At 37.2% G+C, this 72,089-nt stretch overlaps 1 protein-coding gene across 50 annotated transcripts; it reads right to left on the bottom strand.

Annotated features, from left to right (window-relative positions):
* Positions 1-39,318: 39,318 nt before the first annotated feature.
* PWWP3B (PWWP domain containing 3B) lies at positions 39,319-68,536 on the bottom strand. 50 transcript variants are annotated; one of them, XM_085008054.1, is made up of 7 exons: positions 68,427-68,536; positions 65,405-65,582; positions 61,271-61,447; positions 60,387-60,554; positions 58,804-58,981; positions 46,712-46,843; positions 39,319-43,339 (listed from the first exon to the last, which is right to left on the bottom strand). In XM_085008054.1, the coding sequence occupies exon 7, from the start codon at positions 43,110-43,112 to the stop codon at positions 41,034-41,036; it is 2,079 nt and encodes a 692-aa protein (XP_084864180.1). In that variant the 5' UTR covers positions 43,113-43,339; positions 46,712-46,843; positions 58,804-58,981; positions 60,387-60,554; positions 61,271-61,447; positions 65,405-65,582; positions 68,427-68,536; the 3' UTR covers positions 39,319-41,033. The 50 variants fall into 50 exon arrangements, 46 of the variants coding, with proteins under 46 accessions (XP_084864180.1, XP_084864183.1, XP_084864182.1 ...); XM_085008057.1 differs by having other exon boundaries at positions 46,712-46,817; XM_085008056.1 differs by having other exon boundaries at positions 58,804-58,976.
* Between the last annotated feature and the right edge of the window lie 3,553 nt (positions 68,537-72,089).

Raw genomic sequence — 72,089 nt, 5'->3', positions numbered from 1 at the left:
TTCTTCAAAAATTAATGGGAGAAAGAGAATCCCCTTGCCCCCAACATAAACAAAAATAAAAGCTGAGAGCATCCAATACTACTTGCCTGCTTCACAGGAAATGCTAAAGAGAGTTGCTCCAGTTGAAGCAAAAAGATCCTAAACAGGAGCACTGTAGCATAAGAATGTATGAAACTCTTTGGGAAAGGTAAATATATAGACAAATAGAGAACACTTTATTACTGTAATGGTGTTGGGAAAGAAACACTTTTAATTCTAGTATTAGAGGTAGAGAAAAAGTGTTAAAAATAACTATAATTTGGGAGTTCCTGTTGCGGCTGCAGTGGTAATGAACCTGACCAGTATCCATGAGGATGTGGGTTCAATATCTGGCCTTACTCAGTGGGTTAAGGATCTGGTGTTGCTGTCAGCTATGATGTAGGTCGCAGATGTGGCTCAGATCCCGTGTTGCTATGGCTGTGGTGTAGGTATATATACATATATAAAATGAAGTGAATTATTACTCTTCTTTTTTGCTATTAAGTTATGGGAGTTCCATATATAATTTGGAGATTAACCTCTTATCAAATATATGGTTCGCAAATATTTTGTCCCATTCCACAAGTTGCCTTTCCCCTCTGTTGAATGTCTACTTTGTGGTGTAGAAGTTTTTTTTTTGTTTGTTTGTTTTTTGTCTTTTTGCTATTTCTTTGGGCCGCTCCCGCGGCATATGGATGTTCCCAGGCTAGGGGTCGAAACGGAGCTGTAGCCTCCGGCCTACGCCAGAGCCACAGCAACGCGGGATCTGAGCCACGTCTCCAACCTACAGCACAGCTCACGGCAACGCCGGATCGTTAACCCACTGAGCGAGGGCAGGGACCGAACCCGCAACCTCATGGTTCCTAGTCGGATTTGTTAACCACTGTGCCACGACGGGAACTCCATGTAGAAGTTTTTTAATCTGATATAGTTTCGCTTTTTAATTTTGGTTTTGTTGATTGTGATATTGGCGTCAAATTTATGAAATCATTTCAAAGGTCAATGACATGAAGCTCTTCCTTTATGTTTTCTTCTAGGATTTTTTACTGTTTCAGGTCAATGTTTAAGTCTTTAATCAATTTGGAGTATAATTTTTTGTGCATGGTTTAAGAATACACTTTTATTCTTTTGCATGTGAATATATAGTTTTCCCATCACCATTGGCTGAAGTGAGTATCCTTTCCCCATTGCGTATTCTTGGTGACCTTGTCAGATTATTTTTTTCCTGTTTTATGTAAACTGACAACAACTTCAATCATATACAATCATCATTTTTACAATCATTTTTTCTGTATATGATTGAAGTTGTCAGATTACATAAAACAGAAAAAAAATACACTACACTTCAGCTGCCGCCCCATAGACTACACTTCAGCTGCCCCTCCCATGCACTTCATGTTTTTGTTGTTGTCACAATTCATATGTAAATTTATATTGTGTATCTTTTAACGTATTTTTTTTTTTTTTGGCTTATCTCATGGCGTGTGGAAGCTCCCAGGCCAGGGATTGAACCTGCACCACAACAGCAACCCAAAGCCCCTACAGTGACAATGCCAGATTCTTAACCTGCTGCACAGCAAGGGAACTCCTAGTATATTTTTAAATTACAGGGTTTTTTTTTTTTTTCTTTTTTAGGGCCTCAGCCGAGGCATATGGAAGTTCCCAGGCTAGGGGCCAAAATGGAGCTGCAGCTGCTGGCCTACGCCACAGCCCCAGCAACACCAGATACAAGCCAATTCTTCTATCTAAATCACAGTTCATGGCAATGCCAGATCTTTAATACACTGAACCAGGCCAGAGTTCCAACCTGCATCCTCATGGATACCAGTTGGGATCGTAACTCACTGAGCCACAGTGGGAACTCAAAACTCACTTTAAAAATGGGCTAAGGAATTGAATAATTTCTCCAAAGAAAATATGCATGACATCAGAAATATGAAAAGATGATCAAAGTTACTAATCATCTATATAATATAAATTGAAACCACAATGTGATATCACTTCATACCTTGACAGTTTGGCTATTATTTTAAAAAAAGATAACAAATATTGGTGATAATGTGCAGAAACCGAAACTCTTGCATGTTGTTGGTGGGTATACAAAGTGGTGCAACCACCATGCAAAACAGTACAATGTTCCTCAAAAAATGAAGTATAAAAATACCATATGATCTGGTGACCCCATCTGGGTATCTATCCAAAATAATTGAATCAGGATCTTGAGATATTAGCGTTCCCATATTCAGTGCAGCATTTTTCACAATAGACAAGATGTGGAAACAACCTAAGTGTCCATCAATGGGTGAGTAGAGAAACTGTGGTATAGACATACAATGAAATATTATTCTGCTTTCAGAAAGAAGGAAATTCACATATATGTGACAACATAATGACCTTTGATGACATTAGGCTAAGTGGAAAAGGCCAGTCACAGAAAGATAAATACTGTATACTTCCATTACACGAGATATCTAAAATAGTCAAATTCAAAGAATCAAGGAGTGAAATGATAGTTTTCTGGGATCTGGGAGGAGGGGTAAATGGTAAATTACTATCAATAGACACAAAGTTTCAATTAAGTGAGATGAATAAGCTCTGTACATCTGCTATGTAACATTGTACCTATAGTCAACAATAAGGTAGTGTACACTTTAAATTTCCTTAAAAGGGTAGATCTCATGTGAAATGTTCTTACCACAGTAAAATAAAAAAAATTAGAGGGATAAAGTGTAAAAATTAGCAGTATTTATTTATTTATTTATTTATTTATCTATCTATTTTTGGCTGCACCTGTGGCATGCAGAAGTTCACAGGCCAGGATCAAACCTGTGCAACAGCAGTGACAAAACCAGATCCTTAACTGCTAGGCCACCAGGGAACACCTAAGGAGTTTTAGATTCTTAAGCTTTTAACAAAAATGATTCATCTTCTGAAATTACTCTTAGGTTGAAATAGAATCAGTAATCAAAAAGGAGTTTTTAGGAGTTCCTGCTATGGCACAGTGGGTTAAGACTCCTACCCAGCAGCTCAGGTTTTTGTGAAGGTGAGGGTTTGATCCCTGGCACAGTGGATTAAAGATCTAGTGTTGCCGCAGCTGCCACAGTGACTAGGATTCAATCCCTGGCCCAGGAACTTCCATAAACCATGGGGGTGGCCATTAAAAAAAAGTGGTGTTCTGTTATCCGTTTGATAATCATGCTCTGTAGAAATAATATTTTGGAAGCTATTTTCTGATTACCATTTACCCAGCTGATTGATTAATATATATCTCAAGTAAAAGAAATCTTAGTATGGAGTTCTCTTTCTTTCTAATAAAAGTATAGTTGATTTACAATACTGTGCCAATTTCTGCTGTACAGCATAGTGACCCAGTCATATGTGTGTGTGTGTGTGTGTGTGTGTGTGTGTGTGTGTGTGTGTATACACATAGTTCCCTGTACTGTACAGTAGGACCTCATTGCCCATCCATTCTAAATGTAACAGTTTGCATCTACTAATCCCAAACTCTCAGTCCATCCCACTCTCTCCCCCTTTCCCCTTGGCAACCACAAGTCTGTTCTTTATGAGTCTGTTTCTGTTTCATAGATAGGTTCATTTCTGCCATATTTTAGATTCTACATATAAGTGATATCATATGGTATTTGTTCTTCTCTTTCTGACTTACTTCACTTAGTATGAGAGTTTCTAGTTCCATCCATGTTGCTGCAAATGGCATTATTTTGTTCTTCTTTATGGCTGAGTAGTATTCCATTGTATATATGTACCACGTCTTCCCATTCATCTGTCATTGGACATTTAGGTTGTTTCCATGTCTTGGCTATGGTGAATAGAGCTGTGATGAATATAGGGGTGCTTGTATCTTTTTCAATGAAAGTTTTGTCTGGATATACTCCCAGGAGTGGGATTCCTGGATCATACGGTAATTCTATTTCAGTTCTGAGGAATCTCCATACTGTTTTCCATAGTGCTTATACTAATTTACACTTTTACCAAGAGTGTAGGAGGGTTTCCTTTTCTCCATACCCTCTCTAGCATTTGTTATTTATAGATTTATTAATGATGGCCATTCTGACCAGTGTGTGGTGGTACCTCATAGTAGTTTTGATTTGCATTTCCCTAATAATTAGTGATGTTGAGCTTCTATTCATGTTTTTTTTTTTTGCCATCTGTATGTCTTCTTTATAGAAATGTCCTTTTAGATCTTTTACCTATTTTTTTGATTGGGTTGTTCTTTTTTTGTTGTTTAATTGTATGAGCTGTTTGTATATTTTGGAGATTAAGCCTTGTTGGTTGCATCCTTTGCAAATATTTTCTCCTATTCTGTAGATTGTCGTTTTCATTTTTTAATGGTTTCCTTTGCTGTGTAAAAGCTTATAAGTTTGATTAGGGCCCATATAAATTTTAGAATTATTTGTTATATTTCTGTAAAAAATATCACAGGTATTTTGATAGGGATTGCATTAGGTATGTAGATTGTTTTCAGTAGTATGGCCATTTAAGCAATATTAATTGTTCCAATCCCAGAGCGTGGATATCTTTCCATTTCTTTGAATCCTCTTTAATTTCCTTTATTAATGTTTTATAGTTCTCAGCTGGAGTTCTCTTTCAATAAGTGTGCTTTTCTTTCTTTTTATTTATATTTTCTTTTTTGGCTGACCCTGTGGAACACAGACGTTCCTGGGACAGGGATCGAATCTGAGCCATAGCTGTGACCTATACCACAGCTGTGGCAATGACAAATCCTTAACCCATTGTGCTAGGTTGGGGATCAAACCTTTGCTTCCACAGTGGGAATTCCTCATTAGCGCACATTTCTTAAAATGACTCACATGAAATACCAATATCCATAGCTTGAAATTCATTTTTTTCAATTGTGTTTCAAATCTACCTTACTGAAATTCCAAGCTATTACTTTTAGTGCTTCTTGGACTATGCAGCCTGTGGAAATTTAAAGGCACCTGAATGGAGTATTTCCTAAAAATAATGAATAAGAAAATTCTTCATTATCCTAAAAGAGCAATTCACAATGGTCCTATGTAATAAAAATACTTTAGCTATTCTGGCAACTTACTGACACTAGATTAATTTTATAATTGCCTTGAAAAGGAACGCTTGATAATTATTTTGGTATTGAATTATAGGACAATTTAAGGATAATTTAAATCATTATTAAAATTCATTTTTCCCTGAGAAGTGATACTCATGTTGTCAGGGGAATTTTTAATACATAATGTTAAAATTGAAAAATATAAGTCAAAAAATTAATTTAGTCTTCCTTTGAATCACCCACATTTTCTTCTATGACCACCAACAGAATCCATTTAAAAGCATCAAAGGCTCAATAGGCTCTCTCTGCACAGGTGTCAGGCTATTTTAGAGCACAGAGACAAGGAAATTGAATAAATAACTGGTGACTCAGTTATTTACCACTCTCCTCAAGAGGACCTGACAGTCTCACCCAAATTACAGGGGGGATCAGATCCAGGTTCTCCAATAAAATAACTCACTCCATCAAACATACACACATAAACAGACACATAATCACAGTCAGTGATGGGAGATTCCCTGGTGGTCCTGTTATAAATGCATGTATGCCATTTTTTTCCCCTGTGAATATCCTTGCTAACTGCTTCTACCTCTGACCATTAGATAGCATGTTCCAGTTGTCATGGAAACCAGAATATCAGCATAACAATCAGTTTTACATTAGCTTTTCAAGGAAATGGAAGTAAAAAATTCATTCTCAGAATCAATGCAGTAAATGAATAAATGAATAAAATATTAGGAGAGCTTATTTCAGCGATTCTCCCCAAATTTACCATTGGAGCAAAATAAAAGGATTTTGCAACAATGAGTTAAGGTAGAAGAAAAGGATAGTTGATCATTCCGGGTTTTCTGTCAGACACAAAAAACTGGATTCAATGCCTGTTTAGGACCACCTTAGAAACTGAAATAACAGATGCCTGTGCTGAAAGGGATTTCAAAATCTGCAGGGCCCTAAATTGAGTGCAAATATTCAATAGCTCCAGATGACCTCCACATTCTTTCCTTAAATTTATCACCACAATCATAGCCTTGTACCACAGCTCAGTGGTTCACTTATTACTCATGATGCTAAAAATGAATGAATGAATGAGGTAAAACAGAAAATGTTAGAATCTGGACTTCAAAATGACCCTAATAAGGAAGCAGAACCCGAGTTATATGTGAGGGTGAGATTTTACCAAATGTATAAAGGCCATGTCCAAGAATTTTTGGCACTTGTGGAACAATATGGGGAGGAGAAAATTTAGTGAATATTAACCTTCCATATATAATATTAGGGAAACCAGCCACTTAGGAGCTGCCTGGGCTAAGGACACTGGTAAATTTTTGGAGAAATGTTTATGAAAATGGTAATATGAAGAAAATGATTCCAGAAAAGGTAAACTGACTTCTAGTCCCAAAACAAAATGATGTAGACTAACTTTCCTTTTTTCTTTTCTCTGAATACCATGGTAATAATTCAATAATCATAAAAGGGCTCTGAAGATGGAGGAAAGACGTTGACAGGCCATGGAACTCAAGACTTGTGGAAAGACACCACTGTGAGTCTCTTGAGGGTTTTTTGTATCTCTCATATATTCCTGGTTGGGTTCCAAAGTAACCACAACCTGGAAGTTCTGAAAAACATGAAAGAAAAACAAACAAACAAAAATCTCTGTCCAAGGAAAGATCCACCCTGCCCAACAGTAGAAAGCAGTGGTGGCACAATCAGCAGTGGCACCATAGTCATCATGGCCCAACAAGGGACCTGTTCACTCTCCATGCTTGGAGCAGTGGTGGGTCCATCTACCACAGTACCAGCAACCAAGACTCAGTGTTTCATTAACTCCCATCCAATGAGTTTTGACATACTGCTGGCACCTGCAGTGATTGAGAGGGAGACTAGCAGAACCAGAATGAAGCCAACTAGAGTAGCACTGAATTGGGCTCTGAACATTAAATTGCCATTTGAATAAAGGTCACAAAAGTTGTCCAATATCTAAAAGCTAGACCTAAAAAGGGTGACTGACTGCCTATTGAAATAGAATATTTACACAAAATCAAGAATGTCCCAACACAATAGTCAAAATGTCCAGGACTTATTAAAAAAAAATCACTCATTGCACCAAGGACCATGAAAAACAACTTGAATGGTAGTAGATACACTGCTCCATAGTGCTCAGGAACACAGAATGGAAGATTAATATGAGGCTGTTACTTTAGTGATTATCTTGGTCCCTAGGCAGTGATGAAACCTACAGACTACCATGGATAATATGTTTATAGGTACGTGTTTTACATACATATATGCTATGTTAAGATTTATTGAAAAATAAAATTTAGGTACATTTGATGATGACCACATGAGCTTATCAAGAGAATAAACACATAACACAGTTTCTATAATATACAGTTATTCAGGTTAGAGAGACTGAGCTTACTGCAGCTCTACTTCTTATTAATAAGCAGAGAAGGGATCCCTCTGTGGTCACTGAAGGGACTCCAGAGCAGGAAGAACCCATCTCACACTCCTAGGACACATGAGGTATGTCCCAGGAAAGTCCAGAAATACACCTGTGTATAAACTGAATGAAGGTTTTTCAAATTGTGTGTGTGTGTGTGTGTGTGTGTGTGTGTGAAGAGAAAATGAAACCAAGATACACAGCTTTTATAGTTAAACATAGAAGACTGAATTTCAGATACAGAACAAATATTTCATCGGTCATGTTTACATTAAAAAAAAGTTCTTTAAATGAAATTGAAATTGAGTGTTCTATATTTTATCTGGCAACTCTCATATTGGAATCATTCACAGCTGTGCTTCCTAATCATAGAGATATCCAGAAAGGCACTTGTGGGCTTGAATTTCAGCTCTGACAATCACTAGCTCTGTTTCTTTCACTATAACCTTTCTAGAGTGTCTGCTGAGGTGCAGTGGGTTAAAAATCTGACTGCAGCAGCTTGGATTGCTGCAGAGGCATAGGTTCAATCTCTAGCCTGGTGCAGTGGGTTAAAGGATCCAGTATTGCTGCAGCTGTGGTTCAGATTCAATTCCAGGCCCCAGAACTTCCATATGCAGAGTGTGTGGCAGAAAGAAAGAAAGGAAGAAAGAAGGAAAGGAAGGCAGGAAGGGAGGAAGGCAGGCAGGCAAGCCTTTATGTTTCCTAGTCTCTTCTTCCTAGTTTTATTTGCAGGGAGTATTTTTTTTTTTTTTAAGGGCTGCACTTGCGGCATATGGAGGTTCCCAGGCTAGGGGTCTAATCGGAGCTGTAGCCTCTGACCTATGCCAGAGCCACAGCAACATGGGATCCGAGCCACGTCTACAACCTACACCACAGCTCATGGCAATGCCAGATCCTTAACCCACTGAGTGAGGCCAGGGATTGAACCCGCAACCTCATGGTTCCTAGTCGGATTTGTTAACCACTGCGCCATGACGGGCACTCCGCAGGGAGTGTTTTTTAACACCAAAAAGAATCCTCTCAATTCAACAGTCCCTTAATAGATGTCCACATAAAAGTCACAATTAGTCCACATTTAAATAGACCAACTTTCTTTAAATATTGTATTTCATTCCTCCCTTTCCCTATAACCTCAAAGACTAGAGATTTCCTAAAGCCCCTATGATGGAAAGTGACTTAGGCATCAATTTTGGGGTTTAAAAACCAATGTTACTTCTTTTTTCTGGAAGTGAGAGATATGTGAATTGGGGTTGTGATTCTTTCAGCATCTTGATAATTTCTCTGTTCTGCTTCAGGAGAGAACTATTTTCATGATTATTCATTGCATTGTTTCCACAATAAAACAAAACCAACTGGAAACAAAACGTCATTAGAGGGACTATAATAAGTAATTAAAGTCTACACCAAAATGAACTGTTATGCATCCAACAAAAGAATGAGATGTATCTAAATACATTAATATAGAAGGAAAATCATACTACACACCAAAGAGACAAAATGATATCATTAATGTAAAAAACCCATATTGATGGAAAGCAATACTCTACATTATTTTCTTTGGACGTGAAGACACAACCACATCTCTAGAAAAAGATCTTGAATGGTATATTCAAATCTGATAAAATAGATTTGATCTGAAAGAAGTGGAGGAAGTGGTGGATACTCATGGTGATCAAAGTTGACTTTACGATTAGAGTCATATTGTAAGATTTAACTAGGAGAATATTTCTATTTTATTTATGCACCTAAATATTACTGAAAAACAATGAAGACATTAAACAATTTGGCCAAGAATATATTTAAAGAATTGAAAAATGGGCTAATACTAATACAATATAAAATAATTCAAGGGGGTTAGCTTTGAAAAACACATAGAAGATATTTTACATTTATCAAGGAAACTATTCATTAAGAAATTGTACAGCTAAGAATAAAGGCTAAACAAAAACAAAAAAAACTGATAGAATTAGAGAGAGAGACAAATTCAACAATAAATGAAATTTACTGAGATGTAGAAATCAAGAATTTTTAAACCGATTAGACATATTGAAAACAGAAAAAAGTGACTGGATGAAAAGTAAAATGAAATGTTACTGATACAGAAAACAACATAAAATTATAGGACACAGTGCCAAGGAAAGTAGGAGAGATTGAAGAGGAAGCAGTATTTTGGATATATAGCCAGAAGTCAAATTGCTGGACCATATGGTAATTTTTTCTTTCTTTCTTTCTTTCTTTTTTTTTTTTTTTGACTTTTTATGGTTGCACTCGTGGCATGTGAAAGTTTCCAGGACAGGGGTCAAATCCGAGCTACAGCTGCCTGCCTACATCACAGCCACAGCAATGTCAGATTGAAGCCTCGTCTGTGACCTATAGCATGGCTCACAGCAACACCAGATCCTTAACCCACTGAGCAAGGCCAGAGATCAAACCTGCGTCCTCATGGATAACAGATTGGTTATGGCTGAGCCACAACAGTATCTCCTGGTAATTCTATGTTTAAATGAACCTCCGTACTGTTTTCCATAGTGGCTGCACCATTTTACATTCCCACCAACACTGTATAAGGGCTCCAATTTCCCCACATCCTTGCAACACTTGTTGAGCATCTTTACTATTGTTATTTTGAATTTTCTTTTATTTAAATTATATATCTACATTTTACTAGGGTAAGTTTCTGGAGATTTATCTTATTCCTTTGTTTGGAACGTATTTCTCTGCTTCTTCATTTTTTTGACTCCTTGTTTTGGTATCTGTGTTTTAGACAAAACAGCACCAATTATCTTGGTCAGAGGTTCCAGAGGTTCTAGAGGCCTCTCAAAACTTTGTGCTACTCCAAACCACTGTCTTTGCTCTTAGTCATCCATAGGCATCTGATCCCTTCCCAATGAGAAGCTGGGAGCTGGGTTTTTTTTCACCTGTTTGCTCTATGCTGAATTGATGGATAGGGCTAGAGTGAACTTTCATTTGCTAGTTCAAACTGCAGACCTTTTTTCACAGTATGCTGGGTCCCATCAACACTCTAAGAAAGGCAAGGCAGAAACCAGTGTCTTAGGAAGCTCCCAGAGAAGTACAAAAAAAGAAAAAGAATATTGGATATATGGTTCAATTTTGCTTTTCTTCATTATGGAGAAGCTTGGAGCTGAGGGTTCCTCATGATCATTTTGTCAGATGTAGTGATTATGGAGAGAGGTTGTCTTCAATTTTTCTACTGGCTTAGGTGTGGCTGGTTTCACCCTCACTCCAGATGCCAGAATCTCTCTGCTAATTTCTGGATTTATCTCAAAGATAATCGAGCAGTGTATTGTTGAATTTGTGTGTCTGTAGGAAAAGGAAGATCCGGTGCTTTGTAGTCCACCATCTTGCTGATGATAGCACTCCTTGAGTTAATTGCTTAGGTAAGGCTTTCACATATGAGGTGTCCAATTGTCCCAGCATCATTTGTCGAAAAGACTGTCTTTTATCCTTTGAATTGCTTTGGTAACTTTGTTGAAAATCAATTGATTATTTGTGTATGGTTCTTTTTCTGGACTCGCTTTTATATTTCATTGTTTTATTTGTCTATATTCTTGCCAATAACACATTGTCTTGATTACCGTGGCTTTCTACAGTCTTACAGTCAGGTATGGTGAGTCCTCCAAGTTCGTTCACTTTTGAAATTGTTTTGGCTATTCTTAGTTCTTTGCTTTTCCATATACCTTTTAGAAGCGGCGTTTCCATTTCTAGGGGAATAAAAGCCTGCTGAGATTTTGATCAATGTTGCATGACACCTAGCTTTTAGACGTCCAAGCTGTGAACATAATCTGTCTGCTTTTATTTAAGTCTTTGACTTGTATCTGTAATGTTTTGTAGTTTTCAGCATAGAAATCTTGCAAATATTTTATTAGATTTATATTTATGTATTTCCATTTTTGGTGCACTTGTAAAATACTCTTTGTTTATTTCAATTTCCAATTTTTCATTGCTCATACATAGAAATATAATTGATTTTTTAAATGTTAAAAAACTGCATACTTGCTAAAGTCAAGGTAGAGTAGCTTTTAAGTAAATTCTCTGGGAATTTTCAATGACATCTGAAAAAAAGAGCCAGTTTTATTTCTTCCTTTCAAATCTGTATGCCTTTTACCTCTTTTGCTTTCCTTATAATAATACCAAGAGATATCAGTATGATGTTAAATATGAGTGTTGAGAGAATACTTCTTTGTCTAGTTCCCAAACTTAGTGGAAAAGCATTCAGTCATTCATTAAATATAGCGTTGAGTGTAAATTTTTTATCAGTTCCCTTTACGAGTTTGAGGAAGTTTCTTTTATTACATGTTGTTGGATGATTTTTATCACAAATGGATATTGAATGTTGTTAAATATTTCTTCTGTATGGATTGTAAGTACACTTTTTTCCTTTGTGTGTTCATATGGTGAATTGCATTAATTGATTTTTGAATGTTAAGCAACTTTAAATTCCTGAGTAGTTCCTATTTGTTGATGATATATTATCCTTTTTATATGTATAGTTGCTGATATTTTAAGGAAGCTTGCATCTATATTAATAAGAGTTATTGGTTTGTGGTTTTAATTTCTTGTAATTATTACAATTCTTTTTGGCTGCACCCAAGGCATGATGAAGTTCCTGGGCCGGGGATCAAACTTGTGCCACAGAAGCAACCTGAGCCGCTGCAGTGACAACACTGGATCCTCAACCAACTATGCCGTAAGGGAACTCCCATTTCTTGTAATATTTTTATCTATTTATGTCTTCCGTAAAATTTTGTTCTCATGAAATGAGTGTGAAGTGATTCTTTACTTTCTATTTTAGAGAAGAATTTGTGTAGAATTGGTAATATTTCTACCTTAAACATATTATAGAATTCTCTCATGGTTCCGAAGTGGTTTGGTTTTGTTTTTGTTTTTTTGGGTTTTTTTTTTTGCTTTTTTTAGGGCCACACCTGCAGCATGTGGATGTTCCCAGGCTAGGGGTCAAATTGGAGCTACAGCTGCTGGCCTACACCACAGCCACGGCAACGTGGGATCTGAGCTACGTCTGCAAACTACACTACAGCTCACGGCAACACCGGATCCCTAACCCACTGAACAAGTCCAGGGATCAAACCCATATCCTCATGGATACTAGTAGGATTCATTTCTGGGAATTCCTGGTTCGGAGGTTTTATTTGTTGGAATATTTTTCTCTATGAATATAATTTCTTAACTAGATATAGAACTATTAATGAAGTAGATTTCCTTTTAAATGACTGCTGGTAGTTTCAGGCAGCTAGTTAATATTGTTCATGTTATTGGATTTATGCACAAAAACTTGTTCATAATATTCCCTTATTATATTTTAATGTTTACAGTATCTGTAGTCATGTTCTATCTTTAATTTCTGATAATAGGTAATTTATTTCTTCTCTCTCCTTTTTCTTGATCAGTCAGGCTAGAGTACTATCAATTTTCTTGACCTTATAAAATAATCAGCTTGTGTTTTCATTCGTTTTCTTTATTGACTTGCTGCTTTCAATTTCATTGATTTCTACTCTTATTTTTATCATTTCATTTTCCTGACTGCTGAGGGTATAATTTGCTATTCTTTGCTAATTTCTTAATGTTGCAGCTCAGATCATTAATGAGGGATCTTTATTCTTTGCTAATCCAAACTTTTCATGCTATATATTTCTCTTTAATTATTGCTTTAGAAACATCAAAAAATTGGGATACGCTGTGCTTCATTTCTATTCTATTCAAACTAGTTTCTAATTTCTCTTATGGCTTTCCCTTTGACACATTGAGTTATTTATGAATGATATTTAATTTTAAAACAGTGAGGATTTAAAATTTTTTCTATAATTTACTCCTAGTTTAATTCCATTATGATCAGAGAAGACAGTTTGTATAATTTTAATATTTTAATCTTATTGAATATTTTTCGTTGTCCAAAATATGGTCTTTGTAAATGATGCATATGCATTTGAAAAGAATGTTTATTATGCCAGTTGTTGTATAGAGTGCTCCATAAATATCAATTAGGTCACTTAGTTGATAGTTTTGTCTAAATGTTATTCAAACTTACTTAGCTATTCATTCTATAAATTATTGGGAGAATAGTGTTTTCTTTTTTCTTTTAATATTTTCTTTTTTCTCCTTTAATTTCTGTCTTTTTTTGCTTCATTTATTTTGAAGCTCATTTATTAGGCGCATACCTATTTGGGATTTAAAATTTTTTTATAATGATTTTTATTTTTCTCATTATAGTTGGTTTACAGTGTTCTGTCAATTTCTGCTGCACAGCAAAGTGACCCAGTCTCACACACACACACATACACACAACATATATATACATTCTTTTTCTCACATTATCTTCCATCATGTTCCATCATTAGTAACTAAATATAGTTCCCTGTGCTATACAGCAGGATTTCAATTAATTGAATCCTTTGTCATTGTTTTGTCCCTCTTTATCCCTTTAATATTTCTTGTTTTGAAATCTTATTTTTTTAAATGGCTGATCCTGAGGCATATAGAAGTTTCTGGGTCAGGGATTGAATCCAAGCCAGCTGCAACCTACACTGCAGCTGTGTCAATGCAAGATCCTTTAACCCTCTGCACTGGGTCGGAGACTGACCCTGTGCCTCCACTGTGACCTGAGCTGCTGTAGTCAGATTCTTAATCCACTGCACCACAGCAGGAGCTTCTGAATCTAATTTTTTTTTTTTTCAGGGCCACACTTGAGGCATATGGAGGTTCCCAGTCTAGGGGTCAAATCAGAGCTACAGCTGCTGGCCTGCACCACAGCCACAGCAACAGCAGATCTGAGCCATGTCTGCGGCCTACACCACAGCTCACAGCAATGCCAGATCCTTAACCCACTGAGCGAGGCCAGGGATCGAACCCACAACCTCATGGTCCATAGTCAGATTCGTCTCCACTGCGCCATGATGGGAATTCCCTGAATTTAATTTTTATGGTAGTAATATATCTACTCCAGAATTTTTTTGATTAATATTTGCATGGCATGTCTTTTTCTATTATTTTACTTTATTAAATGACTGTACATGGGTATATTTGACATAATGTACACTGTTAGGTATTAAAATCATGTAATACAGTTTTTGACATTTGTATAAGCTCATGAAACTATCACCAGTCTCAACATAGCAACATTTCATTCATTTCTAGAAGCTTCCTCATTCTCCTGATAATCCTTCCTTGTTTCCAATATCTGCAACCTTCCTCCTTTTCCACAGGTACTCATAGGCTTTGTATTTTCTATGATTTCATACGAATGCAATAACGAAATATGTGCTTTTTTTTCTCAGATGTTTTTATTTTTTTAATTTTTATTTAATTTGTATATATTTTTTTGTCCTTTGTCCTTTTAGGGCCACACCCGGGGCATATGGAAGTTCCCAGGCTAGAGGGTCAAATTGGAGCTGTTGCTGCCGGCCTACACCACAGCCACAGCAATGCCAGATCCGAGCCGCCTCTGAGACCTACACCACAGCTCACGGTAATGCCAGATCCTTAACCCACTGATTGAGGCCAGGGATCAAATCCGCAACCTCATGGTTCCTAGTTGGATTCGTTTCCACTGCGCCAGGATGGGAGCTCCTCAGATGTTTTTATTTTTAATAAGCTTTATTGGAGTATAGGTGACTTAACAATGTTGTGTTTGTTTCATGTGTACAGCAAATTGAATCAGTCATATATATACATATATATATCCATTCTTTTTCAGATTCTTTTCCCATATAGTCTATATTTTTGCTTGTCTTCTTTCCTTATGATAATTATTTTGAAATTCATCTGTGGTTTTTTTTTTAATTCTTTTTTTTTTTTGGCCACAGCTATGGCATGTGGAAGTTCTCCAGCCAGGGATCTAACCCACATCATAGCAGTGACAATACTAGGTACTTAACCTACTGAGCCATAAGGGAACTCCCTGAGATAGATCTATGTTAATAATGTTAATGAATCAATAATTCATTTTCATTACTAATATATTTCTATAGATATATAGATAGATCAGTACAGAGATGTGGAAGCAGGTGTAGATGCAGGTATAGGTATAGATATATTACAGTTTGCAGTTTGTTCATTTACTTGTTAATGGACATTTGGATTTATGTTGTTTGCAGTTTTTGGCTAATTCAAATAAAATGACTATGAACATTTGTGCATAAATATTTCTATTGATATATAATTTCGTTTCTCCTGGGTGAATATCTAAGAGTGGAATTTCTAGATCACATGGTAGGTGTGTGTTTAACTTTTCAAGAACTGCCGAATGTTTTTTTCCCAAATAATCATGTTTATTGATACCCCTGTGATCAGAAAGGAGGCCAATTAGAAATCTTTGGGAGGAATTCCCGTCGTGGCTCAGTGGTTAACAAATCCGACTAGGAACCATGAGGTTGCGGGTTCGATCCCTGCCCTTGCTCAGTGGGTCAAGGTTCTGGCGTTGCTGTGAGTTGTGGTGTAGGTCACAGACGCGGCTCGGATCCTGCGTTGCTGTGGCTCTGGCGTAGGCTGGCAGCTACAGCTCCGATTCGATCCCTAGCCCGGGAACCTCCATATGCCGCAGGAGCGGCCCAAGAAATGGCAAAAAGACAAAAAAAAAAAAAAAAAAAAAAGGAATCTTTGGGAGAGGCTAAAATCAAAGGAAAAGAAATTATGAAAAAATATAAAAAATACCTATGGCAAAAGTAAACATTTTCATTTATACACAACCATTTATATTTCATATAGATTGCTATATAAACATGCTGTAACAGGAATAACAAAAAACGGGATATAGAAAACAAATGCCCCACCTACTACTCAGATGGCTCAGAGGACAATAAACTCAGCTGACCTTTTCTATAGCATCAATCCTTTAAAGTTGTTTCTTCCTCTTTATTTTTTTGGGAGATATAGTTGATGTAGAATATTATGTAAGTTACAGGTGTGCAGAGAGTGATTCAATGTTTTCATGGATTATACTCCACTTATAGTTATAAAATATTAGCTAAATAAATAAATTTTATAAATAATTATAAATATTAGTTATATTCTATGTGTTGTACAATATATACTTGTAGCTTATTTATTTTATAAATAATAGTTTGTACCTCTTAGTCCCCTACCCCTATCTTGTCCCTCACACTTTTTCTTCCCCCACTGGTAACCACTGGGTTGTTCTCTATATCCATGAGTCTGTTTCCTTTTTGTTATATTCACTAGTTTGTTTTAGATTCCACACATAAGTGATATCATAGAGTATTTGTCTTTCTATGTTTGACTTATTTCACTTAGCATAATATCCTCCAAGTCCATCAATGGTACTGCAAATGGCAAAATTTCATTCTTTTTTATGGCTGAGTAGTATTCCATTATATATACATTCCACATCTTTATCCATTAATGTATTGATGGTCACCACTTAGGCTGCTTCCAAATCTTGGCCTTTGTAAATAATGCTGTCATGAACATTAGAGTTCATGTATCTTTTCAAATTAGTGTTTTAGTTTTTTTTAGATATATACCCAGGAGTAGAATTCCTGGGTCATATGGTAGTTCTATTTTTAGTTTTTGGAGAAACCTTCAATTTGTTTTCCACAGTGACTGCACCAATTTACATTCCCAGCAGCAGTGTATAAGGGTTCTCTTTTCTCCATATCCTTGACAACATTTGTTATTTGTGGTCTACCAAACTGTTTTTCAATGTGTCTGTACCATTTTCTATTCCCACCAGCAGTGTATGACAGTTCCAGTTCCTCCACATCCTTGCCAGTACTTTAGTATGGTTAGTATCTTTAATTTTATTCATTCTAATAGGTGTGTGGTGCTAACTCGTAGTTTTAATTGAATTTCCCTAATTAAATAGTTAAACATCTTTTGATTACTAATTTGCAATTTCTATATCTTCTTTAACAAAATGTCTGTTGAAATCCTTTTTCCATCCTATGTTCTATTTTTTGTTAGCTTATTATTGAGTTTATTTTATGTTGTTTTGTTATTTATTTTCTTAGTGAGTTCTGAGATTTTTTTGTATATCTTGGATACATCCTTTATCAAATGTGATTTGAAAATATTTTCTCTATATATTTTAATTAACATTGTTTTGCAAGGAGGATAGTTTTAATTTTGATAATGTTCAATGCTTCAATTAGTTTTGTTTTGAATCATGTTTTTGGTGTCATATCTAAGAAATCTTTGCCTAACCTAAGGTCACAAAGATTTTTTTCCTACGTTTCCTTTCAGATGTTTTATAGTTTTAGGATTTTTTGTTTGTTTGTTCTTTTTGGCTGTGCCCATGGCATGTGGAAGTTCCTGGGCCAGGGACTGAATCCAAGCTGCAGCTGTGACCTAAGCCATAGCTGTGGTAATGCTGAATCCTTAACCCACTGCACTGGGCTGGGGGATTGAACCCACACCGCTGCAAAGACAATGCTGTATCCTTAACCTGCTGCTCCACAGCAGGAACCTGATGATGCAGTTTGAAAAAAGAAAGTATGTAATGTAAGGTGTATCTCAAAGATGAAAGTAAAAAGGGATATATCCGTGATCTCTATGAATGTTAGGCATTTCTTTTCTGATTCTTTAAGCTCTCTGGAACTCTCACTTTCTACACTGCAGTACCCACTTCTAGGTTTCAGAGTGTATTACATCCAATGCAGGGAATATAAGAAGAGCAAATATGTTAAAATCATTGTCAGTTCCATGATATTTTGAACTTGGTTGTCCTTTCCCAATTTGCCCACTGCTATATACATTTCAGAGTTCTCATTTAGCTTCTCTATGCATTTTAGTCAAGTTTTAGTTGTATTCAGTGGCAGAGATGGGAAGTATGTGCTTATTTTGTATTACCTGGAACCAGAACCAGTATTCCCATTTCCATGTGTTTGTACTACTACTTTCACCCCACGAACATACACATAGCCTACAAGCCAACTCCCTTTTCTTCAGAGGATTAAATATAAATGCTGATCATACCCATAGGCCAATAGTCAAGCCTTGCATTAAATGCCAGAAGCACCAGAAAGTAAAGATGTATAAAATATACTCCATTGTTCACTGAATAATAAACTTTGTGTATATAAATATCCCAATACTGCAAGGGAAGAGTTGTTTCTTCCAGATATGCACACAAAACTCTCCCTTGCCTAAAAAAAAAAAAACCCTTACTTTTTACTACGCTAAGTAGTTCAATCACATACCTATTAGCTGGACTCTCAATATGGATAAACAAAATGTTTTCTCATTGTACACAATCTATGTAAATAACTTATCCCAAAGTTCCCAATTTTTTTTTTTTTTGGCTGCACCCATGGCATTCAGAAGTTCCTAGGCCAGGGATCAAACCCCTGCCACAGCAGAGACCTGAGCCCCAGCAGTTACAACACTGGATCCTTAACCTGCTGAGCCACTAGGGATTTCCCCAAACTTCCCAATTTTATGAGAAGATTTTTTTCAACTTCTTATTTAGTATAATATTTTCTCTTATCTAAAATTCCAAATATAATTGAATGCTTTCTTTTAATACAAAGGCAGGTTTATATAAATATGATATTAAATACATGTGAAGATAATTGCTTGTGAAGTATACTCTGGGATTAGAACTCTCTCAGACCAGTAGCCCACGTTCTGTATTGCTCACCAAAGAACAGAATTGAGAAAGGCCTATCAAGAGAAATTTCACAGATAAAAGAATCTATTCTCAGTGTCTAGTATAGTGATATTTATTTATTTATTTTCTTTTTAGGGCCACACTTGTGGCATATGGAAGTTCCCAGGCTAGGGGTTGAATTGGAGCTACAGCTGCCAGCCTACATGACAGCCACAGAAATGTGGGATTTGAGCTGTGTCTGCGACCTACACCACAACTCACACAACGCTGGATCCCAGACCCACTGAGTGAGGGAGGCCAGGGATCGAACCTGCATCCTCATGGATACTAGATGGATTCATTTCCACTGTGCCACTACGGGAACTCCTAGTATAGTGATTTTTAAATTTGAAACTTGGAAATATCTTCCAAAGTTCCTGAAATTGAACAATGCACAAGAAATATTTCCCACATTTCTCTTCCTGCTAATTATTTATATTTATATTAAGTCACCTGGAAAACTCATGAGATTTGAACCACTTTATTTTTCTTTCTTTCTTTTTCTTTTGGCTACCCTCCTCCCTGGCATGTGGAAGTTCCTGAGTCAGAGATTGAATCCACGCCACAGCAGCAACCAGAGCCACAACAGTGAAAACACCAGATATTTAACCTACTGAGCCACCAGGGAACTCCTAAACTGCTTTATTTTTCTTTTTGAGATTAATACAGCATATGTATTAACCACTTCTTTATGTTCCTTAGATTAGAATCAATTGAAAAATGAGACTTAGATGACTGAGAGGAGGACATCAAAATGCTAGCTTTATTTCTGCTATTTAATCAAAATGCTTGCAAATAATTCCCTCTTGAGCTAGACAAATTTACTTATCCAGTCTGATGCTGTTAGAAAACCGATGCCTTCATATCTCCTAGCACCATAGAACAGGTCCATTTTAACTTAAAGCATAAAGAAAGACAGAATGAATCCTCAGGGTAGACAGTCAGACCCAAAAGACAAAAGAAGGGACTGATTCAGGCATATTCAAGTTCTTCTCCCAAGCTCACCAATCATCCTCCCCAAGGGAGGGAAGTTTAGAGAGAGAGCAGGAGTGTTACTATGAAGTCCTTCAACAGGGAAACAAGTACCCAGGGAAATGGAGGACATTCGATCTGCCTTCATTCCAATGTTTCATAAGGTCTTTGTTCTTCCAACTCACATGTCTTAACCATTAATTAAACTCTCAGTAGGCCGAGTGTGTAGCTGCATATCCTGTCATCAGATTTTATTAGAGGTGTCTTTTCTTTTCACTCCATGTATTGAAACTTTCTTACTTGCCTATTGAGTCCTGTGCTACTGGCATTACAGTCACAATTCTTTGTGGACTTTGTCAAGCCACCTAGCCACCATGCTCTCATTAGCAAGGTCCCTCATGGCTGTAGCAGCAAATTATTCATTTACAAATATAGCCTTGCTCTCTCTGTAGTCCTAGTCTTCTACTCTATGTTCACTCCCTCTCCTATTTCCCATCCTTCCTTACATCCATCTATGTAGTTCAATACAGTTCATCAGAAGTTCTAAGATCACATTTACATATATAATAATAAAATGACCAGAATGTAGAGATGCTCCAAATTTGAATACAAATCAAAAACTCTCCTTTCCCTTTATGAGCTTCCCATAAATAAATAAACCCCAAAGAATTTAATAAAATTATTTTGCTCTTGTGTCAAATTCAATAAAACAAAGATTTAAAACTCCTCCAATTATTTTTTGTTTGTTTGTTTGTTTTTTTGCCAAAAGTGTTCCTGATGCCTGGATAATGCTGAGCTTATGTCAATAGCTCCATCCTCTGATGTATTTCATTGGAATGAGTACAGTGTTTTTTAAAAAATCACTTTATTGAGGTATGATTGAAATAAAAAGCTGTAGATTTTAGATGTATACAGCTTTGAGTTTGGAAATAAGTATACAACTATGAAATTGTCACCACATTCTATGTCATAAACATATTTATCACCTTCAAAAGTTTTCTCCTGTCCTCTTTATTTATCACTATTATTTTTGTGATAAAGCACTTCACATGATTTACCACCTTAATAAATTTTTAAGTATTCAGTTTATCATTAACTACAGGCACTATGGTATACAGTAGATCTATAGGGCTTATTCATCTTGCATAGCTGGTTGTATCTTTTGACTAATACCTCTCTGTTGGTAAAGTATTTTTAAGCCTCAGAAATCACAAGAGTTGAATGACAGGTTTCTCATGAGCTTCACTAAAAAAAAATTACAAAGAAAGGGCAGGTCTCAAAAGATTTGATTTCCATACTATTCCTTAATTTAATTCATTTAACAAATATATTGGCGGTACTTCTTACATGCCTGGCACTGCTCAAGGCACGAGATATGAAGCAAATGTAAGAGAGGCAAAAATTGCCGTGGTCCTGAAGCTGGCATTCTAGGAAGCTGATCATAAGTACGAATAGAAAACAGAAGCAACAGCCAATTTTTTTAAGGCAATTATGCCATGGAAAATTATGTTCCCAGAACATAGTACATGGTGTTGCCAAAGACCATAGCAACATTTGAATGGTATTTGATGAAAAGAGGGTACATGGACACAGTCTTAGCTTCAGTATTGCCGATCATTTATTAAACTTGTTTAGATAAAAAGCCCAATTGTAAATTCAATGAAAGAAATCTCCTTTCCCCCCCTTTTTTGGGCTGCGCCTGCTGCATATGGAAGTTCCCAGGCTAAGGGTCGAATTGGAGCTGCAGCCGCCAGCCTATGCTACAGTTACAGCAACACCAGGTCCGAGCTGCATCTTTGACCTAAACCACAGCTTGCAGCAACACTGGATCCTTTAGCCCATTGAGTGAGGCCAGGGATCGAACCTGCATCCTCATGGATAATAGTTGGGTTCTTAACCTGCTGAGCCACAGTGGGAACTCCCAAGAGAAACCTTTTTTTAAGAGGTCAATATGGAAACATATTATTTAAACATCTACAGATGAGTGGGAAAGATCCACTCATGAATACTGTCTCCTTATCAGAGGGTATCATCTGAGACATTGCTATCTTCTAAGTTTGGACATTTGCATTGATTGGCAGCCCAAATCACTAGTTTTATTTTTATTTTTATTTTTTTATTATTCAAATGAATTTATCACATCTGTAGTTGTATAATGATCATCACAATCCAATGTCACAGGATTTCCATCCCACAACCCAAGCACATCCCACCACTCCCCAAAATGTCTCCTCTAGAGATCATAAGTTTTTCACTGTCTGTGAGTTAGCATCTGTTCTGCAAAGAAGTTCAGTCTCTCCTTTTTTCAGATTCCACATGTCAGTGAAAGCATTTGATGTTGGTGTCTCATTGTATGGCTGACTTCACTTAGCATGATAATTTCTAGGTCCATCCATGTTGCTAAAAATGCCGGTATTTCATTCCTTTTAATGGCTGAGTCATATTCCACTGTGTATATGTACCACATCTTCTGGATCCACTCTTCTGTCGATGGACATTTAGGTTGTTTCCATGTCTTGGCTATTGAAAACAGTGCTGCAATGAACATCAGAGTACATGTGTCTTTGCGAGTCATGGTTTTCTCTGGATAGATGCCCAGAAGTGGGATTGCTGGATCAAATGGTAATTCTATGTTTAGTTTTCTGTGGCATCTCCATACTGTTTTCCACAGTGGTTGCACCAATTTGCAATCACACGAGCCAAAAAAAAAACAAACAACCTCATCAAAAAATGGGCAGAAGATCTAAACAGACAGTTCTCCAGAGAAGACATCAGATAGCCAAAAAACACATGAAAAGATGTTCAACATCACTCATTATTAGAGAAACCCAGTCCCTAGTTTTAACTTGAAGTGCCTATCTTTACAATTAAGTACATTTAAGTCTTCTTAATTTCCATTTATACTCCATTATTCTCATACAGTGATACTTAGTACATGTAAGTTTTGTTTAGTGACATAGTTTCCAGACTCCTTTCTGAGTGTATATTTTTTATCCTATGCCATAACTGCTCCTGTCACATATTCATACAAAGGAACTGTATAGGCTTGTGAAATCTGCTTAGAACAAATGTTAGTTTGGTAAGGTCACAGGATAAAGGAGCAACACACAAAAATCAATTGTATTTCTATATGCTGACAATGGATATGAAGAAACCAAAATTTGAAAAAAAGCATATAATTTACTATAACCCCAAATATATTGAAATACTTAGGTATGCACTTATCAAGACATGTATAGGATCTATATGTTGTTAATCACAAAATGCTGATGAAAGAAATAAAAGAAGACCTACATAAATGGTGAGGCACATTGTGTTCGCAGATTGGATGACTCAACATAGTGGAGATGTAAATTTATCTATAGACTTACTTCAATTCCTATAAAAATCTCAGTTAAGTCTTTTGTAGATGTAGATAATCTTATTCAAAAGGGTGCATATAAAGGCACAGGATTTAGTATAGCCAAAACAATTTTGTAAAAGAAGAATAACACCACTGTACTAGTGTTGTGTGTATCTATATCATAATGAAGATATTGTTGTACTGGTGGAGAGATCGATACATAGTTCAAGTAAACAGAATAGACAACTCAAAAATAGACTCATAGGATTAGCCCAGCTGATTTTTGACAATGTTGCAAAAACAATCCAGTAGAGGAGGGATAGGCTTTTCAATAAATAGTGTGGAATGATTGGACATCCATATGTAAAAAAATAATAATAATAAGCTTTGACCCTAAACATCATGTCTAATTTAAAAAAAAAAAACTTAAAATGGAGCATAGCCTTAAATGTAAATATAAAATATAAAATTTCTGGAAAAAGTAAAGCATAAGGGAAAATCTCTGGGAAATAAGGTTAAACAGAGTTCTTAATTCTTACACTAAAAGCACAATTTAGAAAAAGGGAAAAATTGATCAATTAGGCCTCACTGAAACTGAAAGCTTTTGTTATTGAAAGTCCGTGTGAAGAAGGCAAAAATAAAAGCTATAGTAGTTAGATGGACAAATATTTGCACAGTACACAGCCAACAAAGACAAGCATTTAGATTATATTAGAGAATTCTCAAATTCTCAAATTCTCAACAGTAAATAGAAACTAGAGAGTAGGCAAAAGACATGAACAGACATTTTACCAAAAAGAATATACGGATGGAAAACAAGCACATGAAAAGGTATTCAATATATTTAACCATTGGAGTAATGCAAATTAAAACTTCAATGAGACATTATTACATACTTATTAGAAGGGCTAAAATAAAAGATAGGGCTAATGCCAAATATTGGTAAGGATGCAGAGAAATGGGACCACTCATATACTGCTGATGGAAAGTTAAAACAATTTCTAGAGAATTGTTTATTATGTTCTTATAAGGCTGAGCATGCAATTACTGTAGGACCCAGTATTTCTATTCTTGGGCATTTTTCTCAGAGAAATTCAGATTTATTTATTTATTTATTTATTTACTGTGGCTGCTCTCATGGCATATGTAAGTTCCCAGGCCAGGGACTGAATCTGAGCCACAGCGGAGACCTATGTGTGGCAATGCCTGATCCTTTAACCCACTGTGCTGGGTCGGGGATCAAACCCAGGTCTCCACAGCAACCTGAGCCACTGCAGTTGGATTCTTACCCCACTGTGCCACAGTGGGAACTCCAGAGAAATGAAGATTTATCTTTACAAACAATATTCACACAAATGTTCACAGCAGCTTTATTTGTAATAGTCTAAAATGAAAACAACTCGGTTATCCTTCAAAGGATAAATGGTTAAAGAAACTATAGTACAGCCATTCATTACAGTCATACTGTGGAATGCTACTCAGCAATAAAAATGAACAAGTTATACACACAACAATTTGAATGACTCTCCAGGAAATTAGAGTGAGTTAAAAAAAGACAAACACAAAAGGTTATAAATTTTATTTCATTTACATTACATTTTTGAAATAATATTTGAGAAACGGAGGACAGATTAGTAGTTGCCACTGGTTAGGAATGAATGAAGGAGGAGAAGGAGGTGAATATGTTTATGAAAGAGCAACAAAAGAGATCCTTGCAGAGTTGGAACTGTTCAGTATCTTGATTGGGGTGGTGAATACACAAACCTCCTCAGGGTAAAAGATGTATATAATTAAATACTCATACACAAGCTCAAGCAAAATGGGAAATCTGAGTAAGAATGGTGGATTGTGTCAACATAAATATCTTTGTTGGGATATTATGCTGCATTTTTGCAAAGTGTTACCACTGAGGCAAATTGAACAACAAAATGTACAAAGGCCCTCTTGTGCTTTATTATAACTACTTGTGGACAGACAATTATTTAACAAAAGTTTCATTTTCAAAATAGTTTTAATAAACAGAATTGAGCCAAAAAATGGTAGAGTAGGTAACAAGCAAAGTCTGTCCTCCACTAAAACAATGACTAAACTGGGTGGGGGGATGTGTTCAAATCAAGTTTTTAAGAACTCTGGACACTTACCAAAAGCTTGCAGTGTAGAATCAATCAAAAAAAATTAAAAAAAAACAGCTGAAGTTTGGCAAGAGAGTTTGGTGACATTTTAAATTATCCTGGTTCCATTCCCCACTCCCCAGTTTGGTGCATTTCTGATACAGCTGTACTGGAAGGTTAACAGGGACCTTACTCTCAAAGAAAGAGGAGTGAGGAAGAATTCCCTTCTCTATTTTTTCAAGATCCTGAGAAAGATAAATATCTATTTTTCTTTAAAAGTTTGGTAGAATTCACCAGTGAAGACTAGTCATGCGCTTTTCTTACTCGGGAGGTTTTTGATTAATCATTCAGTCTCCTTATATAGAATTATTCATATTTTCTATTTTTTTCCTGGACCAGTTTCGATAGTATGTGTATTTCTGTATGCAATTTGTCCATTGCATATAACATAATTTGTTGACATCCATCACTCATAGTATTCTTATCACCCTTTTGATTTCTGTAAGTTCAGGAGTGATTACTCACTTTCATTTCTGGTTTTAGTAATTTTTGTCTTCTCTCTCTTTTTTTTTTTTTTTTTTTTTTTTGCTCAGTCTTCATAAAAGTCTCTCAATTCTGATCTTTCCAAAGAACCAATTTTGGTTTTGTTGATTTTTTTCTATTGTTTTTCTATTCTCAATTTTATGTCTCTGCTGTAAGCTTTATTCTTTTCTTTCTTTTGTTAGCCTTGCACTTAGTTTGTTCTTCTATTTATAGTTCTTTAAGATATGAGTTAGATTATTGATTTGATGCCTTTTTTATTATAGGCAATTATGACCATAATATTCTCTCTGAGTCCTGCAGGTGTTGCATCTCATAATTTTAGTATATTAAGTTTTATTTTCATTCCTCTTAAGTTATTTTTAAATTCCCTTTGTGCTTTCTTCTTTGATCTGGGGTTAAGTGTGTGGTGTATAATTTCCACATACTTGTGAATTTTCCAGTTTTCCTTCTGTTACTGATTTCTAGTTATGTTCTTTTGTGGTCAAAAATATACTTTGTATGATTTCAATCTTTCTAAATTTATTGAGACTTGTTTTGTTGTATAACACATGGTTTTTCCTGGATTCATGTGCACTTGAGATGAATGTGTATTCTGTAGATTTATGGTGAAGTGTTTTGTATATATCTATTATGCTTGGTTGGTTTATAGTGTTGTTCATGTCCTCTATTTCTTTATAGATCATTGCTGTAATTCTTTCCATTCTTGTAAGTGGGATATAGAAGACTACATCTATTATTGTAGAATCTATTTCTCACTTAAATTCTATTCACATATTTTGAAGCTTCGTTTTACCTGTGTGTTTTAATTATTATATATTCTTGATTATCTGATCCTTTCAATCAGTATATAATGTCCTTCTTTGTATCTTGTAATTTAAAAAATCTAATATTAGTATAGCCAACCAACTCTCTTTTGGTTATATTCTCAGCTTAATTTTATTTTCTTTGCTTTTGTATTTTTTACTTGTTGGGTTAGTGACTTTTCTAATTGTTCTATTTTTGTAAATAGCAGATTCTTTTTCATGTATGGTCACTGAAGTCTCTGTTCCATTAGCCTAGTGGCCAGCTAGTGATTTGACAGAGGTTTCCTTAAAAGTCTGGAGTCATAGAACAAGAGAAAGTAGAAGAAGAAAAAGAAGAAGAAGGAGGAGGAGGAGGAAGAGGAAGAGAAGGAGGAAGAGGAGGAGGAAGAGGAGGAAAAGGAAAGGCGGAGGTAGAGGAGGAAGGAACAAAACACAGACAAACAAACAAAAACAAACAAAACCTCTCCTAATCTTTGTACCTTGGCTCAAAGTTGGGGTATGCTTTCAGGGCTTAGCCAGGCCTTTGAGAATTCAGCCTTAGGTTTCACTTCCTGCTTGCATTGAGCCTTAAGATTGAGCAGAGGTGAATGTGTCCAGCACTTCTCAGGTCTTTTGTGAGTATGCATCTAGTCTTGCATCTGCAGGTGCCCCTTGAAAGTCCCCAGTATAAATAAATCATTTCAAAACCCTTCCCCCTCCATGTATCTCCTTCCTCAGTTTCTTCCTTGCACGGCTTTTTCGGTTTGCCTGCTTCCTACTGTGTCTGTTACTCCTTGCTCCAAAGGGTGGCTTGTATGTATCTTTACATGCTTTTGACAAATATCTCCACTTCAACTTTAAGAAAATTCTGACGGATGCAAAACAAAGGCAAGCCCCTGAGCAATCCCTCAGGGAGCTGCTGGACAAGTCACAATACACAACAAAATTTCTTTGAAAACAAGGTTCATATTGCTCCTCTGGCACTAGCACGCCATACCAGGCTTGTGGGCTGTCATCCCCATGGGTATCTCTGAGCTGGGGAATGGCAGATGATAGGCAGGTAAATGAAAATTCCTCAACACTCTCTTGACAAAATATTAGCAGCATCTTTCTTTTTTAAGAACTCCCCAGGTTGTGGTATGTTTTAAACTGTGGTTAAAAAAACACATAACAGGAGTTCCCGTCGTGGCACAGTGGTTAATGAATCCGACTAGGAACCATGAGGTTGCGGGTTCGATCCCTGCCCTTGCTCAGTGGGTTAACGATCCGGCATTGCCGTGAGCCGTGGTGGAGGTTGCAAACGCGGCTCGGATCCCGTGTTGCTGTGGCTCTGGCGTAGGCTGGCAGCTACAGCTCCGATTGGACCCCTAGCCTGGGAACCTCCATATGCCGCGGGAGCGGCGCAAGAAATGGCAAAAAAAAGACACCAAAAACAAAATTTAACAAAATTTATTGTCATAACTATATTTAATTGTAAAGTTCAGCAGTGATAAGGATATTTAAATTGTTCTGAAACAGATCTCCAGAACTTTTTATCTTGCCAAACTGAAACTCTATTAAAATAAGTCACCTTTTCCTCCTCCCCTAGCTGTTGGTAAATCCCATTCTACTTATGTTTCTATGAATTTGACTATTTTAACTAAATGGAATAATACAGTATTTGTCTTTTTGTGACTGGCTTATTCGACTTAGCATAGGATCCTCAAGGTTTATCCATGTTGAAGCACATATCAGGATTTCATTCCATTTTAAGGCTGAATAATAGTCCAATGTATGTATACACCATACTTTGTTTCTCTATTCATCTGAGAGTGGGTATTTGGATTTCTGTGGAATATTTTTGATTAGATCCTAGAGTTTGAAAAAAGTTGATTCTGACAACTTTTAGAAGCTTATTTGTTGCTTCAGTAGACTGAAAGATCCTTGGACTTCTCTGCTCCACAATTTTAGCAACACCAATGGATAAATCTTCTAAAAAAATTCTGCATCATACTTTGAAATCAACATTGAGAATGTGGGAGTCTTCTTGTTGTTCCATGGGCTAAACATCTGGCATTGTCACTGCAGCAGCTAGGGTCGTTGCTGTGGCTCGAGCTTAATCCCTGGCCAGGAAACTTCTGTGTGCCATGGGCACAGCCAAAAAACAAACATTGAAAATGTGTAAACATATTACAATTTTTACTTGCAATTATTTTGCCTGTACATCTCTATTCTTCTTAAAATGTTAACTTATCAAGAAAAAGGAAAATGGACAATCACCCATTAGAATAGGAACTGCAGTATAATTTTTATTAAAAGAGCTTCTCTAAATTGAGGGAGAAATCAAGAAAGCAATCTCATTCTTCTCATAAATTCAGCCACAATAGTCACTACTGTGAAAAAATATGTAAATGACACCACGTGATGTGCAGTTGACTTATCATGAGAGTTAAAAATGCAATTACGTCTAAGTTAAAACTGTAGTATTTATTTTCACATCAAGTTTTTGTTTGTTTTTTTTTTTTTTTTTTTGGCCACCCTGTGGCATATGGAGTTCCTGGAGCAGGGATCAGATTCAAGCTGCAGTTGCAGCTGTGGCAATACTGGATACTTAACCCACTGGGCTGTGCTGGGCTGGGAATTGAAACGGCGACCCAGTGCTCCAGAGACCCCTCAGATCCCATTTGCCACAGTGGAAACTCCCACATGAAGTTTTAAAAATACTTTTTCTAACATTTTTTTTAAAGTCTTATTTCAAGTTAAGATAAACAGTTAATTGGCTTCAGATTTTAACTTTTAATTATGTATGCAGGCATACTCCACTTTATTGTACTTCATTTTATTGTGCTTGGCAGATATTGCATTTTTTTGGTCTGTCTTTTTACGGCCGCATCCGTGGCATATGGAGGTTCCCAGGCTAGGGGTTGAATTGGAGCTGTAGCCACCAGCCTGCACCTCAGCCACAGCAACACGGGACCTACACCACAGCTCAGGGCAATGCCGGATCCTTAACCCACTGAGTGAGGCCAGGGATTGAACCCATGTCCTCATGGATGCTAGTTGGGTTAGTTAACAACTGAGCTATGATGGGAACTCCAGATATTGCATTTTTAATTGAAGTACAGTTGATTTAAATATTGTTAGTTTCAGCTGTACAGCATAGTGATTTGAGTTTTTTTTCAGATTATATTCCATTATAGATTATTACAAGATATTGGGTATCCAGTAAATCCCTGTTGCTTATCAGTTTTCTGTATAGACATTTTTATCTGTTAATCTATACTTCTCATTTGTCCCTCTCTCTCCCCTTTGGTAACCACTAGCTTGTTTTCTATATTTGTTAGTCTCTTTCTGTTTTACATACACATTCATTTGTATTATTTTTTAGATTCCACATATAAGTGATATCATAGGATTTGTCTTTGTCTGGCTTATTTCACTGAGTATAATATTCCGTTTGCAGCAACTTGGATGGACCTAGAGAATATTATGCTTAGTGAAATAAGTCAGAGAAAAACTAATACTATATGATACCGTGTTTTGTACAAGTTCAAGGTTTGTGGCAACCCTGTGTCAAGCAAGTCTATCAGTGCTATTTTTCCAGTGGTATTTGTTCACTTTGTGTCTTTGTGTCATATTCTGGTATTCTTGCAGCATTTCAAACATTTTCAGTATCATTATGTTTGTTATGGTGATCTGTAATCAGTTATCTTTGATATTACTATTGTAATTGTTTTGGTACTCCAAGAACTGCACCCATATAGGATGGCGATCTTAATAAATGCGTGTGTTCTGACTGTTCCACCAACTGGTCATTTCCCCATCTCTATCCCTCCCCTCCCTGTTCCCTGAGACACAATATTGAAATTAGGCTAATCAATAATTCTACAAGGGCCTTTAAGTATTCAAGTAAAAGGAAGAGTCACTTGTCTCTCATTTTAAATCAAAAGCTAGGAGTTCCCGTTGTGGCTCAGCAACGGGAACCTGGTTAGTATCCATGAGGATGTGGGTTCGATCCCTGGCCTTGCTCAGTGGGTTAAGGATCCAGCATTGCCACAAGCTGTGGCAAAGGTTGCAGATGCCACTTGGATTCCACATTGCTGTGGCTGTGGTGTAGGCTGGCAGCTGCAGCTCCAATTTGACCCCTGGCCCAGAAACTTCCAAATGCTGCAGGTATGGCCCTAAAAAGGGGGGAAAAATCAAAAGCTAGCAATGATTAAGCTTAGTAAGGAAGGTGTGTATTGTAAACTGAGATAGGCGGAAAACTAGGCCTCTTGTACCAAACATATGGAGGTTCCCAGGCTAAGGGTCTTACGCCACAGCTACAGCAATGCAGGATCTGAGCTGCGTCTGCGACCTACACCACAGCTCATGGCAATGCCAGATCCTTAACCCACTGAGCGAAGCCAGGGATTGAGCCTGAAACCTCATGGATATTAGTCGGATTCGTTTCTGCTGCGCCACAATGGGAACTCCAGGAAACACTCTTGAAGGGAATAAAAAGTACTAGTACAGTGAACATATGAATAATAAGAAAATGAAACAGGCCTATTGCTGATATGCAGAAAGTTTTAGTGGTTTGGACAGAAGATCTAATCAGCTACAACATTCCCTTAAGCCAAAGCCTAATCCAGTGCTAACTTTCCTCAGTGCTCTGAAGGCTGAGAAGCGAGGAAGCTGCAGAAGAAAAGTTTGAAGTAGCAGAGGTTGGTTCGTGAGGTTTAAGGAAAGAAACCATCTTATAACATCAAAGTACAAGGTGAAGCAGTAAGTGCTGATATAGAAGCTGCAGGAAGTTATCCAAACCATCTAGCTAAGATCATTAATGGCTACACTAAACAACAGATTTTCAATGTAGCTTTATATTGGAAGAAGATGCCATCTAGGACTTTCACAGCTAGAGAGAAGTCAATATCTGGCTTCAAAGCTTCAAAGAACTGGCTGACTCTCTTTTTAGAAGCTAATCCAGTTGGTGACTTCAAGTTGAAGCCAATGTTAATTCACTGTTCCCAAATCCTAGGGCCCTTAAGAATTATGCAAAATCTACTCTGCCTGTACTCTGGTAATCAAATAACAAAGCCTGGCCATGAGAACATATCTGTTTATATGGTTTCCTGAATATTTTAAGCCCACTGTTAGACCTACTGCTCAGGAAAAAAAAAAAAAAGATTCTTTTTAAAATATTACTGTTCATTGACAATGCACCTGGTTATCCAAAAGCTCTGATGGAGTTGGACAATGAGAAAGTGTTCTTGAAAGGAAGAGTCAATCAGTGTGGCAAATTTCACTGTTGTCTTATTTCAGGAAATTGCCATAATCACCCCGGCCCTCAGCAACCACTACTCTGATTAATCAGCAGCCATCAACATCAAGGCAAAACCCTCCACCAGCAAAAATATTATGACTCATTGAAGGCTCAGATGATGGATTGTGTTTTTTAGCAGTAAAATATTTTACTTTATTTTATATTTTTTTTCTTTTTACAGCTGCAACTGTGGCATATGGAAGTTCCTAGGCCAGGGGTCGAATCAGAGTTGCATCTGCAGGCCTACAGCACACCACAGGCACAGCAACACCAGATTCGAGTTGCATCTGTGAGCTACACCACAGCTTGTGGTGGCATTGGATCCTTAACCCACTGAGCGAGGTCAGGGATGGAACCTGCATCCTCGCCAAGACTATGTTGGGTTCTTAACCTGTTGAGCCACAACGGGAACTCCTTTAGTAGTAAATATTATAAACTTAACAGACTACAGTATAGTGTAAGTATAACTTTTATATGTACTAGGAAACAAAAAATTTCATGTGACTTGCATTATTGCAATTCTTGCTTTATTGAGGTGGTCTGGCACTGACTCCACAATATCTCTGAGGTACACCTATATTTAACCCTATTCAGCTAATTGTCATATTTACCTAAATGGAGGTTTTTTAATGTAATACATATCCAAATTCCTAGATCCTGGTTCATCTATTCCTTCTAGCAGCCTGGAATGACTTACCAGTCAGCATGCATATCACTGGAACTTACCGGAGCTACTCTGTGAATAAGCCAGATGGTAAAGCTTGCTTGGCTTATGACAGATGACTATGTTTTTGAAGATAAAAGTGTCAGGACAAAGTGCTTACACTTCCTACAGTTTATACCAAACTAGATGGACTCTTAAGCAGTCAGCCTGGACTCACAGAGTAGCCAGATAATGAATCCAATGACTCTAGTTGCCTTCTCATGTTAGATGGCTTAATAAGAGGATCCAGTCACTGTCAGTTAGGAAGGCAACCGGAAACCTGTCTGTTTTAAGAAGTCTTTCAGCCAATGAAGAATTGTTATGCCTATAAATGAAATATCAAAGAAGTGTATAGTGAACAATCTTTCTCTAGGCAGCCAGAATGATTAATGTATGCTGAGACTTCATTCACACATATATAGACTATATTAAATTTATGTTTAAAAATGCAGATTTTTTTCTTGCAAAACCAGTTGAATTGAGTGATAATATATAAGAAAACATCTCTGTCATTGGTTTGATGTCTCAAAGCTATTTTTTCCAAAAATAAATAGGCATAAAAAGGGAAATTTAGAAATTATCCTAAAGAGAAATCCAACAATTTATATGAATGAAGCTACAAAAAAGGAAAAAATGGTTTACATTTCTGGAAAAAATATTAATTAAAAAAATTGAGGAGTTCCCGTTAGCAGAAACGAATCTGACTAGCATCCATGAGGACACAGGTTCGATCTCTGGCCTCACTCAGTGGGTTTAGGCTCTGGCTTTGCTGTGAGCTGTGGTGTAGCTCACAGATGTGGCTTGGATCCCTTGTTGCTGTGACTGTGGCATAGGCCAGCGGCTACAGCTCCAATTTGACCCCTAGCCTGGGAACCTCCATATACTACAGGTGTGACTCTAAAAAGACCCCAAAAAATGATACTGCTTGGAAGTTCCCTTATGGCACAGTGGGTTAAGGATCCGGAATTGCCACAGCTATAGTGCAAGTCACAACTGCAGCTTGGGTTCAACCCCTGGCTTGGGAACTTTCATATGGAGTGGGTGTGGTAAAAAAAAAATGGGTATTGCTTAATATCTGACACCAGTGCCTTTTTATGTAAAAAAAAAAAAAGAATGTGACTTTTATTTTAAAATATTCAGTACAGTTAAAATAAATTAAATGAAACATTTTCCTTTAAAATTATTTGAGGAATTGTTCCATTTCACCTAAATTATTTGTGTTTATAGTGTTATTGATAATATTTTATTATCCTTTTAATGTCCATGGAATCAGTAGTGATGTCTCCTTTCATTCCTGATATTGGTCATTTGTGTCTTCTCTCTCTTTTTCATGGTTATCCTGGCTAAAGTCTTATCAAATATATTCATCTTTTCAAAGAAGTAGATTTAGGTTTCATTGATTTACTCTATTGTTTTCAGTTTTGTTGATATCTGCTCTAATATTTATTTTCTTTTTCTACTTGATTTGGATCTAATGTGCTCCTCTTTCTCTAGTTTTGTAAGGTGAAAGCTTAGGTTGTTGATTCTGGCAAAAGGGATAGGAAGAAATTTTGGACTCCTGTCTTACCCAGGACTGTAAAACTTACTAATTTTTATTAGTATAAGTTTAAAATATTTAATACTTTTTTTTTTTTTTTTTGCTTTTAGAGCTGCACCCATGGCACATGGAATTTCCCAGGTCAAATCAGAGCCACAGCTGCCGGCCTACACCACAGCCACAGCAATGCAGGATCTGAGCCATGTCTGTGACCTACACCCCAACTCACAGCCATGCTGGGTCCCCTGACCCACTGAGCAAGGCCAGGGATTGAACCCACATCCTCATGGATACTAGTCAGATTCGTTTCTACTGCGCTACAACAGAAACTCCCTAATACACTTTGACATACATAATATGCATAATTATTGCTAGTTATCTTAGCCTTAGTGTCCACAAAAGAGAGCGTGATACAAGAGTTTCTGAGTTGTTCATTTGGCAAGTGGGTCTAGTGAGTCAGAATGAGGAAAACATGTGGTAAAACAAGGAAGGAGGAGAAGTCAAACAAGGATGTCATGAAATTGTACATCACTACAGGCAACTGGTGCTTGATCCTATGGGTCAAGAGTTGATATCCATTTTTGTGAGGATGAGTAACTGCCACCTCTAAGATAGAATAGGTACAGTGCATTTAATGAGGAATGATGTAGCTGGATGAGACCCTTGAAGGAAAGTGCAGAATTGAGGGTCCAAGCATCAGAAGTTGCTCTTGGGGAGTTATACCTTCAGAAGTGGAAATAGCATAATTACCCCTGGCAAGAGAGAACAAGTGCTGTTGAACTCAAGCTTAGGCTTCATCCCTGCCACCATGATAATTCATGGATTCATTGTGCCAGAAGTAAGATAAGTGAGGCGAGAAACTGTTTGACAGCCACAGCATGAGTCATCAGATCCACTTGGTTGTTAAATGCCTTCTCTACAGTCAGTTCCTTGGCTGGCCATGAATATGAGGCACAGAGACACATATGCTTTATTTCCATTTTTATGGTCCTATCCACATGGGTCTTATCCAAACTTTTATATCTTCAATTTCCAATCATCATTCTTCTGAGACCATGACATACTGGACAAATCATTCTCCACAGTCCAGAAGACCACCTAAAGCTACTATTTCCTCCATACAAAGTGAAGGACCAGGTGTAATGCTCATAGTTCTGCCAAGCAGAGGTTTTTCCCTTTAACATTATTCTTTAGAACTACTCCAACTGAAGATGAAATGTGGTGGCAGTCCACTTACAGCTATCATCAGTGTTTATGCTAATACCTCTGTGTACCAGGTTTAATGATTTCCTCTTCCAGTAGTTGGTCATAGATCACCCCCATCCCATGATGGGCATCACTGTAACAATGGACAAAACACGGGGATTTGTGCAAAATGCTGATTTATTTGTGCTTTCTCAGGCTGGATCCTGGAGAATTTCTATAATAGGGTGGGTTGCTATTGAGCCTTCCAGAGCTTATCATTTGGTGAATCTTATAATGTACAGTTTATGGTGGACAGCTCCTGTCATATAGTCACATGCTACCTCTCAGTTAGGCATGCCATATATACTGACCTCAATAGCACATAAATAGTTTTTTCTTTCTTGGCCTTAGCTGTGGCATATGGAAGTTCCCAGGACAATGATCAAATCTGGGCTGCAACTCCAACTTGCCCCACAGCTGCAGCAACACTGGATTCTTAACCCACTGCCACCATAACAAGAAATAGCATATAAGGAGCTATTTTTTTTTAATGGCCAGTAGTTTATTGGCATAGGAGTTATGGATTTTGCTCAGAACCCCAGGATTCTGTGTTGCAACTCCCATATAATGGCTTAGAATGACTTACATAGCGCATCCTTATTCACCATAGATACTGTAAACATTATCAGATATGCTGGGTCATATGCTTGACTAGCAGAATATCTTGCACTGCAGATCTGAAAACTTGGTGTGGGACCACCGTTTTCCACTGCAGCTGACAACATATGTTAGCAAGACCATGACTTGCTAAGTCTCTTGTTTTTCCTTTTATGCTGCACTTGAAGCATATAGAAGTTCCCAGGACAGGGATCAAACCAAAGCTGCAGCTGCAACCTACGCCACAGTTGTGGTAATGCTGAGTCTTTTACCTACTGCGCTGGGCTGGAAATCAAACCCAGGGCTCCACAGAGACAGCACTGGATCTTAAACTGCTGTGCCACAGCAGGAACTCCTCATGCTTTTATTTTTGTACAAGAGAAATAATATGCCAGTCAACTGTCCATACATTTAGCCCTAGAATATTATCTATAAAGCAGTGGCTCAGATTTATGTCAAACTAGTATGACACCATCTGACCTCTGATGTGTGCTTCTCATTATGGTAATGACACCCAACTTACTCCTGAGGTTTTGTGCTGTCACCTGGGCCCTGACATTCTAGAATCCTATCATCTCTATTGCAACATAGTGTACTTCCAATCATGCCTTGCAGAGGAGAACCAACGTTGAGTTTTTAAAAAATGTGAAGTGTTCTGCCTTACCAACACAGTTCTTATTACAGTAGTGTATTCTCTGCCATCTCAGGGAAAACAGGTTAGATATAAGTCCTTAGACCTTTTTTTTTTTTTTTTTTTTTTTTTGCTTTTTACGGCTGCCCCCGAGGCATATGGAAATATGGAAGTTCCCAGGCTAGGGGTCAAGAGCTGCAGCTGCAGTCTACGCCACAGCTACAGCAACTTGGGCTCCGAGCCATGTCTGTGACCTACACCACAGCTCATGGCAACACTCAGGGTTCGAACCTGCCTCCTCAGGGATACTAGTCAGGTTCATTACCACTGAGCCACGATGGGAAGTCCAAGAGATAAGTCCTCTTGTATCATGCAATAAATCATTTCTAATACATTCACTCCCTTTGACTTTCTCACCAATTCCTCAGTACTCTGGTAAGGAAGTTCTTATATCTCCATCTCATTTAATGTAGCCTGTTGTCTAAGCTTAAAGATGCCACCCAAGCAGCAGATGAAGGCAGATCCAGGGCAATGAACCCTGAGTCATAGATGTGTGCTCTCAAGTAAGTCCTCAAAATCCATTCTAACATATATTATCCCAGTTCATACATGTACATATTAGCCAGTTCCTATAATTCTTTATGGATCTTCCACCTAAACAAAAACTGTATTTTGGAAGGATTTTTTTTTTGGCTGCCCCCTTGGCATATGGAGTTCCTGGGCCTGGGATCAGACCCAAGCTGCACTCATGACCTGTGTTGCAGCTGTGGCAACGCTGGATCCTTAACCCACCTTGTGGGGTGGGAGATTGAACCTGAGGCCCAGTGCTCCAGAGATGCTGCCAATCCCATTGCACATCAGTGGGTCCTTGCAGAGACTGTATTTTGTTCCTTGTGCTGTGATAATACCTTATCCTTGCCAAGAGTTGGAAGCAATAAAAAATATGTGGTGGATGTTAAGACAATGTCTTTTGAGGTAGCTGTCTTAGATGAGGCTACTGCCTTATTTCTAGGGACAGGGAGGCTGGTTTCCAATAGTAAGGGTTAGGGGGCTGTTTTTGCTGGCTGAGGGTTCAGGGGATCATAGGTATTCAAGATTCTCATACCCATACTTAGAGTTCTATTCTTTCCTTATTAGGATACATATTGATATAGAGATCTATAAATGTTGTGAATGCAGTTTCTATGCAGCTCTGCACCCTCACATTAGAATCTGGGCCTGATTTTCAGCAATCAGCCTTTGGACTGGATGAGATGAGGGTCTTTTTTATCCAATGGGTTAGGGTGAATCACAGGCTGTGCATTCTCATCAGACACACAAGCCTGGTTACAGATTCATTTTTTTTTTTTTGGTCTTTTTTGCTATTTCTTTGGGCTGCTCCTGCGGCATATGGAGGTTCCCAGGCTAGGGGTCGAATTGGAGCTGCAGCCCCCGGCCTATGCCAGGGCCACAGCAACGCGGGATCCGAGCCGCGTCTGCAAACTACACCGAAGCTCATGGCAACGCTGGATCGTTAACCCACTGAGCGAGGCCAGGGATCGAACCCACAACCTCATGGTTCCTAGTCGGATTCGTTAACCACTGCGCCACGACGGGAACTCCTGGTTACAGATTCAGATAAGGGTGATCTTAGAGCCTCCCCTTACAACCATTCAGCCTGAAAGGGATCTTAGAATCCACACTGGAAGCCAAACTCATCTATTTCCACACGCCAAATGGCAACTCACTCAAAGAGGAGAATAAATGCATGTTTGAGGCACACCTCCCTTACTTCAGTATGTGCCACAATATAAATGACATTCCAGGAGGAATTAGGTGTCCTTCCTTTACCCTAAACCAGAATCCTAGGAACTCACAAATGTGCTTTCTCCGCCACCCCTTCTGCACTGAGCCCACACCATTGTAGGTGTGGTTTTCAAATACAGGTAGTTGGTCCATGAGGTTAAGAAAAACTGTTATGATGAAGTGCATCCTAGTCATTTTAGAAATTAAAGCTTGTCAGCTGGCTGACCTTAAATCTGGCACCTTAAATCCCCAGAGCAGAGCTTTAAACCAAACTTGGTTTGCTCTCTTGACTTGCAATTGTATGAATAAATGAATGAATAAATAAAGTAGTATAGAAAATACCAGAACCAAGAGATAGACATAGCTCTACTGAGAAAACTGAAGGTGGGTAATATATTAGAATCAAAGGAACACAATCCTGTAGAGGAAATACAGTGTTTCCCCAGGGTATAAGGACTGCATATCGTGTGGTGATGGTTTGTTGTCAAATGATCCTCAGGATCATGATGACCATGAGGAAAGTATGTGGACTGATACAGGTTGTACGCCTGAGGAGTCTTGGTCTTTTTCAGGCAGGAAGTTTCTGTGGACTCTGAAGCTTATAAAATTGTGAAGATTTCTTTTAAAATAACACAAAATCAATCATGAAAGTGAATATTTATTTAGAATGATAAGATAATGTATAACAAGCATTAAAATGATGACAACTACAATAAGTAAAAATTCCAAACAAATCACATATATGTGTATATATATACACACATATATATGTGTATATATATACATACACCACTTATGTAGATGCACAATCTGAAGTATGATGAAGTGAATATCCAAGGTGTAATATATAATAGTTTTACTGAAAATCAAAACATAGGACTTCTGCAAATTTTACATAAACACGTGGCCATATGAACACGTAACAAAAGCCCAAGAGTGGCAGTTGTCTCATTCGACAGGTTCATGTTAAGCCTTTAGCATTTATTTTAACATCGAGATTTTAAAATAAAATAGCTCTCATATCTATTCTCATTACAGTTTTGTTTCAAGTTAGAATAAACAGTCCATTGGCTTCACACTTCAACTTGCAATAGTGTAAACAAGTCTTGTTTCAAAGTAGAATAAACAGTTCAATGGCTTCAGACTTTAACTTGCAATTGTGTAGTTTTAAACATATTGGGATAATTGTCATATCTAGCCAAATAAAGACTTTTTCTGTGACCCATTTCCAAATTCACAGATTCTGGTCCATCTACTCTTTGCAGTAGTCTGGAATGATTTACCAGTTAGAATTTATATTATTAGAAGCAACTGGAACTACTGTATGAATAAGCCAAATGTTAAATTTGCTTAGTTTTAAACAAGTGACTATATATTTGGAGATACAATACTCAGAACAAAGTGCTTGCATTTTCTACAGTTTATATTAAGCTAGATGGGCTCTTAAGCAGTCAGTTTGGATTCATACATCTAGAGTAGCCAGACCATGAATACAATGATTCTAGCTGCCTTCTACATGTGGTCAGAAGGCTATATTAAGATACAGCCACTGTTAGTTATGAAGACAGCCAAATGCCTGTTTTAAGAAACCATTCAGCTATTGAGTAAAAGACACTGCCATAAATGGAATTTCAGGGAAGTGTAGGCTGCCAAAATTATTTTCTGCATGTTAAGATGTTCTTCATACACACATAGGCCGCATGCAGATAATATATTTACTTTATTTTTGAATTCCAGATTATTTTCTTGCAAAAGTAATTGCAGTTAGTTATAATATATAGCAAAGCATCTCTATCTTTGGTTCTATATCTCAGCGATATTTTTTCCAAAAATAAATTAGCATGGCAGAAAAAATAATTCAGCTATCTTACGAGAAAACCCAATATCTTATAAAAATTAAGCAAAAATATATAATTGATGCCTCTGAACTCTTTTCTAATTATCTTGCTTAGTATCTAATCCAGTGCAACTTTAATATTAAAATGATTGTGCACACTGTATTTAACTATACAGCATAGACACAAAAATGTCAAAAAACAAAATAGTGCTTTCCCTTATAAAACATTTAGGAATTACGCATTCTAAAAATGTATGGGAAAGTAGAATTGCTGAAATATGTTAATAAATTGACTTCAAAGAAGCGTAAGAAAAGGGAAGTGAAGATGTAGCAATTCTCACAGATCCTTGAGATCGCAAAAAACAAAACAAAACAAAACAAAACAAAAAACCAGTGAACACATCACCAAATGTCTCCCATTTCTGGAAAATATTTATTAGAGAGAATCACTCAAGAGATTTTTTTTTCTTAAATCAGTATCTATGGAAGCTCCCTGTTATGGTTTGGACTCTTAGAAGATTTAACGAGCCTCATTTGTTAATGGTTTCCGTCTCTTTTCGAATATGATTTTTGCATCAAATAATTCTCTTTCTCTGTATCCTAGAGATGGCCCTTTTAGATACTTTGCTTCCGCTGCCTTGTAATCTAACCCATCAACAGCAGAAATTGAACAAATGATTGCTTCTGGCAGAAGAACTTCGAGGATAAATTTAATTTTATCATCTCTGATCAGAGTCAGCATTTTTTCATCTATTTGTTTATAGATTTCTTGCAAATATTTCACCACCTCATCCAACTGATCTTCATCCTCAAAGTATGTTTCAATACAGGGCGTGAACCTATTTGCATTCAAAAATGATTTAAGCCACCTGGACCCTTTTGTGCCTTTTAAAATGGCTAAAAGATGGCTCTCTGTTCCCTTTGCATTCACAATGAAGTCCACCAGGTTCTTGTTGGCTCGGTCCCGAGCAGACTTCATTCGATCTGGAAGAATTTTCTGGAAGGACATTTTCTTGGTTTGGGAAGTCACAACCATTGATTCCGTAGGATTTTCATTTTGCAACTTTGGAAATAAGTTCCTGAAGGTATCCTGCTTGATTACTTTTCTAAGTGGATAACTGATGTCAGCAGCATAATACTCAAGGAAAGAGCCTGCAAAAGAACCACAACCTATTCTAACTCTGTAGTCACAAATCAGCGAGATGCACCAGTCAATACTTTCACTGTATTCCTCCCTGGCCTGATCCACTAGTGCTTGTTTCTCTTTGCAATCAAATTTCTTTAATCTTCTAAAAGGCACCCTAATGCCTCTCTTTTCAGGATTCATATTTGCCTCAACAAAAAGCACACTTGCCTTTCTCTCTTTGCGCCTGATGCTTTTTACCACTGCTGGCCAAAATGGATATTTTTGATATTTAAACCAGACGATCATTCCTGTTTCAAACGAACGTGGCTCATAATGAAAAAGGAAACGTGGAAGTTCTTCATCTTCCTCGTTGTCATCTAATATGGAAGCATCAATGGAACTTACATGCACTGACTTGTCAGAAGCTTGACGTTCTTCCCCAAGATCCTCAAAATCCAGTCTCTGAAGATTTCTTTCATTATTCCCAAGAAGGAGTGAATAATCCATGGCACGGCTGGAGGCACTCAGTGAAACCTGACATTCCCATGAAGAAGGTCGAGCGCAAGCACCCGTCTCTGATTCCACGGTAGGTTGATTCTGGCTGGTACCTGAGCATGGATTCGAGGGACCCTCTCCAGGATCTTCAATATTCTCTGTGAAGGTAGAGCATTCAGAGGAAATAGCCGGGGCTTCTGGGCAGATGTCCTCTGCCTCTTCTTTCAAAGCTTTGGGCACAGTGAAGTAATCCAATGGCAAAGGTGGACTGAACTTTTCTTCTTTAACACATACATCCTCCTCTTTGATGGTAGAATGCAATGGCATGACTGCAGAGATGTCAATCTTTTTCTTGCTTTCCTTTTCCTCTTCATCTTCTGAAAGTGATGGGAAAGTCTGGCACCAGCTGAAGTCTTGTGATGACTTGGTTTCCATTTCACTTGGAATAGCATCAATGATTGCACGCACCTGTGATTTATCATCACTCAGGGAATCATCACTCTCTGACGATACTAACAGGGATGGTGGATTTTCATTTTCTTCAAGACACTTTGGTAAGTCTCCTTCGTGCTTCCGATACTTTTTATGAGGGGGCGAATCTGAAAGCTTTTGTAGTGCATTTTGAGACAGTGTAGGGTTCTCTTCTTCATCTGAACTGCTAGCTTGAATCAGATTTGTTCTCTCATTCAGAATATCCAGTGCTGCTTTTAGTGCCCTTCCATAGGCTGTTTCCTCTCTAGGTGGGTCACTGGCCTCTGACTCTGCTGCTAGTGAGGAGACAATAGCTTCAACTTGAGATTTATTTAGGATCTTTGTTTCTGTGCTTTCCACTTTAATTTTTTCATCTAGTAAGAGTATTTGAACTTCGAGGGAAAATGTCTTTTTTCTCTTACTGTTTGATGAGGCCTCAGATCTGGACAAAACTTTTGCTGGCCACAACTGATCTTGCCAGTTGCATAGGACGTACTCGGCTTCCATTGCGCTTTAGATTTGTGTGCCAAGAGGATATTATCAGAGATTGAGGTGTCCAGCTATTCCTGTCACTACTGAGGCAGTTCCTACCCCAGACAATACTTTTTACCAATGTCTCTTGTAGAACTACAAAGAACTACAGAGGCTTCACGACCCGTGTGGCCTGTTCTCCTTCAGCTGAATTTCCCAAGGGTGCCAGAACACGTTGTTTGAATGGGACACTGTGAAAGATACTGAAATAGTGAAAAGGAAAAGAAGAAGTGTCAGCGAAATAAAATTATTTTGCCAAAGAAGGTGGGCAATTGCAAATAGAGAAGAGATAGAAAAAAGGACAATATCCAGTGGGGCATCAGATGGAGGAGAAAAATGCAGCATAATGTAAAGTGGAGGATAAGAACTGGAAAAATGTTTTTTCATAATACGTCAAATTGAAGACTTTCCCTCATTATTGCACATGATTATTAATGAGTGACAGTATGTGTGCATGATGGCAAAGATAGGAGAAGTTGTGGTGGTGGGTCGGGAACTCTATGTTATTAGATACTTTTGTATCTCTACAAAAGTAGGTATTTTGTGCCTCTAATGTTATACCTATGGCAGTGGGACTCTAAACTCAGCACGTCTCAGAAACATCTGGAGAAATTGTTAAAACTAGATTTCTAGACCCTATCTTGAGAATTTTTTTCAGAAGGCCTAGACAGCATCCAATGTTTTATACTTCTAATACATTATCAACTGATGTTGAGGCTACTTGTCCAAGAACTCTCTGAAAGCACTGTTCTAGCTGAACACACAGCTTTATAATTTTTAAGCTCTAAATGCTTCCCTGTCCACCCAAAGAAGGCAGAGAAGGATAACAGGGGCTGTATGTCCTGAACCCAGACCACAACACAATGACCTTATTAATAGCATACACTTAGAAGGTAGAGATTCAGAATGGCTGCTAGGTTCACATATTGGGTAGGATAATTATCAAGGATTTCTTGAGAGTTAGGTGGCTGGCTAGGGCCTTAGGTAGACAGCTGAATAGTCTCTTGTATGAATTCTTCATGGTGGTTTAACACATAAGATTCTTTCCCCAAAGTAGAAGCTACTGCTTTTAACTACAAAGTGTCACGGCTATGGAACAGGGAGCAAAATGAATTATACCTCAAATTTTCAACCTAATATGATTGTAATATGAAATGTAGTTTTTAATTAAAAATGCCAAGGCTATGGAGAAAGAAGCAAAATAAATTACACCCCACGTTGCCAACATGTTTTCAATGTGAAATATTTTGTGAAATGAAAAGAGCCCTACCCATGTCACATGGATCAGGAGGGGTCTGGCCCTGTGATCCGGTTGTCTTGATTCTCATTCCAAAAGGAGACAGGGAATCAAACAAATTAAATGGATAAGGCATAAAGAAATTTCTCTACCAAAACCTGAGCAGGCATGTCATTCTGAAACACAGGAATGAAATGAAATCTCATCTGTGATGTAGATATTTATTGTCGTCCTTGTTCCTATTATTTTAAATTCTCTCTGTGTGATAGTTATGAAATTTGCTTCACACTTAAATCATCTTTTTCAGGAAATGTGTGAGGTAAGGTCAAGTGAAAAGGGAAGTAACAACTGCCTTGTGTCTACAATAAGCCAGATTATAGATTTTGTTTGAATCCTCGAATCAATCATCATGTAATTTTTCCTCCTTTACATACATATTTTTAAACAGAATTTAATTACACTTTACATCGTGTCTCACAGTCCACTAATACAAAATACCTTTCATTGCTTTATTAACCTACTTCATAAAAATGGTTGCCTGGATAAAATTTAGGAAACCTGGCACACGCCATCTTGTGACCAGAATCGGAAATGCAGCCTCCGCAAAGCTTTACGCAGAGCCTCTCAATCACTATCAGATTTTTCTTATGAGAGAAAGATAGGAAGCACATTTAGCCACTCAGGAGCCTTCCCAGGCTGCTAGAACTTTCTAGCAGGGTTTGGTTGCGTAGAATGATAAGAGGATCATAATGTATTGAACTCACTGTTTCTAGCTGTAAAACATCCAGAAGATTATTAAAAATTGAGAAAATGCAGAAAGGTATGTACAAAGCTAAGGAAAATTCTATGTACAAATAATCACTCTGAATATTTTCTATCTTTCCAGAAGTTTTTACATGTATAGATAAATGCATGTCATTTCAAAACAACAGGTATCAATTAAGAGCATAGTTTGAACATCATCCTATATAAGTGTTTTCCACATGATTTTTGAATTACATGAAATGAGGTTTTCCCCACATTTGCACCATTTTATCTCAGTATTTTCCTTGATGATGTAAAACAAGTAAATGAGTAAGTATATATCAATATTTTAAAAAGACAGAGCAGTAAAGCTAGTCCTATCTCTCCAACTACACAAATAATCTTGTTAAAAATGTGGCCGATATGTTTTCCCAGATTTGGTTGCATGAATTATATCATATATATGTTTTACTAACACACATATTTATTTTTAAGTGAGTTTATATGGCAAATGCCATCCTACAATTTGATTTTTTCACTTTATTTCTTGGCCATTTCAAATCACTACATATAGAGGTTCATGCTTCTATTTTCCAGATACATAGTATTCCACTGTATGGATGCACCACCTCACATAATATTTAAAAAATCGCTAATAGAAATAAACCAAATTCCCCCTCTGTCTCGCACTAAAACTTAAAGGATAAAGAAAAATGGTTATTGCTGACCATAGCCATACCTGTGGCCTGAAAATAATGAATTGCAAGGAGGACACATGCAGGGCTGTAGCCAACACAGCAACCAGGCTACGTGCTTGATCAGGTCTGGGAAAATTTCCACTATCGGCAAAAGATGGGGAGAAGGGGGGCTTTGTCTGCACATCTGTGTGTGTCTATGAATGCTTATGTGTTTGAAGCAAATTGGGTACGTTGTTTCAGCTTCATTTTCCTTTCATGATTATAAAGTTAATCATGTGGAAATCTACTCTAAGGATGCTGATATAGGCTAAGAAATAACATTAAAATAGTAACTTGACCATCCAGAAATGCTGACTAATATGGGAGCTTATTCCCCCTTCCCAGGTATTTTCTGAATCACATATATATACATGCATTTGTATGTCCAAGTGTCTTCATTCAAATACATATTTGTTCCCCTTTCCATGCTCATTACAAGTGACACATACATAGTCTATGTGTCTATCAAATTACAGAAGTATTTCTCCCTATGCTGTCATACATTTTTATCTATCATTTTCTGTGTAAATTAATAAATACTTAAAAATGCAAACAGTAACAGAATATCTAGTAATATAAACATGGAATGCCAAGTCAATAAATTAGCATGAACAGCCATGCTGCACTAAAGTCTTAATATAGAGGCTGTAATTTGATCACCCCTTCTCCCACTGTGGACTTTTAAAGCATTGGGAGATACAAAAATTCCAAAGGATTAATTCTTCCAAAATGCCAGCAGTTCTCTCAAAACACACACCCTTCCCACCACTCTAAGACCACTGTCCCTGTTTTTCTCATCTTTACTCTGGGGTTCTGAGAAATCCCTATAAAATAACTAGATTTAAGACAGCCATTACCTTGAAGCTTCCTGTCAGCTGCAGCCTGGTGAAATGCAGCTCCTCCCCCAAGACTGGTCTGGCACAGCTCACTCCCAAGCTTCTCAGAGGATGCTCCGCCCCCTCCCTGTGATGAAGACAGACCGCCCTCCCCTGAATTAGGGGAGGGAGAATTGCCAAGTTAAACTGCACAAGTGTTAAAGGGTAGAAATATCCCTTTTAAAAGAACTTGAAAGTGAATTGGCAACAAGTGTCTGTTTAATTTCCCTTAGGACAGCAATTTTTTTTTTTAATTTAAAAAATCCACTTTAAACTACTTAATCAGATTTTTTTCCCTTGTCTTCTCGGTACCTTACCACCGCAGGTAAATTTAAAACCCAGCTGGTCTTGCTTCATTAAAGCAGTTCAGTAAGGGTCTTGATTGGGATTGCACTAAAACTGTACATTATTTTAGGGAGAATGGCTTTACAATATTTTTTTGTTGTTTTCAGGACATGGTATGTCTCTGGTATGTCTCTCCTTTATTCAGTTTTTTTTTTTTTTTTTAATGCTTCAGAAAGTTACAGAGACGTCTTCTTGTGTTTTTCTTTTTTCTGTCACGTCATTTCCTGAGCCAGGAATCAAACCCCTGCCACAGCAGTGATCCAACCCACTGCAGTGAAAATGCCGGATCCTTAACCTGCTGCACCACAAAACTCCCGGAGACGTCTTCTTGAACATGGATATTTCTGGCCAGAGGCTGAAAATCATCAGTTTGGTGGGGAAGTACCTATTTCGTATACTCTCATCAATAACTGGAAATTCCTTCTTATATCTTATTGGTATTTTTGGTATTTTTCATTCACACAATTCAAAGTGGAGGGAATTAATTTTTAAAAATACACATATTTATTTGTATGTCTGAAATATATTTTGCAGATTTTGTTCATTAAAATTCTGTTAAAATTTAGATTTCTGATTTAACTTAGAAAGCTAATTTTAAATATAATTAGTGATAATTTGGGGAATTAAGATATTTGGGAATGAAGTGTTTTCATTGGCCTCTGTATTTTATAATATGTACTATATAAAATATATCTGTATGTAAATATTTATATGCACATTCATCTTTATATTTTATATATACATTTATTATATATAAATAAACTTTTTTATTATAGCAGAAAAAGGAAATTAATACATTGGCCAAAGAGAATGACTATCTGCTCCTGATTAACTCAGAACCTGATTCAACATCTGGAAATATACATAATTAACATAAATGTTTGTTGAATTGAAGGTGTTCAGAGTATAATCCGGTTTGAAACCCAGAATGTGAGCTATAAAGAGACATAAGACATTGTGGTTTGTGAAGATCTCAGTTCTAGGGTCCTCCCAAACTGAGGATGATGTTGGGCATTCCTCTGGCAAAGCAGTAAAAGCTTTAGTTTTCAGTGGCTGCTAAGTATCTCTAGTAATCTCTACTTTATTCTTTTTGGGGGGGCTTAGAAAACACCTTTATCAGTTTTGATTAGGTATCTCTGGAAACAACTCCATATTAGCCCTCAAAATAATAGCCATTCCTTTTTGTTACCGGTGTACAATACAGTGATTCACAATTTTTAAAGGTTATACTCCATTTATAGTTATTATAAAACACTGGCATATTCCCTGTGTTGTACAATATATCCTTGTAGCTTATTTTATACATATTAGTTGATACTTCATAATCCCCTACCCGTATTTGGCCCCTCACCCTTCTCTCTCCCCCTAGTTTTTCTATGTCTGTGATCTGATTTTTTGGTTATATTCACTAGCTTGTGGTATTTCTTAGATGCTATCATATAGTGTTTGTCTTTCTCTTACTTCACTTAGCATAATACCCTCTAAGTTCATCCATGTTGCTGCAAATGGCACAATTTCATTCCTTTTTATGGCTGAGTAGTATTTCATTGCACATATAGATCACATCTTCTCTTTCCATTCACCTATTGATGGACATTTAGGTTGCTCCCATGTCTTGGCTATTGTAAATAATGCTGCTGTGGACACTGGGGTGTATGTATTTTTTCAAATTAGTGTTTTTGTTTTCTTTGGCTATATACCCAAGAGTGGAATTGCTGGGTTATATGGTAGTTCTATTTTTAGTTTTTTGAGAAACCTCCATACTGTTCTCCACAATAGCTGCACCAATCTACACTCCTACCAACAGCATGGGGGGGGTTTCCTTTTTCTCTATATCTTCACCAATATTTGTTACTTGTCGTCTTTTTGATGACAACCATTCTGACCTCTGTGAGGTGGTAACTCATTGTGATAATTTTGGGAATGAAGATATTTGGGAATGAAGGGTTTTATTTGGCCTCTGTATTATATAATATGTAATGCATATCAATATATAAATATGTATAAATCATATTTTCATATATTTTATTTTATATGTATTTATATATAAAATAAATATATAATTTTAAAATCTTCATTTATGTAAGCATTAATATTTGAGACATAATAATAAATTACTGAATGTAATCTCTAGGCTAATATGTTATTTAGGGCTATAATACAGTAATGTTTTGTGCTATAAACAACCCCTAAACCTCAGAGACTCAGCCCCAAAGAGTTTATAATGCTGATGTCCAAGTTCAGTGGAGGTCATCAAGTGGCTGGAAAGGAAGATTTTCTGTTCTAAGGAGCCATTAAGAGACTCAAACTTCCTCCATCCTACCATCTTCTTTGGCCTTGAAGCCCTCCACAGTTTTTGCACTGGGGTAGCAATCTTATGAAGAGGGTCACTGGAGAATCCTGTGGAAGGTTTTAGGGGCTATGTCTGGCAAACATCACTGCTGGTCACAGTCAATGAGCTAAAATGTTAGAGGAAGGGGAAGGTAGTTTCTTCATGACCCAGGAGGAAATTGACACAAAATCTAGTGAACACATAGCATTCCCTCTGCCACAGGAAGTTAACCCTTTAGATCTTTTACAGACTTCTGTTAAGTGCTAAAAATTTTTTTAAAAAACAATCATGTATCATATTTATAATGATTGGGACAGAAACTTCTATTTGCGCACCCTAAATTCACTCTTTGCATTCCTCCTCATTAACAGAACCCCAGTTGCATTCAGGGTGGCAGTGTAAACTCTAAAATTTTTCTTTTTCCAGACTCCCTCACTATAAGTCATGGCCATGTGATAGAATTTCTTGCCAAAGAATATAAGCAGAAATAGTTGCGAAGACTCTTAAAGAAAGTACCTCCAAAGAGGGTAAACAGTCCTGTTGGGCTTTTTTTTCTTTCTCTTTCCCTCTTTTTTCTTACTTCTTCTCTAGAATTTGACCATGGTAGAACTCAGACAACTATTCTGAACCAAGATGTTACTTAGTAAAAGGATGCAACTCACTAGGGATGAAAGATCCTGAACCCCTGAATAATGGGACCACCTCGTTCCAGTCACTTTAACTTAGTGAAGCAATAAACTTCTAGCTTACCTAAGTCACTGTATTTTCCAGTCTCTTCCTTGTAGCAGAAAAAAAGTTGATCACAAACAAAAATAATATTCTTATTATAGAATTCATCTTTACAAAGCTTTCAAAATCGTATTATATAATTAAAAGAGGATTAATCAGGCCAACATAAATATGGATTTATTTAAATGAAGAGATATATTCAATTATATATTTTATAATGTAGTATGTCTCATTCTGTCTTATTCCACATGTTTGGGAAACACCAAATGCACATAAAATGTGGTCATTACATTAAAACTATACTTTCCTGTGTTTATTTTGTCTATTTTCTATATTGCATGCACATAAATCAGGAAATGCTACACCACCTCACCATTTTGCAAACGAAATGCAAAGGAAAAAATTAATTCCTTGGACAACATTTTATCTTTCATTATTTTGTAGGAAGAGGGGGAGAAGAATGAGAACCAATAATAATTAATGCTAATGCTACTACTACTATCATAATGAAGCTATACAATAATTATAAATATAATAATACCTAATACTTGTAAAGCTTTTCGCATGCCAGGTACTGCTCCCAGCACTTGACATATTATCTCATTTAATAATCAGGTGGTTATTTCATGTAGGAGAGTCCCATAACCAACTCATTCTGCATAACAGGAGTAACACTATTAATAATAATGACAAAGATGATAGAAACCAAAACTGTTTTCTTGCCATGTGCCAGGCACTCTGCCAAGTGCTTTATATACACCATCTCCCTTGCTTCTCACAAAATCATGTCAGGTGGATAATTCTTAGTATTCCCAAATTGTAGATGAGGCGTTAGAGAGATTAATTAACTTTTACAAGGGTATCTAGAGAGTACCCGGGCATAGGGGATTTGAATCCAGGTACTCTGACTCCAGAGTCCATGTTATTAATCACTGAACCTACCTCGTCGCAAATGAAAAATGCTCTCAAAGTGTGGGCTGGATGAATGGGTGAATTAATGAATCCGAAATAGTTATGCACCAGGAGTTACTGGAACTTAAATGAGAATCCTGTATCTAATTTAACATAAATTAGTCTTTTATAATGTAATTATGGGAGGGAGTGACATCTCGTCACTTCTGCCAAATTCTGTTGGTTGGAAGCAAGTCACAGGTTCCGCCCTCACTTAAGGGGAGGGAATTACACAAGGGGGTGTGTCACCTAGGGTATGTCTACCACAATACCATATGACTCCATTTATGTGACATTTTCAAAAAGGTAAAAGTATAGTGACAGGATCAGTGGCTGCCAGGGGTTACAGGTAGGGAGAAGGTGTGACTATACGAGGAGAGCAAAGGGAGTTGTGGGGGTGATGGAATCTTCTGTATCCTGACTGTGTGACTGTATGAATCTATACATGTGTAAAACCCAAAGAAGTGTATACAAAAAAGGCATGTATTATGTATGACACTTTAAAATATGCTTTTAATGTGTAATAATTTCAAAATAAAAATTTAAATAGAAAAAATTATTAACTATTATATAAAAAATCAACTCTTCATAGGTATGCTATAGGAACCGTCTGCTTCTTCCTAAAGCATGGTTAATAACAAAGAAACAAAAACAACACCCATACACATATTAATATAAAGCATTAGTTCCATTTTGACTTAGCATACAAAAAGCTACGAGCACATGTCACCCGTAACTTAACAATGATAAAAATCTAAATAATCTACAAAACCATAACATCCCTTGAGCTCATCACAGAACTGAGGTAAAATAGCACAGGAAAATCTACTCAATAGTTTTCAATAACCTATATGGGAAAAATGCATATATTTATATGTATCACTGATTCACTTTGCTGTATACCTGAAACTAATACAACACCGTAAGTCGACTACACTACAATAAAATTTGATAAAAACATAAATAAATGTAACATGTCAATATTAAAAAAAAATAGATTCCAAGGGGTAACCCCTTAACCCTTTGGCAAAGCATGGAGACTGAAGAAGCTGTCATGAAAGCAGGTAAAGATAAATCAGTTGAACTTTTAATGAATTATTAAATTCTCAAACTCTTAATGGGCCAGTGCGTCAGTAGTTTGGAATATGTGGCACCCAAGACACCTATGCACTCCCTACCTAGTTATTTTTCACAGTCCTTAACCAGAAGCACACAAACATGACTGGGGACAACTCAAGAGCAAAAAGAGCTCATGTCAGTGGTTCAGGTGTGCAGGAGGCAACCAGCTGTTGCTGGCAGACATTCATGTAGCCCCACACACTTATCCAAAGCCTTCTGTCATAGGAAGCAAAAGCCTTAAGTCACTAGGGGGGAAGCTAATGCCATTTTTCTGGGGAGGGGGAGATAGGAAACCCTCCCATTCCCAAGAAAAAGGCAGGATTCATTGCTTCTGGGGAGCAGTAGAAGCAAAAAACCCTCTGCCCTTGAGGAAGAGCAGGAAACCCTGGAGTCCAGGATCCTATATGAATAAAAAGCAGTGGTGAGCTGCTGCTGAGGAAGCGGCAAGAATGTATCTCCCGCTGAAGATCAGCCCCAGATACAAATTAGAGGTTAGCTGTCATTTGGAGAGGAAAGAATGCTGAAAACATGCAACCATCAGTCTAGATACATGGGGCCTGTATAAGGCTAAGGCTGGACAGAACAACTCCCTGCCTCACCATGAGCCTAGCACCCAATAATAACAGGAGCCCACTGCTGCAAAATAGGCAAGAGCATAAAGAGAGACATCGTTCTCCCCAACCAGTGGCACAGGTGTAAAGGAGCTGCTGAAAATTTAGGAGGAAGAAAGATCATTGAGCAAAGTCCTCTGGCACTCAAGCTGCACTCCAAGCAAAACAATGTTATCCAAGCCAGATGATAATGAAGTGAGAAAAGGAGGAGACAGTCTTCCATGCATTTTATGATACCAGCATTAACCTCATACTAGAAAAAAAATAAAAAGAAAATTATAGGTCAATGTGTCTCATAAACAGAGACAAATCCAATGATATAGATACAGAAATGATATAGTATTATATAGAAAATGATACAGAAAAACCCCAATGGTTTAGAAAAAGGATGAAACATTGCGACTAAATGGTGTTTATTCTGGAAGTGAAAGGATGGTTATACATTTGCCAATCAATCACTGTAATTCACCATATCAATAGACTAAATAAAGAAGAAAAATGAGATCACCTCAGTTGATGCAGAAAAAACATTGGACATAATTCCATAGACATGCATGATAAAAACGTTTAGCAAACTTGGGATTAAAGGGATCTCACTCAAGCTGATTAAAGGCATCTACAAAAACCCTAAAGTTAAATCATACTTAATGGTGAAACACAGAATGATTTTCCCCTAAAATCAGGGACAGAGGATGTCTGCTTTCACCACTTCTAGTCATCATTATATTGGAGATGCTAGCCAGTAAATAACACCTGAAAAATAAATTAAAGGCATGCAGATTGGAAAGGTAGAAATAAAACTGTTTTAATTGCAGACAACATGATGATCTATGCAGAAAATCCCAATGAATTTACCAGAAGAAAAAAAAAAAGCTACCAGATATAATATGTAAGTTTATCAATATCACCATATAAGGGCAACATAATTTATTTCTATACAATAAAATTTGGGGCATTCCAGTGGACCAAAAATTTGACTGCAGCAGCTCAGGTCACTGCGGAGGTGCGAGTTTGATCCTTGACACACTGAAGTGGGTTGAAGGATCTGGTGTTGCCACAGCTGCAGAGTAGGTTACAAATGTGGCTTGGATTCAATTCCTGACTCAGGAATTGAATGCTGCGAGTGTGGCCATAAAAAAAATTTTGGAAGTTGTAGGTCAACAAAGTACCATTTATAATGTCATCAAAACCCAGAAAATACTAAGTTAAAATTAATGTAACAAATATGTGCATAATTTGTATGCTGAAGATTTCAAAATACTGATGAGAGAACTTAAAGAAGACCCGAATAATGGAGAAATGTATCAGGTTCATTGACTGAAAGATGAACTATTTTTAGCATGTAACTACTCCCCAAACCTCTGCTCTTCAAAAATAAGACAAAAATCCAGAGTGGGAGAATATATTTGCAAAACAAATATCTGATAAAAAAAACCTAAAACACTTGTATCTAGAATATATATAAAGAACTCTTACAATTCAAAAATAAGATTAACAATTCAATTTTAAAAATGGACAACCAATTTAAACATATGCTTATCAAAGAAGATACGAATGTCATATGAACACATTAAAAGATTCTCAATGTGATTAGTGATTAAAGATACATGCGTAAAACTACAATGAGACACCGCTAACAACTTTATAAAAATGGCTAAAATTAAAAAGAGAAAAATTCTAACAGTATCAAATCCTGGCAATGGTGTAGAGCTTACACACTGCTGGTGGAAATACAAAATATCACAGCTACTTCAAAAAGCAGTTTCGCAGTTTCTAATACAGTTAGACGTACACTTACCAAAAAGCAAGAAATCCCACTCCTTGCATACTTACCCAAGAGAAGTGAAATTTAGGTAAAAAGATCTGTTCTGGAATGCTTGTAACAATTTTAATCATAATCAGCAAAAACTATAAATCTACGGGTAAGCTGATTCACAAAATGTAAGATAAAAGAATGCCTATAGGCTACAATAAGGAATAAACCAATGATATGCGCAAGTACATGGGTAAATATCGGAAATGTTATGCTAAGTGAAAGAAGCCAGATGCACACGGCTAGATATTGTATGATTCCATTTATATGATATTTTGGAAAATGAAAAACTATAGGGGCAGAAATCAGACCAATGGTTGCTGGGATAGAGGGAGTAATGACTACAGTGAGGAAGAAAGGAAATATTCTGTAGCCTGGCTCTACCGGTTATTACATGACTGTATATGTTTGTCAAGATTCATCAGACTATACACCTATAAGAGTGAATTTAACCCTATGTAAACTACCTTAATAAATGAGTCTTAAAAAGGTGTCCAATCAGAATATGACCTGTATGGAAAGCTGGTATTTTACAGTGAGAGTAATGGGGATACACACAGGAATTTTATTTGTACTTTTGGTCAATGATTGTCAAAGGAGGTTATGAGGACCACAAGGTATGTGTAAAAATATCTTCTGTAACGTACAAAGAACATTTTAGATATTCAACTTGTTGAAACCTGCTTAACTAATTTTTATTAACTCCTATTTTTGAATTTGCTTTAGAAATGTGTGAGACAGGTGTTTGAGACATATGACTTTTGATGCAGTTATGTAACTCTGTGCATAAATTCGTATCTCCACTAAATATCTCTTTCATTGAAAGTCAGGCAACAGAAGACAAGTATCAAGAATCCAGAGGACATCAGCACCTTACAGCATGTGTAATTTATTCTTATTGGCAGAGTATTTAACGCCACTGAGGTTCTCACATGCCATTTAACCACATGAGTAGAAGGAAAGGAAGGACAGAAGCCAAAGTGCTATGATCTAGCGACAGAGATCTGGTTAAGAGTATGTCCTGAGTGAGAAAGCAGAAGCCAAATAACATAAGAGAGACAAAGTGGTTCCAGAATAAATAAATGCCAATATTTTTAGTGTATGAGGTTCATATAAAAGAGTAGAAAATGGTCCATTTAGAATACTCCCAAAGACCACCAGGGGGCCATGAGCATAGGTAAAGCAAGAAATCTTAGCTCCTTCACGAATATTCAAAATAGTCAAGGACCTCTAAGGTATAGGCACAAACAACTAAAACTGTTTTTAAACAAAGTTAAAATCCTATTAATGTTCACAGGCCAAATGTAAGCCCACTTGAAGGGGGAGAACTTCAGAAGAAAACTTATTAAGAATGAGAATTCCTCCTACTGTATAGCACAGGGAACTATTGCCAATCTGTTTGTTTTTGCTTTTTAAGGCCGCACCTGTGGCACAGGGAAGGTCCCAGGCTAGGGGTCGAATTGGAACTACAGCTGCCGGACTACACCACAGCCACAGAGACACTGGATCTCAGCTGCATCTCTGACCTATGCTGCAGCTTGCAGCAACACTGGATCCTTAACCTATTGAACAAGGCCAGGGATCAAACCCACATCCTCACGGACACTATGTTGGGTTCTTAACCTGCTGAGCCACAATGGGAACTCTCTCCAATCTCTTGTGATAGAACATGATGGAGGATAACATGAGAAAAAGAATGTGTATGTATGACTGGGTCACTTTGCTGTACAGTAGAAATTGAGGCACTGTAAACCAACTATACTTTAATTTAAAAAATTTTACAAATGAATGAGAATTCCAGGTAAGAAAAAGGGAAGCCAGGTAGTAATTCCCTGCCAGGGCCAAAGGGACATGATAATTTCTGGTCAAATGTATGTGAACATGATACAGAAAAGAGGAAAAAATCCCAACCAGTGGCCTGGAGGACACAAGAACCTGCTAGGTTTGGAGATTTTGTATTTTCTAGGTAATGCTAAAACCTACACAGGATGAAGCTGACAGGAGTTCAAGAGTCAGGATGATGGAATGGGAGGCATCAGAAGACATAAAATGAAAGAAAGATTGATGAGGATCCCACATCATCATCACAGCGCATAGCAAATAAAGCTTTATTGCGCTCTGAGGATTGAAGGAGACAGACTAGGCTGTAGTGTTCTTCACAAGATTAACAAGCAAAGAGAAAGACGTTCACTGGATCTGTCTTGGAGGATTTCAAGATAAAGGGAACCTTTGTCCCACCGCACCCTCCATCCCTGCCATCCACTGAGACACTCGCAGGAAAGGAAGTATTCAGGCTGGACCAAAATGATTCCTGTGAGCACTCTGAATAAAGGTACTTACCAGTTCTTTGGTGAGGAGATACAGGAGACGATTAAAGATACACTGTCTACACTTCAGAGGTTCTCAGACAAGCATTATGGCAAGGTTGTTATGTGTTAGAACTTCTCAGATAGATATCTAGACATGGGTTTGGGACTGAGTGCTAACTTGAATAGCTCACTAAAGGGACCACTGGTACCACCAGATATCAAAATATATTACAAGTTTAAACAATTCTCCAAGTCCAATAACAATCTAAGTATGTAGCAACTTAGGAGTAGGAGTAGATGTGAACATAAGGAAGGGGAAAAGAAGAAAAGATGTTGAAAATAATCTACTGAAGATCTGAATGTGTAGGTAATTGATTGGTTCATCTGGATACAGACTGGAAATCAATCAGTAAACTCTGAATCGTCTAGAAAAATCCTCAGGTTGTTGGTCTGTGTATGACTGCCTGGTTGACCACAAAAACTGTGATTTTAGAGGCATCTATTGCCTTAGGGCTACTAAGTAGCTTCCTCCTTTTGTGCTTATATATGTCCTCCTGAAAAATTGCAAAGAAGCTGGAATAAATAATTCTGAATGGGCGATAGTGGTTTAAAGAAAAGGCAAAGAGAAAAGACAATAAGCAAAGGGATTTCTTCTATCAAAGGGGAAGGAAGGTGGAATATAACAATGGTGAAGAGACACAAAAAGATGAATAAATACTGGCACCAAAGAAACATACTGTGGTTGGGGAAAATTTATTTGAAAATCCAAGAAAAGACAAATAGTTCTTTAATGCCCCAGTATGTAGGCCTATTAAATATAAGGAATGAATGAGTGTGTATATGGTGGGAGCTTGGGTAAGGGGTGTGTTGAGGAACACATCAGGGACACCTTTTCTGTTATTGGGTATTTTATTATTTTATTTTATTTTATTTTATTTACTTTAGGGCCGAAGGTATAGCATATGGAAATTCCTAGGCTAGGGTAGAATTGGAGCTGCAGCTGCCAGCCTACACCACAGCCACAGCAATGCCAGATCCGAGCCTTCTGTGACCTACACTGCAACTCATGGCAACGCTGGATCCTTAACCCACTGAGCGAGGCCAGGGATCGAACCCACATCCTCATGGATACTAGTTGGGTTTGTTACCACTAAGCTACAATGGGAATTCCTGTTACTGGGTATTTTAGTATTTTGGGTCCTTTTGAGGTTTATTCTAGGGTAATCGCCTTTTAATTTTTTAAAGCTGCCGCTGCTGCCCTATCTTCCCAAGGCAGCCAGACACAGATACTAGGTTTTGTGTCTCCTGGATTCAGGCAACAATACAATGACCTCATTAAGAGGATAAGCTTAGGAGTCAGATATTTGGAATGGCTGTCATGGCTACTTATTGGATAAGGTAGTTTTCAAGGATTTATTGAGTCAGGCAGTTGGCTGGGACCTGCAAGTCTTCCTTAGGTAGACAGCATCATACTCATTTGTATAATTTCTTTTTTATGTTGAAAAGACGATTTCTGCTTTATCTTCAAGACACAGAAATATCCTGCCTGGTGGTGATCATGGCCAGTGGCTCTCCTCAGGTGGCCAGCAGTGTGGGGCCCGGGTGCCCGGCCCCCAGGGGCAAAAGGAGCACACAAGGCCCATTACCAGTAAGGGCCTTGAGGCACCAGAGGGTGGTGTGATCTGAACTGGGGCTGTGTCATTTGCATTATTTCTTCATAGGAGTTTTACACATTTATTTATTTCCTGAATAGAATCGGTGGTTCTTCATTTAAAAAGATATGGTCCCTGAACCAGAATGAAAATAAATTGCACTCCGCAGTCTTAATTTAACTATGTTTTAACATGAAATGGGAAGAGCCTTACCCAATGTCTCGTGGATTGTGGAGGTTATGATCCGGTTGTTTATAGTCTCACTCCGACTGCTTGTCCAGCAGAGCCCTCCCCCTGCTCGGCACTTTGGTGGTCGCGCTGCCTTTCTGGGCCTCAACTGGCATCACATGCAGACTCCCCAGCTCAAGCGCATCTCTGATGTTAACCTAAGCTGTCCAAAAGGAGACAGGGAATCAAACCAAATACATGGAAAAGGCATAAAGGAGCTTCCCTGCCAGAACTTTAGCAGGCATGTCGTTCTGACACACAGGGATGAGATGAAATTGCATCTGTGATGTAGACGCCTTGTTTATTTTCCTCCTTGTTCTTATTTGAAATGTCGTCTGTGATACAGTTCTGTTATTAGGCTCACATGAAAATCGTCCCTCTCATGAAAAAGTATGCTCAGGGGACAGGAAAGAAGGGAAATAACAATTGCCGTGTGTTTCTCTTTGGCCCACATCTGTGTTAGCTCCTCTTTTTTTTTTTTTTTTTTTTTAAATGCTCTCTGTTTGAGGTCCCACATCAGTCCTCATGTAGGGCTTTTTCTTCTAGATAGGTACAATTTTTTCAGTGGAACTACAATCACACTCTACATGCTGTCTTGGGGTCTGCTAATATAAAATACGTTTCATGGCATTGTTTGCTCACTTCATAAAAATAGTTGCCAGGAGAAAATTTGGAAAAATCCTACAGGCGCCATCTTGTGACCAGGGCCAGAGCTGCATCGTGTTACTACTAGACCCTTCTTAGGGGAAAAGGGTGGGAACTTAACAACCTGGCAAGCCAGCAGTTTTCTCAGGCTTCTAGAATATACCATACTCAAATTTAGAGTTTTGTTATGCATAACACAAAAAACGGAATGCTAATGCCCTCCAACAGTCTGATAAAAAAATCACGTTTACTAAAAACTGAAAAGAAGGATTTTTTTAAAAAAGTGTAATTCTGGAAAAAAATCAATATTACTGATATTTGTGAATATATTTCAATATTTTTTCTTTACTATATACACAAATACATATAATTTAAAACTAGCTTTTTACCATGCTCAAGTGCACAGTTTGAAAGTTTTTTATATCAGTAAGTAATGTGGTTTTGTCTGAATCACTTCAAATGTAATTTTCCTGCTAATTTATAACATTCTACCTCAAACTTTTTTCTGATATTGTTAAAAAATGGCTACATATGTATTAAGAATTACTTTTAAATAGAGATATTAAAGGCAGTCCTGTCTCTCAAACTACACAAGTAATCCATTAGTAAGTAGCCTTCTATTTTTTCTAAAGTTGTTACACATATTGTATTAACAGTCTTCTACCTTGAAATACATAATATGGTGCTTGCCATTCTGTAATTTGCATTTTTGGCCTGATACTACTTCTCAGACATCCTTTCAAATCACTACACATTCATATACTTCCGTATGACAGCTATATAACATTCAATTGTATGGTATGGATGTACTACCTCACATAATATTTTTAAAACTATTGATAGTGATAAACCAAATCCTCTCTCTGTCTCACTCTTAAACTTAACAGATAGAGAAAAATGGTTATTGCTGACCATGGCCATACCTGTGGTCTGAAAGAGTGAGTTGCAAGGAGGACACATGCAAGGCTGCAGCCAACACAGCAACCAGGCTATGCGCTTGATCAGGTCCAGGAAAATTTCCACTATCCGCAAAAGATGGGGAGAGGTGGGTATGTCTGCATGTCTGTGTGTGTCTCTGGATGCTTATGTGTCTAAAACCAAATGGGTACACATTTATTTCAGCTTCATTTTGCTCTGCTAATTATAAAAATGATCATGGAATAAAGCAGTTCCAAAACTGCTGAAATTGGTTAAAAGTATATTTTGAAATACCCAGTGTTCTGAATACACCAGTGATGTTGACTTTTAACATGGGAGTCTAGTTCCCTCTGGAAGGAAAATGCGCACACACAAACACACACACACATATATATATTTAAATGTTATCACTCAGTAGCAGATTGAATCCCTTCCATCTTCGCTGTACATTTATATTTGTGTTTGAATGTGTCGAGCACTTTTTACGGTGACATTTTTCAATCAGTTATATTGTGTATAGAATCATAAATGTTTAAATATAATACAATCTGTAATGAGGATAGAAACGTGGAATGCCATGTAAAAAATTAACATGAACAGCATGCCTCACTGAGTCTTAATTTAGATGCTGTAATCTGATCACCCATTCCCACACTGTGGACTTCAAAAAATATCGGGAGAAACTGAATTTTCAGGGGATGGATTCTGTCACAGGAACAGGAATTTTCCCCAACTATATCCTATTCCCACCTCTCCCAGGCAGAAATCTTTTTTTTTTTTTTTTCTCCGTAACACCAAAGCCCGAAGAAATTCCCAGGGAAAAAAAAACCAAAAAAAAAAAAAAAAAAAAAAAAAAAAAAAAAAAAACTAGCTTTAAGACAGCCATTACCTTGAAGCTTCTTGTCAGCTGCAGCCTCGTGAAATGCAGCCCCTCCCCCGAGAGTGGCCAAGCAGAGCTCAGTTCCAAGCTTCTCAGAGGATGCTCCGCCCCCTCCCTGTGATGGGGAAAGCAGGGGGCCTTTCCCTCAATTAGAGGGAGGAGAATCGCCAAGTTAACTGAAATTCACTTAAAGGGGAAAAACGTTCATTTTTAAAAGACTTAAAAAGAGAAATGGCAACATGCGGCTCTTTAATTTCCATTCACACCACAGGGGGAGGTGATTCTTGAAAATAAATGGCAAATACCCTTATCATATAATAAAGACCCAGTTCAAAATATCTCTTACCGTATTTTTCTTGCCTTTTCTGGTAAAATTTCTACAAAAGATTTTAAGACCCAGCTGGTCAAGGTCCACTAAAAAGACCCGCTAAGTCCTTGTTTGTGACGGCAGTGAATTCATACATTATTTTATGGAGAATTAAATCTTTACAATTTGCATTCTCCTGACCCTGGGGCATGACATGTCTCTTTTACTCAGTGTGTCTCACTCATCCTTCAGAAAGTTTCCATTTTTTTTCAAGTGAAGTCATTTTTTAAACAGAAGACATCAAGCAAAATCTTCATTGAGCGATATGTATCTGAATATAGTAAAATGGAAAAAAAAATTTCTGGTAAAAACACTAGAAAGCCAAGTGGACAACAGAAGAAGAAACTCGACAAACTGGTTTTGTTTCAAAAAATAGCTCTACTCTAAAGTAGCTTTTTACAGATTAATAAGAAAAGAACAGGGAAGTACAATACATGAGCAAGGGACATAGACAATTTACGATATTCTGAGGGAAAAATCCTTACCCACTCCCAATATTTACTTCCCTGTGAGCAAGCACATGCAGTGCACCCACAGGTATCGCTGTCCTTGAACTGTTGCAAACCTCCAAGCTGTTTGGTAAAATTGTTTAAATTTGGTGTTTTAAGGCCTGCCTGACTCTCACAATATCAGTGCCCTGCCACCTACCTTCACCTTATACGAAAGCCAACACTTAGGCTTCCATCTGCAGCTTCATTTTTTTTTTTTTTTTAATCAATTGGTTCAATTTGTTTAGGGGAGAAAGGGAGGTGCTATTCCTTCAAACATTCAAAATAAAATTTAAAACTAAACAATCCAGAAAAAGACACTCACCTTTTCTAATAAAGAGATGCAAACAAACAGCAATGAGGTTTCCTTTTTCTACCTAATGTGACTTATAATGAAGCCAAAAAAATGATACAGGGGACAGTTGGCAAGAGACTTAGGAAATGGGCACTCCTGCTCCTGGGCAAGGTCATAAAGCTGGGAAGAGGGCAAATCAAAATCCAAGCAAAAGTCTTATCTGAGTCCCAAACAGAAAGATATGTTTTCTCTCCACTAGTACTCACCGTCCCGTGGGCCTGGAACTCTGTCTCTTGAGTCCAACCAAGGATGATGTCATGTACCTTTAGTCTGCGGGGGAATTAGTGAACGTAACCCCCCAGTGTGTGTTGCTTATTCTATGTCCCTGCTGGTGAACACACTGGCGAACTACAACAATCTTCAATAATTACCTATTTATCTATGAACTCTCCATCTTTTCATATATATCTACATTCTTTTTTTTCTGTCTTTTTTTTTTTTTTTTTTTGCCATTTCTTAGGCCACTCCCGTGGCATATGGAGGTTCCCAGGCTAGGGGTCGAATCAGAGCTGCAGCCACTGGCCTATGCCAGAGCCGCAGCAACGCAGGATCCGAGCCGTGTCTGCAACCTACACCACAGCTCACGGCAATGCCAGATCCCCAACCCACTGAGCAAGGCCAGGGATTGAACCCGCAACCTCATGGTTCCTAGTCGGATTCGTTAACCACTGAGCCACGACCAGAACTCCAACATTCTTACACAAATTAAAAAAAAAAATGTTTCTGCACTATGCTTTTGCACTGGCCATGTCTGCATTATAGTTTCGGTTGGCCATGGAGTAGTTATGACATATCTCTTTTCGGTTGCAGGGGTCTGGCAGTACCTTCCCTTTCAGACAGATATGGCTCTTCCTGGACAGGCCCTGAAAACCATTTGTTCTGCAGAGAAACGCCCATTTCAACCCACCCCCACTTACAACTGGCAACTCCTTGTTCTTGGGCTTTTGTGGTGTGCAATTTCTAATTCAATATCCTCTTTTATTGGGCTTTTTGTGTTCACAAAATAGCAAGAGATGAAGAGTTAAATTTAGATCTTTATTGCCTTTAACCTAGGGGTGTTGTTTCCCAGGAAGTGACAAAACCTGCATACTGCCAATGGATCATTCTGAGAGTTCTCTTAAGATAATGTTAGGCTAATTTAAAAACAAAAAATTATAAAGTGTAGGTCAAGTCGGTGAGGTTCTCACAACCCCAACATGGGAAATGAGTAAACACGACTCCTGTCTCCTGCCTCCTCTGACTAATTCAGGTTAGAGAAATGGTGCTGCAGTATGACACAGCTCTTCCTGTGATTAACAAAGAGAAAGAAAACTGTCTGCATCAGAGGCTCTAAAGAAAGAAGCCATCATTCTTCCAGAGACACATAACAGAAGGGTCGGGCTGGATCAGAATTACTCCTGTAACCAATCTGAGTAAAGGACATCAAAGGTTCTTTGGGGAGGAGATATGGATTTCTGTTGGCAGAACCCAATGTCTAGCCTTTAAGAGTTTGTCACAGAGGTATGTCTCCAAAGCATTCGAACAGGCAGGCAGGCAGGCAGACAGTTGTGGGTATGAAAGCTTTATTACCTCAGGGGAGAGAAAAAGTTCAAATCCTTGACAACTGTGCTAACCTGTTATGTCCCCATACTAGACAGCATAGTGAAGATACATGCATGACTCACATGCCTCTCTGACATTAACCTCGGTTGTCTAAATATTAAAGCACATTTAATGCTATAATAATAAAAAATAGAGTTTAGTACCCTGGTGTGTAGTGAGAGATAGATGAGGCAGGAAGGATGGGAAAAAGGGGCAAAAAAGTCCTAATTTAACCAGAGAGAAAGCGAATTTGCACATGGTCAGTCAGTGCATCTGGATACAGACATCGATCAATAGATACACAGTGTGCTGGCAAATTCCTCAGGACACTGGTCTGGTTCTAGCTGCCTGGTTTTCTAGAAAAGCGGTGTTTTTGAAGAGTCCTTAGCTCTATTGTGTTAGGGCTAGTAAAGGGCTCTCACCTGCTGTGGCCTCTTCTTATCGTTCTGCGTAAAGTGTTTTCGATGGGCAACAACTGAATTAGATGAAAATATGGCAAAAAAGAAAAGGAATCGGCTCAGTTTACTCGGCTAAGCAGAAAGAACATGGACAATGAGGTTGAAGATAAGACACAAATCAGAACAAAGAGTGCAGAGCAGACAGAGGTCAGAGACACGGACATCTTTGGGGGAAGGGGAACAAAAACAGAGAAGAATTATGAGAACACAAACCCAATATCACATCTTTATTATTTCTGTTGTACCATGAGAAGCGAAGGCATGTGGATGGGGCTTTGAAAGTGCCATGGACGTTATCTGTGTTCCAGGATAATTTGGGCCTTTTAAACCCACTAGGTTATCATGAAGGAATCCTGGGGTTTAATGTTTCCAAAGCTACGAGTGCTGCCCTGTCTGTTCAAAGCAACCAGCGATCTCATGCACCAACAACCTTTTTCCAGAGAGTATACAGAACTCTATTTAAGGAAGGTTGTGAAACCTTAAACAGGTCTGAAGAAATACTTGTAACTATGCTATCTAGTATGTGGTGATGACAACCTAGCACAGCTGTCAAGGATTGGAGAGTCAGGCATGGCTGGAACCTCTGGCAGATACCAGAATAGTCTCTTGCACTGTTTCTTCATGGTATTTTACCAAATGAGACATTTTTCCCCCAGATTGGAAGCTCTTTTAATTACAAAATATTATGGTTGCAGAACGGGAGCAAAATGAATTGTATTTCAGAGTCTCAACCTAATGTGATTTTAATATGAAATGTGACTTTTAATTTAAAATGCTCTGGCTGCAGAGCAGGAAGCAAAATAAATTATACCCCCAAATGCTCACCATGTTTTTAATGTGAAATACTGCAAGAAATGGGAAGATTTCATGTGAAATATGTAAGATTTCACTTACCCAATGTCTCGTGGATTGTGGAGGTTATGATCCGGTTGTTTATAGTCTCACTCCGACTGCTTGTCCAGCAGAGCCCTCCCCCTGCTCGGCACTTTGGTGGTCGCGCTGCCTTTCTGGGCCTCAACTGGCATCACATGCAGACTCCCCAGCTCAAGCGCATCTCTGATGTTAACCTAAGCTGTCCAAAAGGAGACAGGGAATCAAACCAAATACATGGAAAAGGCATAAAGGAGCTTCCCTGCCAGAACTTTAGCAGGCATGTCGTTCTGACACACAGGGATGAGATGAAATTGCATCTGTGATGTAGACGCCTTGTTTATTTTCCTCCTTGTTCTTATTTGAAATGTCGTCTGTGATACAGTTCTGTTACTAGGCTCACATGAAAATCGTCTCTCTCATGAAAAAGTATGCTCAGGGGACAGGAAAGAAGGGAAATAACAATTGCCGTGTGTTTCTCTTTGGCCCACATCTGTGTTAGCTCCTCTTTTTTTTTTTTTTTTTTTAAATGCTCTCTGTTTGAGGTCCCACATCAGTCCTCATGTAGGGCTTTTTCAATGGAACTACAATTTTTTCAATGGAACTATAATCACATTCTACATGCTGTCTCATAATCTGTTAATAGAAAATACATTTCATTGTTTTGTCCACTTCATAAAAATGGTTGCCTGGAAGAAAACTTAGGACACCTGGCAAATGCCATCTTGTGACTAGAACTAGAACTGCAATCACTTAGGTCCTTGGTAAGAAAGGGTAGGAACTACAAGCCATCACACAGAAGTTTTCTCAGGCTTCGAGACTATTTCATTCTCAAGAGTTGCGTGCATGTCATAGAAAAATGGGATCATATTTCCTCATTTTAATGTTCGTTATTATAATATCTTTCGATGCATACTGTATATCTTTCTTCCTCTTTTGATTTTTCAGGAAAGAAAGCAAATCCCTACAATAATGGTCAAAATATAACGGTTTGCTCTATATTATTTACAGGGTTTTCTTATACATATTTATAAATGTGCACGTCTTTTGAAAACAGACCTTTATATCTCCCAAGAATGTATTTTAACACCTTTCCACATCAGTAAATATTTTCTACATCATCTTTTTGTGAATTACAAGATTATTCCATATTTCTAAAATTTTATCTCTCATAATAAAAATTATTCAAGATTAAAATTTTCACAATAAGATTTAAAAAATGGAGAAATGTAACATTTAAAAGGTTGAAATGTTCTGTTTCCAACTACACTTATACCCCCAATTAATAAAGTAGCATGTACATTTCTAAAATTTTCTTGTCTCTGTTGAAATATTACAGACCATTCTGCAATTTGCTTTCTTTTAGAGTATACCTTCTATATCCTTTCTTATTTTTGCATTTAGCTCACTGTATTAGCTTATTATTTTTACAGCTGCATAGTATTCAAAATTATGGATGTATTATACTACATGACTATTCCATAGTATGTCAAACATTTTTGAATTCTTTCTCAAGAGTACATAAAAATACAAATAAATACCTCTGCTTGAACCAAAGTCTGGACAATAGTCTAAATATCTGAACTGCAAGAAAAGGACAAGCAACTAGATAACCAGCCTTTTCAGATCTACAGAAAAATCTACCTTCAGCTAAAGACAAGGGAGTGTGTGTGGGTATCTATTTAAATGTCTATAACAAAATGGATTTTTCTCTTTCAGCTCCATTATGTGTTTCCAAAACAAAATTTAAAGGTACTTAAAATCTAGAGAAGAAAATACATACCATTTGTACTCCAACCCCTGAGTTGTTCACTGCTTACATTTGAGTCTAATCCCCTTGATTTTTCCCTCATTATATATATACATACATACATATGCATATATATGTAGTTTCATCACATATATATGCATATATATGTAATTTCATCATATATACCTAATTTCAAAGTGTATTAATATATATGAATATATATTAGTCCATCCTTCATGCTAATATGTTTATGTTAGAATACGCTATCTGAAATTACATTTATTCATCAACATATCTGAACATCTTTATTTTTTATTTTTTTATTATTTTTTTAAGACTTGCAACTTTTATTTTTTTTCTACTGTACAGCATGGTGACCCAGTTACACATACATGTATACATACTTTTTTCTCACATTATCATGCTCCATCATAAGTGATGTTTCTATATGTTTAAACATTTTGGGGTCAGGTAGTTTTTTTCCCCCACGTTTTAAAATTCTCATCTCAGTAATTTTTATGCTAACATAGGTACTACATGCTACGTGAAATGTGAGAAAAGAAGTGGAAAATTTCCTCTTTTTTCCTTAGACATCATTTATTACTAGATATATTGTGTTTTACTATATCAGTGCATATCAACTATTTTTCAGTTTACGATCTTTCAGATATTTTTGACATTACAATATGAATAGGAATATAGCATTCTTTTGATGGCTAGGTAAAGATATAGACAATGATCTTCCTTTGCACATCCATAAAAGGCGATTCTTTTAAGACACTACATATTCCCTGACAAATAATCAAACTTCTTATTGTCAGGAGTACTTAAATTTGCAGTTATACATTACTTCACATTATTAGCAATTACTGTACAAACGTCACCAAGACAGTAAGATTGGTTAGAAACACAATTAACAACCAAAGTAAACATAAAAAGCAACCCTCCCAACTATTCACTTCACTTTTCATCTGGGATTATCACAATTCTCTCTCTCTTTTTTTCAAAATAAGGAAGATTCGGTTTCCAAGTTTTGTTTCATCATTTATCCCTGCTACCACTGCTTTTTTGACTGAAACATAAAATGCCCTGTTCCACAGTTAGCTTTTGCAACCTCACGAAGTATTTTTTCCGCAGGTGTAATCCGATCACCTCCCCCACTTTGCAAATGTGGACTTTTAAAATATCTGGAAGGAATACAAAATCCAGATGTTAATTCCCTCACGGAAACAACGACGCTCACAAGACGACACTCCTTTCCCACTCCTCCAAAACACCAGTCCCTTCTTTTCTCACCTTTACTGCCCAGTCTCCAGAAATCTCGGAAAATAACTAGCTTTTACGACAGCCATTACCTCCAAGCTTCTTCTCTTCTTCTCTCTTCGGCGGCGGAGGCCTCCCAAGTCTGTCTGTAATGCGGCTCCGCCCCCAAGACTGGCCAGGGCCGGCTCCCTTCCAAGCTTCTAGACGATGCTCCGCCCCCTCCCTGGGATGGGGAAAGCAGGAGGTCCTTCCCTCCCTTGGAGGGAGGAGAATCTACAAGTTAAACCAAAATGCCGTTCAAGGAAAAAAAAAATCATTTTAAAGGAGTTGAACGTGTAATGGAAACATATGTCTGTTCAATTTTGTTTCAAACCCCTGGGGTCTCTGATTTCCAGAGGCAAGGGAAAGAGGTAGCAAATCTCTTTTTCCTATAATGAAAATGCAGTTAAAATATTCCTTACATATTTTTCAGGCCTTCTCTCGTACTGTATCTCTGGGAAATTTAAAACCTGTTAGTCAAGCTTCACCAGAAAAAAATGCTAAGTGTCTTGACTGGGATCACGGTGAAGTACTAACTTTATTTTAAGTGGAATTAATTCTTTACAATTTGGAATCTGAACCTGGAACACAATATGTCTCTCTCTCTTTTTTTTTTTTTTTTTTTTCATTCAGGTCTCCTAATACCGCCTTTCTTGGGTAATTTCTAAAGAAAAGTCCTGAAACAAATCAAACAAATCTGACTGATAGTAAAATCTCAAGCCAAAGTGGAGAATTAACCACAACCTTAGAAATGCTTTTCAATGCATATGATTGAATAAACAAAAATATTCCTAAACTGGCTCCTATATTTCAGTAAGAGAGAAATTAACGACACAGTAGAGAATCAGGCAATGGACACTAGCAGACAGTTCACAAAGTGCTTTCCTACTTCTGATATTTCCTTCCCTGCTAAGAAAGTTCAAATAATGCAACTTGTAGGCACTCTCTGCTTATTCTAAGACTAGACAGGCCTCTGGGCAGAGGGATTGTTTGCTTAAATCTGGATTTCCCTGTCTTTCGGTTTATTCTTGTAATGAGCAATATCCTGCAATTCATTTTCCTTTCTTACTTAAGCTGACGTTCTATTTTCATCAGCTATTCCATTTCTTATTGCAGTTTGTTCATTATTTCCAAGATATGACAATTGTAAATTTTTATGTACCTACCGAGTAACCTAAAAATGTGTAATACCACAAAAATGTATAGAAATACATGACTGATCAAGCAAGAAAATGTTGTTTAGCTCTAACACTAGTGGGAGGTGAATGTGGCCACCTCTTCCTGAGGCTCTTTTAGCATACAAACCATTTTGACGTCCCCTAGATTAAAGTCTATGTGTTTGGTCTTTTGTCTAATAATTTCTAATAGCACATTCTCTCAAGGGCTCTGATATAAGTTCAAAAACCAAGGCTTCTCAGTACTGCAACTCTATAAAAACAGCTTTCTGTTTGTGAGAATTTCTGCAAAATTGTGGAATCAGTTCTGCTGATTATTATCAAGGACATAATACTAAGAAACATTGTTCATTGAAATGTAACAACATCGAGAACAGAGAATGGATAAGCTTCTTTCAACTGTAAGACCTTGAGAAACTGATAGAAGGAAAAGTTTCTAGTTTGAGGGTTGTTCTCTTGTTGATAGTATTTTAATTTTCTTTGGTATTTAAAATACTTTCAAAAGAAACCAGTGGAATATAGAAAGAAGAAATACCAAAAGATAAAATACAAATATCCTGGGTGTTGTTGAGGACGAGGAGCAACTTGAAGGTCCATACACTGCTGGACTGTAAACTGAACCTAATAGTTTGGGAAATGTTTGGTATTATTCCTTAAATATGAATATCATAGAAATTAACAGAGAATAGCTAGGGCTTTCAGTAGCAGAGTTGCATGTCTAAATTGGTCATAGAGAAATGATCCCCACAGAAAGCTATGCCTAATCCAGAGCACATACAGAACTATCCAGTGGGGTATATGAAGTATATGATTAAAATTCTTTTTTTTCATTTTGATTTATTTAAAAAGCTTTATTTATAAATATTCATTACAAATTATTAGTATTATAGTATTATTGTATTTTTATATACTTTATAAAATATAGAACTATGGACAGTATCAACAAATTATTTTATAGTAGTGATAATAAAAAATACCTGGAGAATTTGCTCTATAGAACTCACAGCCCACATAGTCCTCCCATTTACTTCTCTTTTGTTTTGCATGGTTTGGTATATAATCTCATAAAAAGACTAATCTGAACTTCCTAGCTCGTCTATAAACTGATTTCACAGCTCAGAGAAGCTACCATACTCCCATTAAATATGTAAGATAATAATGAGAAATTGAAATGTAGTAAGTCAAGTTTTTACAGTGCTACAAAGTATGTGGGCCTACAGTTATTACATTTGGATTATAAAAAAATCTATACAAAGAACTTCCATATGACCCCACAATCCCACTCTTGGGCATATATCCAGACAAAACTCTACTTAAAAGAGACACATGCACCCGCATGTTCATTGCAGCACTATTCACAATAGCCAGGACATGGAAACAACCCAAATGTCCATCAACAGATGATTGGATTCGGAAGATGTGATATATATACACAATGGAATACTACTCAGCCATAAAAAAGAATGACATAATGCCATTTGCAGCAACATGGATGGAGCTAGAGAATCTCATACTGAGTGAAATGAGCCAGGAAGACAAAGACAAATACCATATGATATCACTTATAACTGGAATCTAATATCCAGCGCAAATGAACATCTCCTCAGAAAAGAAAATCATGGACTTGGAGAAGAGACTTGTGGCTGCCTGATGGGAGAGGGAGGGAGTGGGAGGGATTGGGAGCTTGGGCTTATCAGACACAACTTAGCATAGATTTACAAGGAGATCCTGCTGAGGAGCGTTGAGAACTTTGTCTAGATACTCATGTTGCAACAGAACAAAGGGTGGGGAAAAAATGTATACATGTAAGGATAACTTGATCCCCTTGCTGTACAGTGGGAGAATAAAATAAAAAAAAGGTTTTCACTGTAATATAATAAAGCCAGAATTTTCATGCCAACAACAATTATTTTTTTGTTTAGTGTCAACCTAAATTTAATTTCAAACTTCCCTATTTGACTTTGAGACCATGAAAATAATGAGTGAATATTTTTTGACTACTTGAAAATTCCTAAGAAAATCAGAATCCATAAATACAGACCCAAACATACCAAGTTGAAATGCAACAGTTTTTACTGGGAGTCCTACATATGAAAGTATTTACATTTTATAAAGTTCAAATTTAAATGGTAAAATAAATCTGGTATACACATCACCTTGTATGTTGAAAGGATAATTATATTTTAAAGTTAAAACTTAAACTTTTCTATAATATGTATTTATGTATCTGGGTCTATATGTTTAAATATATATGTATTAAATATATATGTACATTAATTTAAATGAGTAGTTTAGGAATAATAGAAAGAAGAGGATCAAATAACTAAAGTGAAGAAAGATCTTAGAATGTATAATCTGCCATCACAATGAGATCATATAGACATTTATTTTTTGTATATTCTATCTAGATCCCAGAAAGATTTAATATGCTTTACTGTATGTATGTTTTCCCTGTATTCTTTTATTTATTTATTTTTACATT

Source organism: Sus scrofa, chromosome X, assembly GCF_054392235.1.
Source record: "Sus scrofa isolate SSC_HxYL_T2T_F1_AM1 chromosome X, Sscrofa_HxYL_maternal_Yorkshire_Landrace_v2.0, whole genome shotgun sequence".
NCBI lineage: Eukaryota > Metazoa > Chordata > Mammalia > Artiodactyla > Suidae > Sus > Sus scrofa.
Note: the sequence above shows the minus strand (reverse complement) of the source record. Positions and strands in the feature narration are given on the sequence as shown.

Excerpts from the sequence above, each read along its gene's own strand:
- PWWP3B (XM_085008054.1), bottom strand. The coding sequence starts at position 43,112 with ATGGAAGCCGAGTACGTCCTATGCAACTGGCAAGATCAGTTGTGGCCA.